Raw genomic sequence first — 72,089 nt, forward strand, 5'->3', positions numbered from 1 at the left:
CATCACAGAGCAGTTTCTCAGAAAGCTTCTTTCCAGATTTCATCTGAGGATATTTCCTTTTTCACCATAGCCCTCTATGGGCTTCCAAATATCACTTTGCCAATTCCACAAGAACTGTCTGAGCGAAATGCTTCTTGAGGGGAAAGCTGTAACTCTGTGAGATGATTTCACAAAAAACAAAGAAGTTTCTCAGAAAGCTTCTTTCTCTTTGTTAGCGGAGGATATTTCCTTCGGCCCTAAAGTCTTCAAAGGGATCCGAAATATCTGTTCTTAGATTCCACAGAAATAAGGCTCCAAAGAGATCCACGAAATACAGATGTAACTCTGTGAGTGGAAGTCACACATCTCAGAGCATTTTCTCAGAAAGCTTCTTTCCAGATTTCATCTGAGGATATTTCCTTTTTCACCATAGCCCTCTATGGGCTTCCAATTATCACTTTGTCAATTCCACAAGAACTGTCTTAGCGAAAGGCTTCTTGAGGGGAAAGCTGTAACTCTGTGAGATGATTTCACAGAAAACAAAGAAGTTTCTCAGAAAGCTTCTTTCTCTTTGTTATCGGAGGATATTTCCTTTGGCCCTATAGTCTTCAAAGGGATCCGAAATATCTGTTCTCAGATTCCACAGAAATAAGGCTAGCATAGAGATCCACGAAATAAAGATGTAACTTTGTGAGTGGAAGTCACACATCACAGAGCAGTTTCTCAGAAAGCTTCTTTCCAGATTTCATCTGAGGATATTTCCTTTTTCACCATAGTCCTCTATGGGCTTCCAAATATCACTTTGACAATTCCACAAGAACTGTCTTAGCGAAAGGCTTCTTGAGGGGAAAGCTGTAACTCTGTGAGATGATTTCACAGAACACAAAGAAGTTTCTCAGAAAGCTTCTTTCCCTTTGTTATCGGAGGATATTTCCTTTGGCCCTATAGTCTTCAAAGGGATCCGAAATATCTGTTCTCAGATTCCACAGAAATAAGGCTAGCAAAGAGATCCATGAAATACAGATGTAACTCTGTGAGTGGAAGTCACACATCACAGAGCAGTTTCTCAGAAAGCTTCTTTTCAGATTTCATCTGAGGATATTTCCTTTTTCACCATAGCACTCTATGGGTTTCCAAATATCACTTTGCCAATTCCACAAGAACTGTCTTAGCGAAAGGCTTCTTGAGGGGAATGCTGTAACTCTGTGAGAGGATTTCACAGAAGACAAAGAAGTTTCTCAGTAAGCTTCTTTCTCTTTGTTATCGGAGGATATTTCCTTTGGCCCTATAGTCTTCAAAGGGATCCGAAATATCTTTTCTCAGGTTCCACAGAAATAACGCTAGCAAAGAGATCCACGAAATACAGATGTAACTCTGTGGGTTGAATTAACAGAACACTAAGCAGTTTCTCAGAAAGCTTCTTTCCAGATTTCATCTGAGGATATTTCCTTTTTCACCATAGATCTCTATGGGCTTTCAAATATCACTTTCAAATTCCACAAGAACTGTCTTAGCGAAAGTCTTCTTGAGGGGAAAGCTGTAACTCTCTGAGATGATTTCACAGAACACAAAGAAGTTTCTCAGAAAGCTTCTTTCTCTTTGTTATCGGAGGATATTTCCTTTGGCCCTATAGTCTTCAAAGGGATCCGAAATATCTGTTCTCAGATTCCACAGAAATAAGGCTAGCAAAGAGATCCACGAAATACAGATGTAACTCTGTGAGTGGAAGTCACACATCACAGAGCACTTTCTCAGAAAGCTTCTTTCCAGATTTCATCTGAGGATATTTCCTTTTTCAACATAGCCCTCTATGGGCTTCAAAATATCACTTTGCAAATTCCACAAGAACTGTCTTAGCGAAAGGCTTCTTGAGGGGAAAGCTGTAACTCTGTGAGATGATTTCACAGAACACAAAGAAGTTTCTCAGTACGCTTCTTTCTCTTTGTTATCGGAGGATATGTCCTTAGGCCCTATAGTATTCAAAGGGATCCGAAGTGTCTGTTCTCAGATTCCACACAAATAAGGCTAGCAAAGAGATCCATGAAATACAGATGTAACTCTGTGAGACGAATTAACAGAACACTAAGCAGTTTCTCAGAAAGCTTCTTTCCGGATTTCATCTGAGGATACTTCGTTTTTCACCATAGCCCACTATGGGCTTCCAAATATCACTTTGCCAATTCCACAAGAACTGTCTTAGCGAAAGGCTTCTTGAGGGGAAAGCTGTAACTCTGTGAGATGATTTCACAGAACACAAAGAAGTTTCTCAGAAAGCTTCTTTCACTTTTTTATCGGAGGATATTTCCTTTGGGCCTATAGTCTTCAAAGGGAACCGAAATATCTGTTCTCACATTCCACAGAAATAAGGCGAGCAAAGAGATCCACGAAATACAGATGTAACTTTGTGAGTGGAAGTCACACATCACAGAGCAGTGTCTCAGAAAGCTTCTTTCCAGATTTCATCTGAGGATATTTCCTTTTTCACCATAGCCCTCTATGGGCTTCCAAATATCACTTTGCCAATTCCACAAGAACTGTCTGAGCGAAATGCTTCTTGAGGGGAAAGCTGTAACTCTGTGAGATGATTTCACAAAACACAAAGAAGTTTCTCAGAAAGCTTCTTTCTCTTTGTTAGCGGAGGATATTTCCTTCGGCCCTAAAGTCTTCAAAGGGATCCGAAATATCTGTTCTTAGATTCCACAGAAATAAGGCTCCAAAGAGATCCACGATATACAGATGTAACTCTGTGAGTGGAAATCACACATCTCAGAGCATTTTCTCAGAAAGCTTCTTTCCAGATTTCATCTGAGGATATTTCCTTTTTCACCATAGCCCTCTATGGGCTTCCAATTATCACTTTGTCAATTCCACAAGAACTGTCTTAGCGAAAGGCTTCTTGAGGGGAAAGCTGTAACTCTGTGAGATGATTTCACAGAAAACAAAGAAGTTTCTCAGAAAGCTTCTTTCTCTTTGTTATCGGAGGATATTTCCTTTGGCCCTATAGTCTTCAAAGGGATCCGAAATATCTGTTCTCAGATTCCACAGAAATAAGGGTAGCATAGAGATCCACGAAATAAAGATGTAACTTTGTGAGTGGAAGTCACACATCACAGAGCAGTTTCTCAGAAAGCTTCTTTCCAGATTTCATCTGAGGATATTTCCTTTTTCACCATAGTCCTCTATGGGCTTCCAAATATCACTTTGCCAATTCCACAAGAACTGTCTTAGCGAAAGGCTTCTTGAGGGGAAAGCTGTAACTCTGTGAGATGATTTCACAGAACACAAAGAAGTTTCTCAGAAAGCTTCTTTCCCTTTGTTATCGGAGGATATTTCCTTTGGCCCTATAGTCTTCAAAGGGATCCGAAATATCTGTTCTCAGATTCCACAGAAATAAGGCTAGCAAAGAGATCCATGAAATACAGATGTAACTCTGTGAGTGGAAGTCACACATCACAGAGCAGTTTCTTAGAAAGCTTCTTTTCAGATTTCATCTGAGGATATTTCCTTTTTCACCATAGCCCTCTATGGGTTTCCAAATATCACTTTGCCAATTCCACAAGAACTGTCTTAGCGAAAGGCTTCTTGAGGAGAAAGCTGTAACTCTGTGAGAGGATTTCACAGAAGACAAAGAAGTTTCTCAATAAGCTTCTTTCTCTTTGTTATCGGAGGATATTTCCTTTGGCCCTATAGTCTTCAAAGGGATCCGAAATATCTGTTCTCAGGTTCCACAGAAATAACGCTAGCAAAGAGATCCACGAAATACAGATGTAACTCTGTGGGTTGAATTAACAGAACACTAAGCAGTTTCTCAGAAAGCTTCTTTCCAGATTTCATCTGAGGATATTTCCTTTTTCACCATAGCCGTCTATGGGCTTCCAAATATCACTTTGCCAATTCCACAAGAACTGTCTTAGCGAAAGGCTTCTTGAGGGGAAAGCTGTAACTCTGTGAGATGATTTCACAGAACACAAAGAAGTTTCTCAGAAAGCTTCTTTCTCTTTGTTATCGGAGGATATTTCCTTTGGCCCTAGAATCTTCAAAGGGATCCGAAATATCTGTTCTCAGATTCCACAGAAATAAGGCTAGCAAAGAGATACACGAAATACAGATGTAACTCTGTCAGATGAATTAACAGAACACTTAGCAGTTTCTCAGAAAGCTTCTTTCCAGATTTCATCTGAGGATATTTCCTTTTTCACCATAGCCCTCTATGGGCTTCCAAATATCACTTTGCCAATTCCACAACAACTGTCTTAGTGAAAGGTTTCTTGAGGGGAAAGCTGTAACTCTGTGAGATGATTTCACAGAACACAAAGAAGTTTCTCAGAGAGCTTCTTTCTCTTTGTTATCGGAGGATATTTCCTTTGGCACTATAGTCTTCAAAGGGATCCGAATTATCTGTTCTCAGATTCCACAGAAATAAGGCTAGCAAAGAGATCCACGAAATACAGATGTAACTCTGTGAGTGGAAGTCACACATCACAGAGCACTTTCTCAGAAAGCTTCTTTCCAGATTTCATCTGAGGATATTTCCTTTTTCACCATAGCCCTCTATGGGCTTCAAAATATCACTTTGCAAATTCCACAAGAACTGTCTTAGCGAAAGGCTTCTTGAGGGGAAAGCTGTAACTCTGTGAGATGATTTCACAGAACACAAAGAAGTTTCTCAGTACGCTTCTTTCTCTTTTTATCGGAGGATATGTCCTTTGGCCCTATAGTCTTCAAAGGGATCCGAAATATATGTTCTCAGATTCCACAGAAATAAGGCTGGCAAAGAGATCCACGAAATACAGATGTAACTCGGTGAGTGGAAGTCACACATCACAGAGCAGTTTCTCAGTGAGCTTCTTTCCAGATTTCATCGCAGCATATTTCCTTTTTCACCATAGCCCTCTAAGGGCTTCCAAATATCACTTTGCCAATACCACAAGAACTGTCTTAGCGAAAGGCTTCTTGAGGGGAAAGCTGTAACTCTGTGAGATGATTTCACAGAACAAAAAGAAGTTTCTCAGAAAGCTTCTTTCTCGTTGTTAGCGGAGGATATTTCCTACCGCCCTAAAGTCTTCAAAGGGATCCGAAATATCTCTTCTCAGATTCCACAGAAATAAGGCTAGCAAAGAGATCCACGAAATACAGATGTAACTCTGTGAGATGAATTAACAGAACACTAAGCAGTTTCTCAGAAAGCTTCTTTCCGGATTTCATCTGAGGATATTTCCTTTTTCACCATAGCCCTCTAAGGGCTTCCCAATATCACTTTGCCAATTCCACAAGAACTGTCTTAGCGAAAGGCTTCTTGAGGGGAAAGCTGTAACTCTGTGAGATGATTTCACAGAAGACAAAGAAGTTTCTCAGAAAGCATCTTTCCCTTTGTTATCGGAGGATATTTCCTTTTTCCCTATAGTCTTCAAAGGGATCCGAAATATCTGTTCTCAGATTCCACAGAAATAAAGCTAGCAAAGATGTCCACGAAATACAGATGTAACTCTGTCACATGAATTAACAGAACACTAAGCAGTTTCTCAGAAAGCTTCTTTCCATATTTCATCTGAGGATATTTCCTTTTTCACCATAGCCCTCTATGGGCTTCCAAATATCACTTTGCCAATACCACAAGAACTGTCTTAGGGAAAGGATTCTTGAGGGGAAAGCTGTAACTCTGTGAGATGATTTCACAGAACACAAAGAGGTTTCTCAGAAAGCTTCTTTCTCTTTGTTATCGGAGGATATTTCCTTTGGCCCTATATTCTTCAAAGGGATCCGAAATATCTGTTCTCAGATTCCACAGAAATAAGGCTAGCAAAGACATCCACGAAATACAGATGTAACTCTGGGAGTGGAAGTCACACATCACAGAGCAGTTTCTCAGAAACCTTCTTTCCAGATTTCATCGGAGGATATTTCCTTTTTCAACATAGCCCTGTATGGGCTTCCAAATATCACTTTGCCAATTCCACAAAAACTGTCTTAGCGAAAGGCTTCTTGAGGGGAAAGCTGTAACTCTGTGAGATGATTTCACAGAACACAAAGAAGTTTCTCAGATAGCTTCTTTCTCTTTGTTATCGGAGGATATTTCCTTTGGCCCTATAGTCTTCAAAGGGATCCGAAATATCTGTTCTCAGATTCCACAGAAATAAGGCTAGCAAAGACATCCACGAAATACAGATGTAACTCTGGGAGTGGAAGTCACACATCACAGAGCAGTTTCTCAGAAACCTTCTTTCCAGATTTCATCGGAGGATATTTCCTTTTTCAACATAGCCCTGTATGGGCTTCCAAATATCACTTTGCCAATTCCACAAAAACTGTCTTAGCGAAAGGCTTCTTGAGGGGAAAGCTGTAACTCTGTGAGATGATTTCACAGAACACAAAGAAGTTTCTCAGATAGCTTCTTTCTCTTTATTATCAGAGGATATTTCCTTTGGCCCTATAGTCTTCAAAGGGATCCGAAATATCTGTTCTCAGATTCCACAGAAATAAGGCTAGCAAGAGATCCACGAAATACAGATGTAACTCTGTAAGTGGAAGTCACACATCAAAGAGCAGTTTCTCAGAGAGCTTCTTTCCAGATTTCATCTGAGGATATTTCCTTTTTCAACATAGCCCTGTATGGGCTTCGAAATATCACTTTGCCAATTCCACAAAAACTGTCTTAGCGAAAGGCTTCTTGAGGGGAAAGCTGTAACTCTGTGAGATGATTTCACAGAACACAAAGAAGTTTCTCAGAAAGCTTCTTTCTCTTTGTCATCGGAGGATATTTCCTTTGGCCCTATAGTCTTCAAAGGGATCCGAAATATCTGTTCTCAGATTCCACAGAAATAAGGCTAGCAAAGGGATCCACGAAATACAGATGTAACTCTGTGAGTGGAAGTCACACATCACAGAGCAGTTTCTCTGAAAGCTTCTTTCCAGATTTCTTCTGAGGATATTTCCTTTTTCACCATAGCCCTCTATGGGCTTCAAAATATCACTTTGCAAATTCCACAAGAACTGTCTTAGCGAAAGGCTTCTTGAGGGGAAAGCTGTAACTCTGTGAGATGATTTCACAGAACACAAAGAAGTTTCTCAGTACGCTTCTTTCTCTTTGTTATCGGAGGATATTTCCTTTAGCCCTATAGTCTTCAAAGGGATCCGAAATATCTGTTCTCAGATTCCACAGAAATAAGGCTAGCAATGAGATCCACGAAATACAGATGTAACTCTGTGAGACGAATTAACAGAACACTAAGCAGTTTCTCAGAAAGCTTCTTTCCAGATTTCATCTGAGGATATTTCGTTTTTCACCATAGCCCTCTATGGGCTTCCAAATATCACTTTGCCAATTCCACAAGAACTGTCTTAGCGAAAGGCTTCTTGAGGGGAAAGCTGTAACTCTGTGAGATGATTTCACAGAACACAAAGAAGTTTCTCAGAAAGCTTCTTTCTCTTTGTTATCGGAGGATATTTCCTTTGGCCCTATAGTCTTCAAAGGGATCCGAAATATCTGTTCTCACATTCCACAGAAATATGGCGAGTAAAGAGATCCACGAAATACAGATGTAACTTTGTGAGTGCAAGTCACACATCACAGAGCAGTTTCTCAGAAAGCTTCTTTCCAGATTTCATCTGAGGATATTTCCTTTTTGACCATAGCCCTCTATGGGCTTCCAAATATCACTTTGCCAATTCCACAAGAACTGTCTTAGCGAAAGGCTTCTTGAGGGGAAAGCTGTAACTCGGTGAGATGATTTCACAGAACACAAAGAAGTTTTTCAGAAAGCATCTTTCTCTTTGTTATCGGAGGATATTTCCTTTGGCCCTATAGTCTTCAAAGAGATCCAAAATATCTGTTCTCAGATTCCACAGAAATAAGGCTAGCAAAGAGATCCACGAAATACAGATGTAACTCTGTGAGATGAATTAACAGAACACTAAGCAGTTTCTCAGAAAGCTTCTTTCCAGATTTCATCTGAGGATATTTCCTTTTTCACCATAGCCCTCTATGGGCTTCCAAATATCACTTTGCCAATTCCACAAGAACTGTCTTAGCGAAAGGCTTCTTGAGGGGAAAGCTGTAACTCTGTGAGATGATTTCACAGAAGACAAAGAAGTTTCTCAGAAAGCATCGTTCTCTTTGTTATCGGAGGATATTTCCTTTGGCCCTATAGTCTTCAAAGGGATCCGAAATATCTGTTCTCAGATTCCACAGAAATAAGGCTAGCAAAGAGATCCAAGAAATACAGATGTAACTCTGTGAGATGAATTAACAGAACACTAAGCAGTTTCTCAGAAAGCTTCTTTCCATATTTCATCTGAGGATATTTCCTTTTTCACCATAGCCCTCTATGGGCTTCCAAATATCACTTTGCCAATACCACAAGAACTGTCTTAGTGAAAGGCTTCTTGAGGGGAAAGATGTAACTCTGTGAGATGATTTCACAGAACACAAAGAAGTTTCTCAGAAAGCTTCTTTCTCTTTGTTATCGGAGGATATTTCCTTTGGCCCTATAGTCTTCAAAGGGATCCGAAATATCTGTTCTCAGATTCCACAGAAATAAGGCTAGCAAAGAGATCCACGAAATACAGATGTAACTATATGAGTGGAAGTCACACATCACAGAGCAGTTTCTCAGAAACCTTCTTTCCAGATTTCATCTGAGGGTATTTCCTTTTTCACCATAGCCCTCTATGGGATTCCAAATATCACTTTGCCAATTCCACAAGAACTGTCTTAGCGAAAGGCTTCTTGAGGGGAAAGCTGTAACTCTGTGAGATGATTTCACAGAACACAAAGAAGTTTCTCAGTACGCTTCTTTCTCTTTTTATCGGAGGATATGTCCTTTGGCCCTATAGTCTTCAAAGGGATCCGAAATATATGTTCTCAGATTCCACAGAAATAAGGCTGGCAAAGAGATCCACGAAATACAGATGTAACTCGGTGAGTGGAAGTCACACATCACAGAGCAGTTTCTCAGTGAGCTTCTTTCCAGATTTCATCGCAGCATATTTCCTTTTTCACCATAGACCTCTAAGGGCTTCCAAATATCACTTTGCCCATACCACAAGAACTGTCTTAGCGAAAGGCTTCTTGAGGGGAAAGCTGTAACTCTGTGAGATGATTTCACAGAACACAAAGAAGTTTCTCAGAAAGCTTCTTTCTCTTTGTTAGCGGAGGATATTTCCTACCGCCCTAAAGTCTTCAAAGGGATCCGAAATATCTGTTCTCAGATTCCACAGAAATAAGGCTAGCAAAGAGATCCACGAAATACAGAAGTAACTCTGTGAGATGAATTAACAGAACACTAAGCAGTTTCTCTGAAAGCTTCTTTCCAGATTTCATCTGAGGATATTTCCTTTTTCACCATAGCCCTCTAGGGGCTTCCAAATATCACTTTGCCAATTCCACAAGAACTGTCTTAGCGAAAGGCTTCTTGAGGGGAAAGCTGTAACTCTGTGAGATGATTTCACAGAAGACAAAGAAGTTTCTCAGAAAGCATCTTTCCCTTTGTTATCGGAGGATATTTCCTTTTTCCCTATAGTCTTCAAAGGGATCCGAAATATCTGTTCTCAGATTCCACAGAAATAAGGCTAGCAAAGATGTTCACGAAATACAGATGTAACTCTGTCACATGAATTAACAGAACACTAAGCAGTTTCTCAGAAAGCTTCTTTCCATATTTCATCTGAGGATATTTCCTTTTTCACCATAGCCTTCTATGGGCTTCCAAATATCACTTTGCCAATACCACAAGAACTGTCTTAGGGAAAGGATTCTTGAGGGGAAAGCTGTAACTCTGTGAGATGATTTCACAGAACACAAAGAAGTTTCTCAGAAAGCTTCTTTCTCTTTGTTATCGGAGGATATTTCCTTTGGCCCTATAGTCTTCAAAGGGATCCGAAATATCTGTTCTCAGATTCCACAGAAATAAGGCTAGCAAAGACATCCACGAAATACAGATGTAACTCTGGGAGTGGAAGTCACACATCACAGAGCAGTTTCTCAGAAACCTTCTTTCCAGATTTCCTCGGAGGATATTTCCTTTTTCAACATAGCCCTGTATGGGCTTCCAAATATCACTTTGCCAATTCCACAAAAACTGTCTTAGCGAAAGGCTTCTTGAGGGGAAAGCTGTAACTCTGTGAGATGATTTCACAGAACACAAAGAAGTTTCTCAGATAGCTTCTTTCTCTTTATTATCAGAGGATATTTCCTTTGGCCCTATAGTCTTCAAAGGGATCCGAAATATCTGTTCTCAGATTCCACAGAAATAAGGCTAGCAAGAGATCCACGAAATACAGATGTAACTCTGTAAGTGGAAGTCACACATCAAAGAGCAGTTTCTCAGAGAGCTTCTTTCCAGATTTCATCTGAGGATATTTCCTTTTTCAACATAGCCCTGTATGGGCTTCGAAATATCACTTTGCCAATTCCACAAAAACTGTCTTAGCGAAAGGCTTCTTGAGGGGAAAGCTGTAACTCTGTGAGATGATTTCACAGAACACAAAGAAGTTTCTCAGAAAGCTTCTTTCTCTTTGTCATCGGAGGATATTTCCTTTGGCCCTATAGTCTTCAAAGGGATCCGAAATATCTGTTCTCAGATTCCACAGAAATAAGGCTAGCAAAGGGATCCACGAAATACAGATGTAACTCTGTGAGTGGAAGTCACACATCACAGAGCAGTTTCTCTGAAAGCTTCTTTCCAGATTTCTTCTGAGGATATTTCCTTTTTCACCATAGCCCTCTATGGGCTTCAAAATATCACTTTGCAAATTCCACAAGAACTGTCTTAGCGAAAGGCTTCTTGAGGGGAAAGCTGTAACTCTGTGAGATGATTTCACAGAACACAAAGAAGTTTCTCAGTACGCTTCTTTCTCTTTGTTATCGGAGGATATTTCCTTTAGCCCTATAGTCTTCAAAGGGATCCGAAATATCTGTTCTCAGATTCCACAGAAATAAGGCTAGCAATGAGATCCACGAAATACAGATGTAACTCTGTGAGACGAATTAACGGAACACTAAGCAGTTTCTCAGAAAGCTTCTTTCCAGATTTCATCTGAGGATATTTCGTTTTTCACCATAGCCCTCTATGGGCTTCCAAATATCACTTTGCCAATTCCACAAGAACTGTCTTAGCGAAAGGCTTCTTGAGGGGAAAGCTGTAACTCTGTGAGATGATTTCACAGAACACAAAGAAGTTTCTCAGAAAGCTTCTTTCTCTTTGTTATCGGAGGATATTTCCTTTGGCCCTATAGTCTTCAAAGGGATTCGAAATATCTGTTCTCACATTACACAGAAATATGGCGAGTAAAGAGATCCACGAAATACAAATGTAACTTTGTGAGTGCAAGTCACACATCACAGAGCAGTTTCTCAGAAAGCTTCTTTCCAGATTTCATCTGAGGATATTTCCTTTTTGACCATAGCCCTCTATGGGCTTCCAAATATCACTTTGCCAATTCCACAAGAACTGTCTTAGCGAAAGGCTTCTTGAGGGGAAAGCTGTAACTCGGTGAGATGATTTCACAGAACACAAAGAAGTTTTTCAGAAAGCATCTTTCTCTTTGTTATCGGAGGATATTTCCTTTGGCCCTATAGTCTTCAAAGAGATCCAAAATATCTGTTCTCAGATTCCACAGAAATAAGGCTAGCAAAGAGATCCACGAAATACAGATGTAACTCTGTGAGATGAATTAACAGAACACTAAGCAGTTTCTCAGAAAGCTTCTTTCCAGATTTCATCTGAGGATATTTCCTTTTTCACCATAGCCCTCTATGGGCTTCCAAATATCACTTTGCCAATTCCACAAGAACTGTCTTAGCGAAAGGCTTCTTGAGGGGAAAGCTGGAACTCTGTGAGATGATTTCACAGAAGACAAAGAAGTTTCTCAGCAAGCATCTTTCTCTTTGTTATCGGAGGATATTTCCTTTGGCCCTATAGTCTTCAAAGGGATCCGAAATATCTGTTCTCAGATTCCACAGAAATAAGGCTAGCAAAGAGATCCAAGAAATACAGATGTAACTCTGTGAGATGAATTAACAGAACACTAAGCAGTTTCTCAGAAAGCTTCTTTCCATATTTCATCTGAGGATATTTCCTTTTTCACCATAGCCCTCTATGGGCTTCCAAATATCACTTTGCCAATACGACAAGAACTGTCTTAGTGAAAGGCTTCTTGAGGGGAAAGCTGTAACTCTGTGAGATGATTTCACAGAACACAAAGAAGTTTCTCAGAAAGCTTCTTTCTCTTTGTTATCGGAGGATATTTCCTTTGGCCCTATAGTCTTCAAAGGGATCCGAAATATCTGTTCTCAGATTCCACAGAAATAAGGCTAGCAAAGAGATCCACGAAATACAGATGTAACGATATGAGTGGAAGTCACACATCACAGAGCAGTTTCTCAGAAACCTTCTTTCCAGATTTCATCTGAGGGTATTTCCTTTTTCACCATAGCCCTCTATGGGATTCCAAATATCACTTTGCCAATTCCACAAGAACTGTCTTAGCGAAAGGCTTCTTGAGGGGAAAGCTGGAACTCTGTGAGATGATTTCACAGAAGACAAAGAAGTTTCTCAGCAAGCATCTTTCTCTTTGTTATCGGAGGATATTTCCTTTGGCCCTATAGTCTTCAAAGGGATCCGAAATATCTGTTCTCAGATTCCACAGAAATAAGGCTAGCAAAGAGATCCACGAAATACAGATGTAACTCTGTGAGATGAATTAACAGAACACTAAGCGGTTTCTCAGAAAGCTTCTTTCCAGATTTCATCTGAGGATATTTCCTTTTTCACCATAGCCCTCTAAGGGCTTCCAAATGTCACTTTGCCAATTCCACAAGAACTGTCTTAGCGAAAGGCTTCTTCAGGTGAAAGCTGTAACTCTGTGAGATGATTTCACAGAACACAAAGTAGTTTCTCAGAAAGCATCTTTCTCTTTGTTATCGGAGGATATTTCCCTTGGCCCTATAGTCTTCTGAGGGATCCGAAACATCTGTTCTCAGATTCCACAGAAATAAGGCCAGCAAAGAGATCCACGAAATACAGATGTAACTCTGTGAGATGAATTAACAGAACACTAAGCAGTTTCTCAGAAAGCTTCTTTCCAGATTTCATCTGAGGATATTTCCTTTTTCACCATAGCCCTCTATGGGCTTCCAAATATCACTTTGCCAATTCCAAAAGAACTGTCTTAGCGAAAGGCTTCCTGAGGGGAAAGCTGTAACTCTGTGAGATGATTTCACAGAACACAAAGAAGTTTCTCAGAAAGCTTCTTTCTCTTTGTTATCAGAGGATATTTCCTTTGGCCCTATAGTCTTCAAAGGGATCCGAAATATCTGTTCTCAGATTCCACAGAAATAAGGCTAGCAAAGAGATCCACGAAATACAGATGTAACTCTGTGAGTGGAAGTCACACATCACAGAGCAATTTCTGAGAAAGCTTCTTTCCAGATTTCATCTGAGGATATTTCCTTTTTCACCATAGCCGTCTATGGGCTTCAAAATATCACTTTGCAAATTCCACAAGAACTGTCTTAGCGAAAGGCTTCTTGAGGGGAAAGCTGTAACTCTGTGAGATGATTTCACAGAACACAAAGAAGTTTCTCAGTACGCTTCTTTCTCTTTGTTATCGGAGGATATTTCCTTCGGCCCTAAGGTCTTCAAAGGGATCCGAAATATCTGTTCTCAGATTCCACAGAAATAAGGCTAGCAAAGAGATCCACGAAATACAGATGTAACTCTGTGAGATGAATTAACAGAACACTAAGCAGTTTCTCAGAAAGCTTCTTTCCTGATTTCATCTGAGGATATTTCCTTTTTCACCATAGCCATCTATGGGCTTCGAAATATCTCTTTGCCAATTCCACAAGAACTGTCTTAGCGAAAGGCTTCTTGAGGGGAAAGCTGTAACTCTGTGAGATGATTTCACAGAACACAAAGAAGTTTCTCAGAAAGCATCTTTCTCTTTGTTATCGGAGCATATTTCCTTTGGCCCTATAGTCTTCAAAGGGATCCGAAATATCTGTTCTCAGATTCCACAGAAATAAGGCTAGCAAAGAGATCCACGAAATACAGATGTAACTCTGTGAGTGGAAGTCACACATCACAGAGCAGTTTCTCAGAGAGCTTCTTTCCAGATTTCATCTGAGGATATTTCCTTTTTCACCGTAGCCCTCCATGGGCTTCCAAATATCACTTTACCAATTGCAAAGAACTGTCTTAGCGAAAGGCTTCTTGAGGGGAAAGCTGTAACTCTGTGAGATGATTTCACAGAACACAAAGAAGTTTCTCAGAAAGCTTCTTTCTCTTTGTCATCGGAGGATATTTCCTGTGGCCCTATAGTCTTCAAAGGGATCCGAAATATCTGTTCTCAGATTCCACACAAATAAGGCTAGCAAAGAGATCCACGAAATGCAGATGTAACTCTGTGAGATGAATTAAAAGAACACTAAGCAGTTTCTCTGAAAGCTTCTTTCCAGATTTTATCTGAGGATATTTCGTTTTTCACCATAGCCCTCTATGGGCTTCCAAATATCACTTTGCCAATTCCACAAGAACTGTCTTAGCGAAAGGCTTCTTGAGGGGAAAGCTGTAACTCTGTGAGATGATTTCACAGAACACAAAGAAGTTTCTCAGAAAGCTTCTTTCTCTTTGTTATCGGAGGATATTTCCTTTGGCCCTATAGTCTTCAAAGGGATTCGAAATATCTGTTCTCACATTACACAGAAATATGGCGAGTAAAGAGATCCACGAAATACAAATGTAACTTTGTGAGTGCAAGTCACACATCACAGAGCAGTTTCTCAGAAAGCTTCTTTCCAGATTTCATCTGAGGATATTTCCTTTTTGACCATAGCCCTCTATGGGCTTCCAAATATCACTTTGCCAATTCCACAAGAACTGTCTTAGCGAAAGGCTTCTTGAGGGGAAAGCTGTAACTCGGTGAGATGATTTCACAGAACACAAAGAAGTTTTTCAGAAAGCATCTTTCTCTTTGTTATCGGAGGATATTTCCTTTGGCCCTATAGTCTTCAAAGAGATCCAAAATATCTGTTCTCAGATTCCACAGAAATAAGGCTAGCAAAGAGATCCACGAAATACAGATGTAACTCTGTGAGATGAATTAACAGAACACTAAGCAGTTTCTCAGAAAGCTTCTTTCCAGATTTCATCTGAGGATATTTCCTTTTTCACCATAGCCCTCTATGGGCTTCCAAATATCACTTTGCCAATTCCACAAGAACTGTCTTAGCGAAAGGCTTCTTGAGGGGAAAGCTGGAACTCTGTGAGATGATTTCACAGAAGACAAAGAAGTTTCTCAGCAAGCATCTTTCTCTTTGTTATCGGAGGATATTTCCTTTGGCCCTATAGTCTTCAAAGGGATCCGAAATATCTGTTCTCAGATTCCACAGAAATAAGGCTAGCAAAGAGATCCAAGAAATACAGATGTAACTCTGTGAGATGAATTAACAGAACACTAAGCAGTTTCTCAGAAAGCTTCTTTCCATATTTCATCTGAGGATATTTCCTTTTTCACCATAGCCCTCTATGGGCTTCCAAATATCACTTTGCCAATACGACAAGAACTGTCTTAGTGAAAGGCTTCTTGAGGGGAAAGCTGTAACTCTGTGAGATGATTTCACAGAACACAAAGAAGTTTCTCAGAAAGCTTCTTTCTCTTTGTTATCGGAGGATATTTCCTTTGGCCCTATAGTCTTCAAAGGGATCCGAAATATCTGTTCTCAGATTCCACAGAAATAAGGCTAGCAAAGAGATCCACGAAATACAGATGTAACGATATGAGTGGAAGTCACACATCACAGAGCAGTTTCTCAGAAACCTTCTTTCCAGATTTCATCTGAGGGTATTTCCTTTTTCACCATAGCCCTCTATGGGATTCCAAATATCACTTTGCCAATTCCACAAGAACTGTCTTAGCGAAAGACTTCTTGAGGGGAAAGTTGTAACTCTGTGAGATGATTTCACAGAACACAAAGTAGTTTCTCAGAAAGCTTCTTTCTCTTTGTTATCGGAGGATATTTCCTTTGGCCCTATAGTCTTCAAAGGGATCCGAAATATCTGTTCTCAGATTCCACAGAAATAAGGCTAGCAAAGAGATCCACGAAATACAGATGTAACGCTGTGTGTGGAAGTCACAAATCACAGAGCAGTTTCTCAGAAACCTTCTTTCCAGATTTCATCGGAGGATATTTCCTTTTTCACCATAGCCCTCTATGGGATTCCAAATATCACTTTGCCAATTCCACAAGAACTGTCTTAGCGAAAGGCTTCCTGAGGGGAAAGATGTAACTCTGTGAGATGATTTCACAGAACACAAAGAAGTTTCTCAGAAAGCTTCTTTCTCTTTGTTATCGGAGGATATTTCCTTTGGCCCTAGAGTCTTCAAAGGGATCCGAAATATCTGTTCTCAGATTCCACAGAAATAAGGCTAGCAAAGAGATCCACGAAATACAGATATAACTCTGTGAGATGAATTAACAGAACACTAAGCAGTTTCTCAGAAAGCTTCTTTCCAGATTTCATCTGAGGATATTTCCTTTTTCAACAAAGCCCTCTATGGGCTTCCAAATATCACTTTGACAATTCCACAAGAACTGTCTTAGCGAAAGGCTTCTTGAGGGGAAAGCTGTAACTCTGTGAGATGATTTCACAGAACACAAAGAAGTTTCTCAGAAAGCTTCTTTCTCTTTGTTATCGGAGGATATTTCCTTTGGCCCTATAGTCTTCAAAGGGATCCGAAATATCTGTTCTCAGATTCCACAGAAATAAGGCTAGCAAAGAGATCCACGAAATACAGATGTAACTCTGTGAGATGAATTAACAGAACACTAAGCGGTTTCTCAGAAAGCTTCTTTCCAGATTTCATCTGAGGATATTTCCTTTTTCACCATAGCCCTCTAAGGGCTTCCAAATGTCACTTTGCCAATTCCACAAGAACTGTCTTAGCGAAAGGCTTCTTCAGGTGAAAGCTGTAACTCTGTGAGATGATTTCACAGAACACAAAGTAGTTTCTCAGAAAGCATCTTTCTCTTTGTTATCGGAGGATATTTCCCTTGGCCCTATAGTCTTCTGAGGGATCCGAAACATCTGTTCTCAGATTCCACAGAAATAAGGCCAGCAAAGAGATCCACGAAATACAGATGTAACTCTGTGAGATGAATTAACAGAACACTAAGCAGTTTCTCAGAAAGCTTCTTTCCAGATTTCATCTGAGGATATTTCCTTTTTCACCATAGCCCTCTATGGGCTTCCAAATATCACTTTGCCAATTCCAAAAGAACTGTCTTAGCGAAAGGCTTCCTGAGGGGAAAGCTGTAACTCTGTGAGATGATTTCACAGAACACAAAGAAGTTTCTCAGAAAGCTTCTTTCTCTTTGTTATCAGAGGATATTTCCTTTGGCCCTATAGTCTTCAAAGGGATCCGAAATATCTGTTCTCAGATTCCACAGAAATAAGGCTAGCAAAGAGATCCACGAAATACAGATGTAACTCTGTGAGTGGAAGTCACACATCACAGAGCAATTTCTGAGAAAGCTTCTTTCCAGATTTCATCTGAGGATATTTCCTTTTTCACCATAGCCGTCTATGGGCTTCAAAATATCACTTTGCAAATTCCACAAGAACTGTCTTAGCGAAAGGCTTCTTGAGGGGAAAGCTGTAACTCTGTGAGATGATTTCACAGAACACAAAGAAGTTTCTCAGTACGCTTCTTTCTCTTTGTTGTCGGAGGATATTTCCTTCGGCCCTAAGGTCTTCAAAGGGATCCGAAATATCTGTTCTCAGATTCCACAGAAATAAGGCTAGCAAAGAGATCCACGAAATACAGATGTAACTCTGTGAGATGAATTAACAGAACACTAAGCAGTTTCTCAGAAAGCTTCTTTCCTGATTTCATCTGAGGATATTTCCTTTTTCACCATAGCCATCTATGGGCTTCGAAATATCACTTTGCCAATTCCACAAGAACTGTCTTAGCGAAAGGCTTCTTGAGGGGAAAGCTGTAACTCTGTGAGATGATTTCACAGAACACAAAGAAGTTTCTCAGAAAGCATCTTTCTCTTTGTTATCGGAGCATATTTCCTTTGGCCCTATAGTCTTCAAAGGGATCCGAAATATCTGTTCTCAGATTCCACAGAAATAAGGCTAGCAAAGAGATCCACGAAATACAGATGTAACTCTGTGAGTGGAAGTCACACATCACAGAGCAGTTTCTCAGAGAGCTTCTTTCCAGATTTCATCTGAGGATATTTCCTTTTTCACCGTAGCCCTCCATGGGCTTCCAAATATCACTTTACCAATTGCAAAGAACTGTCTTAGCGAAAGGCTTCTTGAGGGGAAAGCTGTAACTCTGTGAGATGATTTCACAGAACACAAAGAAGTTTCTCAGAAAGCTTCTTTCTCTTTGTCATCGGAGGATATTTCCTGTGGCCCTATAGTCTTCAAAGGGATCCGAAATATCTGTTCTCAGATTCCACACAAATAAGGCTAGCAAAGAGATCCACGAAATGCAGATGTAACTCTGTGAGATGAATTAAAAGAACACTAAGCAGTTTCTCTGAAAGCTTCTTTCCAGATTTTATCTGAGGATATTTCCTTTTTCACCATAGCCCTCTATGGGCTTCCAAATATCACTTTGCCAATTCCACAAGAACTGTCTTAGCGAAAGGCTTCTTGAGGGGAAAGCTGTAACTCTGTGAGATGATTTCACAGAACACAAAGAAGTTTCTCAGAAAGCTTCTTTCTCTTTGTTATCGGAGGATATTTCCTTTGGCCCTATAGTCTTCAAAGGGATCCGAAATATCTGTTCTCAGATTCCACAGAAATAAGGCTAGCAAAGTGATCCACGAAATACAGATGTAGCTCTGTGAGACGAATTAACAGAACACTAAGCAGTTTCTCAGAAAGCTTCTTTCCAGATTTCATCTGAGGATACTTTGTTTTTCACCATAGCCCACTATGGGCTTCCAAATATCACTTTGCCAATTCCACAAGAACTGTCTTAGCGAAAGGCTTCTTGAGGGGAAAGCTGTAACTCTGTGAGATGATTTCACAGAACACAAAGAAGTTTCTCAGAAAGCTTCTTTCACTTTGTTATCGGAGGATATTTCCTTTGGGCCTATAGTCTTCAAAGGGGTCCGAAATATCTGTTCTCAGATTCCACAGAAATAAGGCGAGGAAAGAGATCCACGAAATACAGATGTAACTTTGTGAGTGGAAGTCACACATCACAGAGCAGTTTCTCAGAAAGCTTCTTTCCAGATTTCATCTGAGGATATTTCCTTTTTCACCATAGCCCTCTATGGGCTTCCAAATATCACTTTGCCAATTCCACAAGAACTGTCTTAGCGAAAGGTTTCTTGAGGGGAAAGCTGTAACTCTGTGAGATGATTTCACAGAACACAAAGAAGTTTCTCAGAAAGCTTCTTTCTCTTTGTTAGCGGAGGATATTTCCTTCGGCCCTAAAGTCTTCAAAGGGATCCGAAATATCTCTTCTCAGATTCCACAGAAAGACGGCTAGCAAAGAGATCCACGAAATACAAATGTAACTATATGAGTGGAAGTCACACATCACAGAGCAGTTTCTCAGAAACCTTCTTTCCAGATTTCATCTGAGGGTATTTCCTTTTTCACCATAGCCCTCTATGGGATTCCAAATATCACTTTGCCAATTCCACAAGAACTGTCTTAGCGAAAGACTTCTTGAGGGAAAAGTTGTAACTCTGTGAGATGATTTCACAGAACACAAAGAAGTTTCTCAGAAAGCTTCTTTCTCTTTGTTATCGGAGGATATTTCCTTTGACCCTATAGTCTTCAAAGGGATCCGAAATATCTGTTCTCAGATTCCACAAAAATAAGGCTAGCAAAGAGATCCACGAAATACAGATGTAACGCTGTGAGTGGAAGTCACACATCACAGAGCAGTTTCTCAGAGAGCTTCTTTCCAGATTTCATCGGAGGATATTTCCTTTTTCAACATAGCCCTCTATGGGCTTCCAAATATCACTTTGCCAATTCCACAAGAAATGTCTTAGCGAAAGGCTTCTTGAGGGGAAAGCTGTAACTCTGTGAGATGATTTCACAGAACACAAAGAAGTTTCTCAGAGAGCTTCTTTCTCTTTGTCATCGGAGGATATTTCCTTTGGCCCTATAGTCTTCAAAGGGATCCGAAATATCTGTTCTCAGATTCCAGAGAAATAAGGCTAGCAAAGAGATCCACGAAATACAGATGTAACTCTGTGAGTGGAAGTCACACATCCCAGAGCAGTTTCTCAGAAAGCTTCTTTCAAGATTTCATCTGAGGATATTTCCTTTTTCACCATAGCCCTCTATGGGCTTCCAAATATCACTTTGCCAACTCCACAAGAACTGTCTTAGCGAAAGGCTTCCTGAGGGGAAAGATGTAACTCTGTGAGATGATTTCACAGAACACAAAGAAGTTTCTCAGAAAGCTTCTTTCTCTTTGTTATCGGAGGATATTTCCTTTGGCCCTAGAGTCTTCAAAGAGATCCGAAATATCTGTTCTCAGATTCCACAGAAATAAGGCTAGCAAAGAGATCCACGAAATACAGATATAACTCTGTGAGATGAATTAACAGAACACTAAGCAGTTTCTCAGAAAGCTTCTTTCCAGATTTCATCTGAGGATATTTCCTTTTTCACCAAAGCCCTCTATGGGCTTCCAAATATCACTTTGACAATTCCACAAGAACTGTCTTAGCGAAAGGCTTCTTGAGGGGAAAGCTGTAACTCTGTGAGATGATTTCACAGAACACAAAGAAGTTTCTCAGAAAGCTTCTTTCTCTTTGTTATCGGAGGATATTTCCTTTGGCCCTATAGTCTTCAAAGGGATCCGAAATATGTGTTCTCAGATTCCACAGAAATAAGGCTAGCAAAGAGATCCACGAAATACAGATGTAACTCTGTGAGATGAATTAACAGAACACTAAGCGGTTTCTCAGAAAGCTTCTTTCCAGATTTCATCTGAGGATATTTCCTTTTTCACCATAGCCCTCTAAGGGCTTCCAAATGTCACTTTGCCAATTCCACAAGAACTGTCTTAGCGAAAGGCTTCTTGAGGTGAAAGCTGTAACTCTGTGAGATGATTTCACAGAACACAAAGTAGTTTCTCAGAAAGCTTCTTTCTCTTTGTTATCGGAGGATATTTCCTTTGGCCCTATAGTCTTCAAAGGGATCCGAAATATCTGTTCTCAGATTCCACAGAAATAAGGCTAGCAAAGAGATCCACGAAATACAGATGTAACTCTGGGAGTGGAAGTCACACATCACAGAGCAATTTCTCAGAAAGCTTCTTTCCAGATTTCATCTTAGGATATTTCCTTTTTCACCATAGCCCTCTATGGGCTTCAAAATATCACTTTGCCAATTCCACAAGAACTGTCTTAGCGGAAGGCTTCTTTAGGGGAAAGCTGTAACTCTGTGAGATGATTTCACAGAACACAAAGAAGTTTCTCAGTACGCTTCTTTCTCTTTGTTATCGGAGGATATTTCCTTCGGCAATAAAGTCTTCAAAGGGATCCGAAATATCCGTTCTCAGATTCCACAGAAATAAGGCTAGCAAAGAGATCCACGAAATACAGATGTAACTCTGTGAGATGAATTAACAGAACACTAAGCAGTTTCTCAGAAATCTTCTTTCCAGATTTCATCTGAGGATATTTCCTTTTTCACCATAGCCATCTATGGGCTTCCAAATATCACTTTGCCAATTCCACAAGAACTGTCTTAGCGAAAGGCTTCTTGATGGGAAAGCTGTAACTCTGTGAGATGATTTCACAGAACACAAAGATGTTTCTCAGAAAGCATCTTTCTCTTTGTTATCGGAGGATATTTCCTTTGGATCTATAGTCTTCAAAGGGATCCGAAATATCTGTTCTCAGATTCCGCAGAAATAAGGCTAGCAAAGAGATCCACGAAATACAGATGTAACTCTGTGAGTGGAAGTCACACATCACAGAGCAGTTTCTCAGAGAGCTTCTTTCCAGATTTCATCTGAGGATATTTCCTTTTCCACCGTAGCCCTCTATGGGCTTCCAAATATCACTTTGCCAATTCCAAAGAACTGTCTTAGCGAAAGGCTTCTTGAGGGGAAAGCTGTAACTGTGTGAGATGATTTCACAGAACACAAAGTAGTTTCTCAGAAAGCTTCTTTCTCTTTGTCATCGGAGGATATTTCCTTTGGCCCTATAGTCTTCAAAGGGATCCGAAATATCTGTTCTCAGATTCCACACAAATAAGGCTAGCAAAGAGATCCACGAAATGCAGATGTAACACTGTGAGATGAATTAAAAGAACACTAAGCAGTTTCTCTGAAAGCTTCTTTCCAGATTTTATCTGAGGATATTTCCTTTTTCACCATAGCCCTCTATGGGCTTCCAAATATCACTTTGCCAATTCCACAAGAACTGTCTTAGCGAAAGGCTTCTTGAGGGGAAAGCTGTAACTCTGTGAGATGATTTCACAGAACACAAAGAAGTTTCTCAGAAAGCTTCTTTCTCTTTGTTATCGGAGGATATTTCCTTTGGCCCTATAGTCTTCAAAGGGATCCGAAATATCTGTTCTCAGATTCCACAGAAATAAGGCTAGCAAAGAGATCCACGAAATACAGATGTAGCTATGTGAGACGAATTAACAGAACACTAAGCAGTTTCTCAGAAATCTTCTTTCCAGATTTCATCTGAGGATATTTCCTTTTTCACCATAGCCCTCTATGGGCTTCCAAATATCACTTTGCCAATTCCACAAGAACTGTCCTAGCGAAAGGCTTCTTGAGGGGAAAGCTGTAACTCTGTGAGATGATTTCACAGAACACAAAGAAGTTTCTCAGAAAGCTTCTTTCTCTTTGTTAGCGGAGGATATTTCCTTCGGCCCTAAAGTCTTCAAAGGGATCCGAAATATCTGTTCTCAGATTCCACAGAAATAAGGCTAGCAAAGAGATCCACGAAATACAGATGTAACTATATGAGTGGAAGTCACACATCACAGAGCAGTTTCTCAGAAACCTTCTTTCCAGATTTCATCTGAGGGTATTTCCTTTTTCACCATAGCCCTCTATGGGATTCCAAATATCACTTTGCCAATTCCACAAGAACTGTCTTAGCGAAAGACTTCTTGAGGGAAAAGTTGTAACTCTGTGAGATGATTTCACAGAACACAAAGATGTTTCTCAGAAAGCTTCTTTCTCTTTGTTATCGGAGGATATTTCCTGTGACCCTATAGTCTTCAAAGGGATCCGAAATATCTGTTCTCAGATTCCACAGAAATAAGGCTAGCAAAGAGATCCACGAAATACAGATGTAACGCTGTGAGTGGAAGTCACACATCACAGAGCAGTTTCTCAGAGAGCTTCTTTCCAGATTTCATCTGAGGATATTTCCTTTTTCACCATAGCCCTCTATGGGCTTCCAAATATCACTTTGCCGATTACAAAGAACTGTCTTAGCGAAAGGCTTCTTGAGGGGAAAGCTGTAACTCTGTCAGATGATTTCACAGAACACAAAGAAAGTTTCTCAGAAAGCTTCTTTCTCTTTGTCATCGGAGGATATTTCCTTTGGCCCTATAGTCTTCAAAGGGATCCGAAATATCTGTTCTCAGATTCCACACAAATAAGGCTAGCAAAGAGATCCACGAAATGCAGGTGTAACTCTGTGAGATGAATTAAAACAACACTAAGCAGTTTCTCTGAAAGCTTCTTTCCAGATTTCATCTGAGGATATTTCCTTTTTCACCATAGCCCTCTATGGGCTTCCTAATATCACTTTGCCAATTCCACAAGAACTGTCTTAGCGAAAGGCTTCTTGAGGGGAAAGCTGTAACTCTGTGAGATGATTTCACAGAACACAAAGAAGTTTCTCAGAAAGCTTCTTTCTCTTTGTTATCGGAGGATATTTCCTTTGGCCCTATAGTCTTCAAAGGGATCCGAAATATCTGTTCTCAGATTCCACAGAAATAAGGCTAGCAAAGAGATCCACGAAGTACAGATGTAGCTCTGTGAGACGAATTAACACAACACTAAGCAGTTTCTCAGAAAGCTTCTTTCCAGATTTCATCTGAGGATACTTTGTTTTTCACCATAGCCCACTATGGGCTTCCAAATATCACTTTGCCAATTCCACAAGAACTGCCTTAGCGAAAGGCTTCTTGAGGGGAAAGCTGTAACTCTGTGAGATGATTTCACAGAACACAAAGAAGTTTCTCAGAAAGCTTCTTGCACTTTGTTATCGGAGGATATTTCCTTTGGGCCTATAGTCTTCAAAGGGATCCGAAATATCTGTTCTCAGATTCCACAGAAATAAGGCGAGGAAAGAGATCCACGAAATACAGATGTAACTTTGTGAGTGGAAGTCACACATCACAGAGCAGTTTCTCAGAAAGTTTCTTTCCAGATTTCATCTGAGGATATTTTCTTTTTCACCATAGCCCTCTATGGGCTTCCAAATATCACTTTGCCAATTCCACAAGAACTGTCTTAGCGAAAGGCTTCTTGAGGGGAAAGCTGTAACTCTGTGAGATGATTTCACAGAACACAAAGAAGTTTCTCAGAAAGCTTCTTTCTCTTTGTTAGCGGAGGATATTTCCTTCGGCCCTAAAGTCTTCAAAGGGATCCGAAATATCTGTTCTCAGATTCCACAGAAATAAGGCTAGCAAAGAGATCCACGAAATACAGATGTAACTATATGAGTGGAAGTCACACATCACAGAGCAGTTTCTCAGAAACCTTCTTTCCAGATTTCATCTGAGGGTATTTCCTTTTTCACCATAGCCCTCTATGGGATTCCAAATATCACTTTGCCAATTCCACAAGAACTGTCTTAGCGAAAGACTTCTTGAGGGAAAAGTTGTAACTCTGTGAGATGATTTCACAGAACACAAAGAAGTTTCTCAGAAAGCTTCTTTCTCTTTGTTATCGGAGGATATTTCCTTTGACCCTATAGTCTTCAAAGGGATCCGAAATATCTGTTCTCAGATTCCACAAAAATAAGGCTAGCAAAGAGATCCACGAAATACAGATGTAACGCTGTGAGTGGAAGTCACACATCACAGAGCAGTTTCTCAGAGAGCTTCTTTCCAGATTTCATCGGAGGATATTTCCTTTTTCAACATAGCCCTCTATGGGCTTCCAAATATCACTTTGCCAATTCCACAAGAAATGTCTTAGCGAAAGGCTTCTTGAGGGGAAAGCTGTAACTCTGTGAGATGATTTCACAGAACACAAAGAAGTTTCTCAGAGAGCTTCTTTCTCTTTGTCATCGGAGGATATTTCCTTTGGCCCTATAGTCTTCAAAGGGATCCGAAATATCTGTTCTCAGATTCCAGAGAAATAAGGCTAGCAAAGAGATCCACGAAATACAGATGTAACTCTGTGAGTGGAAGTCACACATCCCAGAGCAGTTTCTCAGAAAGCTTCTTTCAAGATTTCATCTGAGGATATTTCCTTTTTCACCATAGCCCTCTATGGGCTTCCAAATATCACTTTGCCAACTCCACAAGAACTGTCTTAGCGAAAGGCTTCCTGAGGGGAAAGATGTAACTCTGTGAGATGATTTCACAGAACACAAAGAAGTTTCTCAGAAAGCTTCTTTCTCTTTGTTATCGGAGGATATTTCCTTTGGCCCTAGAGTCTTCAAAGAGATCCGAAATATCTGTTCTCAGATTCCACAGAAATAAGGCTAGCAAAGAGATCCACGAAATACAGATATAACTCTGTGAGATGAATTAACAGAACACTAAGCAGTTTCTCAGAAAGCTTCTTTCCAGATTTCATCTGAGGATATTTCCTTTTTCACCAAAGCCCTCTATGGGCTTCCAAATATCACTTTGACAATTCCACAAGAACTGTCTTAGCGAAAGGCTTCTTGAGGGGAAAGCTGTAACTCTGTGAGATGATTTCACAGAACACAAAGAAGTTTCTCAGAAAGCTTCTTTCTCTTTGTTATCGGAGGATATTTCCTTTGGCCCTATAGTCTTCAAAGGGATCCGAAATATGTGTTCTCAGATTCCACAGAAATAAGGCTAGCAAAGAGATCCACGAAATACAGATGTAACTCTGTGAGATGAATTAACAGAACACTAAGCGGTTTCTCAGAAAGCTTCTTTCCAGATTTCATCTGAGGATATTTCCTTTTTCACCATAGCCCTCTAAGGGCTTCCAAATGTCACTTTGCCAATTCCACAAGAACTGTCTTAGCGAAAGGCTTCTTGAGGTGAAAGCTGTAACTCTGTGAGATGATTTCACAGAACACAAAGTAGTTTCTCAGAAAGCTTCTTTCTCTTTGTTATCGGAGGATATTTCCTTTGGCCCTATAGTCTTCAAAGGGATCCGAAATATCTGTTCTCAGATTCCACAGAAATAAGGCTAGCAAAGAGATCCACGAAATACAGATGTAACTCTGGGAGTGGAAGTCACACATCACAGAGCAATTTCTCAGAAAGCTTCTTTCCAGATTTCATCTTAGGATATTTCCTTTTTCACCATAGCCCTCTATGGGCTTCAAAATATCACTTTGCCAATTCCACAAGAACTGTCTTAGCGGAAGGCTTCTTTAGGGGAAAGCTGTAACTCTGTGAGATGATTTCACAGAACACAAAGAAGTTTCTCAGTACGCTTCTTTCTCTTTGTTATCGGAGGATATTTCCTTCGGCAATAAAGTCTTCAAAGGGATCCGAAATATCCGTTCTCAGATTCCACAGAAATAAGGCTAGCAAAGAGATCCACGAAATACAGATGTAACTCTGTGAGATGAATTAACAGAACACTAAGCAGTTTCTCAGAAATCTTCTTTCCAGATTTCATCTGAGGATATTTCCTTTTTCACCATAGCCATCTATGGGCTTCCAAATATCACTTTGCCAATTCCACAAGAACTGTCTTAGCGAAAGGCTTCTTGATGGGAAAGCTGTAACTCTGTGAGATGATTTCACAGAACACAAAGATGTTTCTCAGAAAGCATCTTTCTCTTTGTTATCGGAGGATATTTCCTTTGGATCTATAGTCTTCAAAGGGATCCGAAATATCTGTTCTCAGATTCCGCAGAAATAAGGCTAGCAAAGAGATCCACGAAATACAGATGTAACTCTGTGAGTGGAAGTCACACATCACAGAGCAGTTTCTCAGAGAGCTTCTTTCCAGATTTCATCTGAGGATATTTCCTTTTCCACCGTAGCCCTCTATGGGCTTCCAAATATCACTTTGCCAATTCCAAAGAACTGTCTTAGCGAAAGGCTTCTTGAGGGGAAAGCTGTAACTGTGTGAGATGATTTCACAGAACACAAAGTAGTTTCTCAGAAAGCTTCTTTCTCTTTGTCATCGGAGGATATTTCCTTTGGCCCTATAGTCTTCAAAGGGATCCGAAATATCTGTTCTCAGATTCCACACAAATAAGGCTAGCAAAGAGATCCACGAAATGCAGATGTAACACTGTGAGATGAATTAAAAGAACACTAAGCAGTTTCTCTGAAAGCTTCTTTCCAGATTTTATCTGAGGATATTTCCTTTTTCACCATAGCCCTCTATGGGCTTCCAAATATCACTTTGCCAATTCCACAAGAACTGTCTTAGCGAAAGGCTTCTTGAGGGGAAAGCTGTAACTCTGTGAGATGATTTCACAGAACACAAAGAAGTTTCTCAGAAAGCTTCTTTCTCTTTGTTATCGGAGGATATTTCCTTTGGCCCTATAGTCTTCAAAGGGATCCGAAATATCTGTTCTCAGATTCCACAGAAATAAGGCTAGCAAAGAGATCCACGAAATACAGATGTAGCTATGTGAGACGAATTAACAGAACACTAAGCAGTTTCTCAGAAATCTTCTTTCCAGATTTCATCTGAGGATATTTCCTTTTTCACCATAGCCCTCTATGGGCTTCCAAATATCACTTTGCCAATTCCACAAGAACTGTCCTAGCGAAAGGCTTCTTGAGGGGAAAGCTGTAACTCTGTGAGATGATTTCACAGAACACAAAGAAGTTTCTCAGAAAGCTTCTTTCTCTTTGTTAGCGGAGGATATTTCCTTCGGCCCTAAAGTCTTCAAAGGGATCCGAAATATCTGTTCTCAGATTCCACAGAAATAAGGCTAGCAAAGAGATCCACGAAATACAGATGTAACTATATGAGTGGAAGTCACACATCACAGAGCAGTTTCTCAGAAACCTTCTTTCCAGATTTCATCTGAGGGTATTTCCTTTTTCACCATAGCCCTCTATGGGATTCCAAATATCACTTTGCCAATTCCACAAGAACTGTCTTAGCGAAAGACTTCTTGAGGGAAAAGTTGTAACTCTGTGAGATGATTTCACAGAACACAAAGATGTTTCTCAGAAAGCTTCTTTCTCTTTGTTATCGGAGGATATTTCCTTTGACCCTATAGTCTTCAAAGGGATCCGAAATATCTGTTCTCAGATTCCACAGAAATAAGGCTAGCAAAGAGATCCACGAAATACAGATGTAACGCTGTGAGTGGAAGTCACACATCACAGAGCAGTTTCTCAGAGAGCTTCTTTCCAGATTTCATCTGAGGATATTTCCTTTTTCACCATAGCCCTCTATGGGCTTCCAAATATCACTTTGCCGATTACAAAGAACTGTCTTAGCGAAAGGCTTCTTGAGGGGAAAGCTGTAACTCTGTCAGATGATTTCACAGAACACAAAGAAAGTTTCTCAGAAAGCTTCTTTCTCTTTGTCATCGGAGGATATTTCCTTTGGCCCTATAGTCTTCAAAGGGATCCGAAATATCTGTTCTCAGATTCCACACAAATAAGGCTAGCAAAGAGATCCACGAAATGCAGGTGTAACTCTGTGAGATGAATTAAAACAACACTAAGCAGTTTCTCTGAAAGCTTCTTTCCAGATTTCATCTGAGGATATTTCCTTTTTCACCATAGCCCTCTATGGGCTTCCTAATATCACTTTGCCAATTCCACAAGAACTGTCTTAGCGAAAGGCTTCTTGAGGGGAAAGCTGTAACTCTGTGAGATGATTTCACAGAACACAAAGAAGTTTCTCAGAAAGCTTCTTTCTCTTTGTTATCGGAGGATATTTCCTTTGGCCCTATAGTCTTCAAAGGGATCCGAAATATCTGTTCTCAGATTCCACAGAAATAAGGCTAGCAAAGAGATCCACGAAGTACAGATGTAGCTCTGTGAGACGAATTAACACAACACTAAGCAGTTTCTCAGAAAGCTTCTTTCCAGATTTCATCTGAGGATACTTTGTTTTTCACCATAGCCCACTATGGGCTTCCAAATATCACTTTGCCAATTCCACAAGAACTGCCTTAGCGAAAGGCTTCTTGAGGGGAAAGCTGTAACTCTGTGAGATGATTTCACAGAACACAAAGAAGTTTCTCAGAAAGCTTCTTGCACTTTGTTATCGGAGGATATTTCCTTTGGGCCTATAGTCTTCAAAGGGATCCGAAATATCTGTTCTCAGATTCCACAGAAATAAGGCTAGCAAAGAGATCCTCGAAATACAGATGTAACTCTGTGAGTGGAAGTCACACATCACAGAGCAGTTTCTCAGAAAGCTTCTTTCAATTTTTCATCTGAGGATATTTCCTTTTTCACCATAAGCCCTCTATGTGCTTCCAAATATCACTTTGCCAATTCCACAAGAACTGTCTTAGCGAAAGGCTTCCTGAGGGGAAAGATGTAACTCGGTGAGATGATTTCACAGAACACAAAGAAGTTTCTCAGAAAGCTTCTTTCTCTTTGTTATCGGAGGATATTTCCTTTGGCCCTAGAGTCTTCAAAGGGATCCGAAATATCTGTTCTCAGATTCCACAGAAATAAGGCTAGCAAAGAGATCCACGAAATACAGATATAACTCTGTGAGATGAATTAACAGAACACTAAGCAGTTTCTCAGAAAGCTTCTTTCCAGATTTCATCTGAGGATATTTCTTTTTTCACCAAAGCCCTCTATTGGCTTCCAAATATCACTTTGACAATTCCACAAGAACTGTCTTAGCGAAAGGCTTCTTGAGGGGAAAGCTGTAACTCTGTGAGATGATTTCACAGAACACAAAGAAGTTTCTCAGAAAGCTTCTTTCTCTTTGTTATCGGAGGATATTTCCTTTGGCCCTATAGTCTTCAAAGGGATCCGAAATATCTGTTCTCAGATTCCACAGAAATAAGGCTAGCAAAGAGATCCACGAAATACAGATGTAACTCTGTGAGATGAATTAACAGAACACTAAGCGGTTTATCAGAAAGCTTCTTTCCAGATTTCATCTGAGGATATTTCCTTTTTCACCATAGCCCTCTATGGGCTTCCAAATGTCACTTTGCCAATTCCACAAGAACTGTCTTAGCGAAAGGCTTCCTCAGGTGAAAGCTGTAACTCTGTGAGATGATTTCACAGAACACAAAGAAGTTTCTCAGAAAGCTTCTTTCCCTTTGTTATCGGAGGATATTTCCTATGGCCCTATAGTCTTCAAAGGAATCCGAAATATCTGTTCTCAGATTCCACAGAAATAAGGGTAGCAAAGAGATCCACGAAATACAGATGTAACTCTGTGAATGGAAGCCACACATCACAGAGCAATTTCTCAGAAAGCTTCTTTCCAGATTTCATCTGAGGATATTTCCTTTTTCACCATAGCCCTCTATGGGCTTCAATATATCACTTTGCAAATTCCACAAGAACTTTCTTAGCGAAAGGTTTCTTGAGGGGAAAGCTGTAACTCTGTGAGATGATTTCACAGAACACAAAGAAGTTTCTCAGTACGCTTCTTTCTCTTTGTTATCAGAGGATATTTCCTTCGGCCCTAGAGTCTTCAAAGGGATCCGAAATATCTGTTCTCAGATTCCACAGAAATAAGGCTAGCAAAGAGATCCACGAAATACAGTTGTAACCCTGTGAGATGAATTAACAGAACACTAAGCAGTTTCTCAGAAAGCTTCTTTCCAGATTTCATCTGAGGATATTTTGTTTTTCACCATAGCCCAATATGGGCTTCCAAATATCACTTTGCCAATTCCACAAGAACGGTCTGAGCGAAAGGCTTCTTGAGGGGAAAGCTGTAACTCGGTGTGATGATTTCACAGAACACAAAGAAGTTTCACAGAAAGCTTCTTTCTCTTTGTTATCGGAGGATATTTCCTTTGGCCCTATAGTCTACAAAGCAATCCGAAATATCTGTTCTCAGATTCCACAGAAATAAGGCTAGCAAAGAGATCCACGAAATACAGATGTAACTCTGTGAGTGGAAGTCACACATCACAGAGCAGTTTCTCAGAGAGCTTCTTTCCAGATTTCATCGGAGGATATTTCCTTTTTCAACATAGCCCTCTAGGGGCTTCCAAATATCAGTTTGCCAATTCCACAAGAACTGTCTTAGCGAAAGGCTTCTTGAGGGGAATGCTGTAACTCTGTGATATGATTTCACAGAACACAAAGAAGGTTCTCGGAAAGCTTCTTTCTCTTTGTTATCGGAGGATATTTCCTTTGGCCCTATAGTCTTCAAAGGGATCCGAAATAAATGTTCTCAGATTCCACAGAAGTAAGGCTAGCAAAGATATCCACGAAATACAGATGTAACTCTGAGAGATGAATTAACAGAACACTAAGCAGTTTCTCAGAAAGCTTCTTTCCAGATTTCATCTGAGGATATTTCCTTTTTCAACATAGCCCTCTATGGGCTTCCAAATATCACTTTGCCAATTCCATTAGAACTGTCTTAGCGAAAGGCTTCTTGAGGGGAAAGCTGTAACTCTGTGAGATGATCTCACAGAACACAAAGAAGTTTCTCAGAAAGCTTCTTTCCCTTTGTTATCGGAGGATATTTCCTTTGGCCCTATAGTCTTCAAAGGGATCCGAAATATCTGTTCTCAGATTCAACAGAAATAAGGCTCCAAAGAGATCCACGAAATAGAGATGTAACTCTGTGAGTGGAAGTCACACGTCACAGAGCAGTTTCTCAGGAAGCTTCTTTCCAGATTTCATCTGAGGATATTTTCTTTTTCACCATAGCCCTCTATGGGCTTCCAAATATCACTTTGCCAATTCCACAAGAACTGTCTTAGCGATAGGCTTCTTGAGGGGAAAGCTGTAACTCTATAAGATGATTTCACAGAACACAAAGAAGTTTCTCAGAAAGCTTCTTTCTCTTTGTTATCAGAGGATATTTCCTTTGACCCTATAGTCTTCAAAGGTATCCGAAATATCTGTTCTCAGATTCCACAGAAATAAGGCTAGCAAAGAGATCCACGAAATACAGATGTAACTCTGTGAGTGGAAGTCACACATCACAGAGCAGTTTCTCAGAGAGCTTCTTTCCAAATTTCATCGGAGCATATTTCCTTTTTCAACATAGCCCTCTATGGGCTTCCAAATATCTCTTTGCCAATTCCACCAGAACTGTCTTAGCGAAAGGCTTCTTGAGGGGAAAGCTGGAACTCTGTGAGATGATTTCACAGAACACAAAGAAGTTTCTCAGAAAGCTTCTTTCTCTTTGTCATCGGAGGATATTTCCTTTGGCCCTATAGTCTTCAAAGGGATCCGAAATATCTGTTCTCAGATTCCACAGAAATAAGGCTAGCAAAGAGATCCACGAAATACAGATGTAACTCTGTGAGATGAATTAACAGAACACTAAGCAGTTTCTCTGAAACTTCTTTCCAGATTTCATCTGAGGATATTTCCTTTTTCACCATAGCCCTCTATGGGCTTCCAAATATCACTTTGCCAATTCCACAAGAACTGTCTTAGCGAAAGGCTTCTTGAGGGGAAAGCTGTAACTCTGTGAGAAGATTTCACAGAACACAAAGAAGTTTCTCAGAAAGCTTCTTTCTCTTTGTTTTCGGAGGATATTTCCTTTGGCCCTATAGTCTTCAAAGGGATCCGAAATATCTGTTCTCAGATTCCACAGAAATAAGGCTAGCAAAGAGATCCACGAAATACAGATGTAACTCTGTGAGATGAATTAACAGAACACTAACCAGTTTCGCTGAAATCTTCTTTCCAGATTTCATCTGAGGATAATTCCTTTTTCACCATAGCCCTCTATGGGCTTCCAAATATCACTTTGAAAATTGCACAAGAACTGTCTTAGCGAAAGGCTTCTTGAGGGGAAAGCTGTAACTCTGTGAGATGATTTCACAGAACACAGAGAAGATTCTCAGAAAGCTTCTCTCTCTTTGTTATCGGAGGATATTTCCTTTGGCCCTATAGTCTTCAAAGGGATCCGAAATATCTGTTCTCAGATTCCACAGAAATAAGGCTAGCAAAGAGATCCACGAAATACAGATGTAAGTCTGTGAGATGAATTAACAGAACACTAAGCAGTTTCTCAGAAAGCTTCTTTCCAGATTACATCTGAGGATATTTCCTTTTTCACCATAGCCCTCTATGGGCTTCCAAATATCACTTTGCCAGTTCCACAAGAACTGTCTTAGCGAAAGGCTTCTTGAGGGGAAAGCTGTAACTCTGAGAGATGATTTCACAGAACACAAAGAAGTTTCTCAGAAAGCTTCTTTCTCTTTATTATCGGAGGATATTTCCTTTGGCCCTATAGTTTTCAAAGGGATCCGAAATATCTGTTCTCAGATTCCAGAGAAATAAGGCTAGCAAAGAGATCCACGAAATACAGATGTAACTCTGTCAGACGAATTAACAGAACACTAAGCAGTTTCTCAGAAAGATTCTTTCCAGATTTCATCTGAGGATATTTCCTTTTTCACCATAGCCTTCTATGGGCTTCCAAATATCACTTTGCTTATTCCACAAGAAGTGTCTTAGCGAAAGGCTTCTTGAGGGGAAAGCAGTAACTCTGTGAGATGATTTCACAGAACACAAAGAAGTTTCTCAGAAAGCTTCTTTCTCTTTGTTATCGGAGGATATTTCCTTTGGCCCTAAAGTCTTCAAAGGGATCCGAAATATCTGTTCTCAGATTCCACAGAAATAAGGCTAGCAAAGAGATCCAGGAAATACAGATGTAACTCTGTGAGATGAATTAACAGAACACTAAGCAGTTTCTCAGAAAGCTTCTTTCCAGATTTCATCTGAGGATATTTCCTTTTTCACCATAGCCCTCTATGGGCTTCCAAATATCACTTTGCCAATTCCACAAGAACTGTCTTAGTGAAAGGTTTCTTGAGGGGAAAGCTGTAACTCTGTGAGATGATTTCACAGAACACATAGAAGTTTCTCAGACAGCTTCTTTCTCTTTGTTATCGGAGGATATTTCCTTTGGCCCTAAAGTCTTCAAAGGGATCCGAAATATCTGTTCTCAGATACCACAGAAATAAGGCTAGCAAAGAGATCCACGAAATACAGATGTAACTCTGTGAGATGAATTAACAGAACACTAAGCAGTTTCTCAGAAAGCTTCTTTCCGGATTTCATCTGAGGATATTTCCTTTTTAACCATAGCCCTCTATGGGCTTCCAAATATCACTTTGCCAATTCCACAAGAAGTGTCTTAGCGAATGGCTTCTAGAGGGGAAAGCTGTAACTCTGTGAGATGATTTCACAGAACTCAAAGAAGTTTCTCAGAAAGCTTCTTTCCCTTTGTTATCGGAGGATATTTCCTTTGGCCCTATAGACTTCAAAGGGATCCGAAATATCTGTTCTCAGATTCCACAGAAATAAGGCTAACAAAGGGATCCACGAAATACAGATGTAACTCTGTCAGACGAATTAACAGAACACTAAGCAGTTTCTCAGAAAGATTCTTTCCAGATTTCATCTGAGGATATTTCCTTTTTCACCATAGCCTTCTATGGGCTTCCAAATATCACTTTGCTTATTCCACAAGAAGTGTCTTAGCGAAAGGCTTGTTGAGGGGAAAGCAGTAACTCTGTGAGATGATTTCACAGAACACAAAGAAGTTTCTCAGAAAGCTTCTTTCTCTTTGTTATCGGAGGATATTTCCTTTGGCCCTATATTCTTCAAAGGGATCCGAAATATCTGTTCTCAGATTCCACAGAAATAAGGCTAGCAAAGAGATCCACGAAATACAGATGTAACTCTGTGAGTAGAAGTCACACATCACAGAGCAGTTTCTCAGAAAGCTTCTTTCCAGATTTCATCTGAGGATATTTCCTTTTTCACCAAAGCCCTCTATGGGCTTCCAAATATCACTTTGCCAATTCCACAACAACTGTCTTAGTGAGAGGTTTCCTGAGGGGAAAGCTGTAACTCTGTGAGATGATTTCACAGAACACAAAGAAGTTTCTCAGAGAGCTTCTTTCTCTTTGTTATCGGAGTATATTTCCTTTGGCACTATTGTCTTCAAAGGGATCCGAAATATCTGTTCTCAGATTCCACAGAAATAAGGCTAGCAAAGAGATCCACGAAATACAGATGTAACTTTATGAGTGGAAGTCACACATCACAGAGCAGTTTCTCATTAAGCTTCTTTTCAGATTTCATCTGAGGATATTTCCTTTTTCACCATAGCCCTCTATGGGCTTCCAAATATCACTTTGCCAATTCCACAAGAACTGTCTTAGCGAAAGGCTTCTTGAGGGGAAAGCTGTAACTCTGTGAGATGATTTCACAGAACACAAAGAAGTTTCTCAGAAAGCTTCTTTCTCTTTGTCATCGGAGGATATTTCCTTTGGCCCTATAGTCTTCAAAGGGATCCGAAGTATCTGTTCTCAGATTCCACAGAAATAAGGCTAGCAAAGAGATCCACGAAATACAGATGTAACTCTGTGAGATGAATTAACAGAACACTAAGCAGTTTCGCTGAAAGCTTCTTTCCAGATTTCATCTGAGGATATTTCCTTTTTCACCATAGCCCTCTATGGGCTTCCAAATATCACTTTGCCAATTCCACAAGAACTGTCTTAGCGAAAGGCTTCTTGAGGGGAAAGCTGTAACTCTGTGAGATGATTTTAAAGAACACAAAGAAGATTCGCAGAAAGCTTCTCTCTCTTTGTTATCGGAGGATATTTCCTTTGGCCCTCTAGTCTTCAAAGGGATCCGAAATATCTGTTCTCAGATTGCACAGAAATAAGGCTAGCAAAGAGATCCACGAAATACAGATGTAACTCTGTGAGATGAATTAACAGAACACTAAGCAGATTCTCAGAAAGCTTCTTTCCAGATTTCATCTGAGGATATTTCCTTTTTCACCATAGCCCTCTATAGGCTTCCAAATATCACTTTGCCAGTTCCACAAGAACTGTCTTAGCGAAAGGCTTCTTGAGGGGAAAGCTGGAACTCTGTGAGATGATTTCACAGAACACAAAGAAGTTTCTCAGAAAGCTTCTTTCTCTTTGTTATCGGAGGATACTTCCTTCGGCCCTATAGTCTTCAAAGGGATCCGAAATATCTGCTCTCAGATTCCACAGAAATAAGGCTAGCAAAGAGATCCACGAAATACAGATGTAACACTGTGAGATGAATTAACAGAACAATAAGCAGTTTCTCAGAAAGCTTCTTTCCGGATTTCATATGAGGATATTTCCCTTTTCACCATAGCCTTCTATGGGCTTCCAAATATCACTTTGCTTATTCCACAAGAAGTGTCTTAGCGAAAGGCTTCTTGAGGGGAAAGCAGTAATTCTGTGAGATGATTTCACAGAACACAAAGAAGTTTCTCAGAAAGCTTCTTTCCCTTTGTTATCGGAGGATATTTCCTTTGGCCCTACAGTCTTCAAAGGGATCCGAAATATCTGTTCTCAGATTCCACAGAAATAAGGCTAGCAAAGAGATCCACGAAATACAGATGTAACTCTGTGAGTGGAAGTCACACATCACAGAGCAGTTTCTCAGAGAGCTTCTTTCCAGATTTCATCGGAGCATATTTCCTTTTTCAACATAGCCCTCTATGGGCTTCCAAATATCACTTTGCCAATTCCACAAGAACTGTCTTAGCGAAAGGCTTCTTGAGGGGAAAGCTGGAACTCTGTGAGATGATTTCACAGAACACAAAGAAGTTTCTCAGAGAGCTTCTTTCTCCTTGTCATCGGAGGATATTTCCTTTGGCCCTATAGTCTTCAAAGGGATCCGAAATATCTGTTCTCAGATACCACAGAAATAAGGCTAGCAAAGAGATCCACGAAATACAGATGTAACTCTGTGAGATGAATTAACAGAACACTAAGCAGTTTCTCAGAAAGCTTCTTTCCGGATTTCATCTGAGGATATTTCCTTTTTAACCATAGCCCTCTATGGGCTTCCAAATATCACTTTGCCAATTCCACAAGAAGTGTCTTAGCGAATGGCTTCTAGAGGGGAAAGCTGTAACTCTGTGAGATGATTTCACAGAACTCAAAGAAGTTTCTCAGAAAGCTTCTTTCCCTTTGTTATCGGAGGATATTTCCTTTGGCCCTATAGACTTCAAAGGGATCCGAAATATCTGTTCTCAGATTCCACAGAAATAAGGCTAACAAAGGGATCCACGAAATACAGATGTAACTCTGTCAGACGAATTAACAGAACACTAAGCAGTTTCTCAGAAAGATTCTTTCCAGATTTCATCTGAGGATATTTCCTTTTTCACCATAGCCTTCTATGGGCTTCCAAATATCACTTTGCTTATTCCACAAGAAGTGTCTTAGCGAAAGGCTTGTTGAGGGGAAAGCAGTAACTCTGTGAGATGATTTCACAGAACACAAAGAAGTTTCTCAGAAAGCTTCTTTCTCTTTGTTATCGGAGGATATTTCCTTTGGCCCTATATTCTTCAAAGGGATCCGAAATATCTGTTCTCAGATTCCACAGAAATAAGGCTAGCAAAGAGATCCACGAAATACAGATGTAACTCTGTGAGTAGAAGTCACACATCACAGAGCAGTTTCTCAGAAAGCTTCTTTCCAGATTTCATCTGAGGATATTTCCTTTTTCACCAAAGCCCTCTATGGGCTTCCAAATATCACTTTGCCAATTCCACAACAACTGTCTTAGTGAGAGGTTTCCTGAGGGGAAAGCTGTAACTCTGTGAGATGATTTCACAGAACACAAAGAAGTTTCTCAGAGAGCTTCTTTCTCTTTGTTATCGGAGTATATTTCCTTTGGCACTATTGTCTTCAAAGGGATCCGAAATATCTGTTCTCAGATTCCACAGAAATAAGGCTAGCAAAGAGATCCACGAAATACAGATGTAACTTTATGAGTGGAAGTCACACATCACAGAGCAGTTTCTCATTAAGCTTCTTTTCAGATTTCATCTGAGGATATTTCCTTTTTCACCATAGCCCTCTATGGGCTTCCAAATATCACTTTGCCAATTCCACAAGAACTGTCTTAGCGAAAGGCTTCTTGAGGGGAAAGCTGTAACTCTGTGAGATGATTTCACAGAACACAAAGAAGTTTCTCAGAAAGCTTCTTTCTCTTTGTCATCGGAGGATATTTCCTTTGGCCCTATAGTCTTCAAAGGGATCCGAAGTATCTGTTCTCAGATTCCACAGAAATAAGGCTAGCAAAGAGATCCACGAAATACAGATGTAACTCTGTGAGATGAATTAACAGAACACTAAGCAGTTTCGCTGAAAGCTTCTTTCCAGATTTCATCTGAGGATATTTCCTTTTTCACCATAGCCCTCTATGGGCTTCCAAATATCACTTTGCCAATTCCACAAGAACTGTCTTAGCGAAAGGCTTCTTGAGGGGAAAGCTGTAACTCTGTGAGATGATTTTAAAGAACACAAAGAAGATTCGCAGAAAGCTTCTCTCTCTTTGTTATCGGAGGATATTTCCTTTGGCCCTCTAGTCTTCAAAGGGATCCGAAATATCTGTTCTCAGATTGCACAGAAATAAGGCTAGCAAAGAGATCCACGAAATACAGATGTAACTCTGTGAGATGAATTAACAGAACACTAAGCAGATTCTCAGAAAGCTTCTTTCCAGATTTCATCTGAGGATATTTCCTTTTTCACCATAGCCCTCTATAGGCTTCCAAATATCACTTTGCCAGTTCCACAAGAACTGTCTTAGCGAAAGGCTTCTTGAGGGGAAAGCTGGAACTCTGTGAGATGATTTCACAGAACACAAAGAAGTTTCTCAGAAAGCTTCTTTCTCTTTGTTATCGGAGGATACTTCCTTCGGCCCTATAGTCTTCAAAGGGATCCGAAATATCTGCTCTCAGATTCCACAGAAATAAGGCTAGCAAAGAGATCCACGAAATACAGATGTAACACTGTGAGATGAATTAACAGAACAATAAGCAGTTTCTCAGAAAGCTTCTTTCCGGATTTCATATGAGGATATTTCCCTTTTCACCATAGCCTTCTATGGGCTTCCAAATATCACTTTGCTTATTCCACAAGAAGTGTCTTAGCGAAAGGCTTCTTGAGGGGAAAGCAGTAATTCTGTGAGATGATTTCACAGAACACAAAGAAGTTTCTCAGAAAGCTTCTTTCCCTTTGTTATCGGAGGATATTTCCTTTGGCCCTACAGTCTTCAAAGGGATCCGAAATATCTGTTCTCAGATTCCACAGAAATAAGGCTAGCAAAGAGATCCACGAAATACAGATGTAACTCTGTGAGTGGAAGTCACACATCACAGAGCAGTTTCTCAGAGAGCTTCTTTCCAGATTTCATCGGAGCATATTTCCTTTTTCAACATAGCCCTCTATGGGCTTCCAAATATCACTTTGCCAATTCCACAAGAACTGTCTTAGCGAAAGGCTTCTTGAGGGGAAAGCTGGAACTCTGTGAGATGATTTCACAGAACACAAAGAAGTTTCTCAGAGAGCTTCTTTCTCCTTGTCATCGGAGGATATTTCCTTTGGCCCTATAGTCTTCAAAGGGATCCGAAATATCTGTTCTCAGATTCCACAGAAATATGGCTAGCAAAGAGATCCACGAAATACAGATGTAACTCTGTGAGATGAATTAACAGAACACTAAGCAGTTTCTCTGAAAGCTTCTTTCCAGATTTCATCTGGGGATATTTCCTTTTTCACCATAGCCCTCTATGGGCTTCCAAATATCACTTTGCCAATTCCACAAGAACTGTCTTAGCGAAAGGCTTCTTGAGGGGAAAGCTGTAACTCTGTGAGATGATTTCACAGAACACAAAGAAGTTTCTCAGAAAGCTTCTTTCTCTTTGTTATCGGAGGATATTTCCTTTGGCCCTATAGTCTTCAAAGGGATCCGAAATATCTGTTCTCAGATTCCACAGAAATAAGGCTAGCAAAGAGATCCAAGAAATACAGATGTAACACTGTGAGATGAATTAACAGAACACTAAGCAGTTTCGCTGAAAGCTTCTTTCCAGATTTCATCTGAGGATATTTCCTTTTTCACCATAGCCCTCTATGGGCTTCCAAATATCACTTTGAAAATTGCACAAGAACTGTCTTAGCGAAAGGCTTCTTGAGGGGAAAGCTGTAACTCTGTGAGATGATTTCACAGAACACAAAGAAGATTCTCAGAAAGATTCTTTCTCTTTGTTATCGGAGGATATTTCCTTTGGCCCTATTGTCTTCAAAGGGATCCGAAATATCTGTTCTCAGATTCCACAGAAATAAGGCTAGCAAAGAGATCCACGAAATACAGATGTAACTCTGTGAGATGAATTAACAGAACACTAAGCAGTTTCTCAGAAAGCTTCTTCCAAGATTTCATCTGAGGATATTTCCTTTTTCACCATAGCCCTCTATGGGCTTCCAAATATCACTTTGCCAATTCCACAAGAACTGTCTTAGCGAAAGGCTTCTTGAGGGGAAAGCTGTAACTCTGTGAGATGATTTCACAGAACACAAAGAAATTTCTCAGAAAGCTTCTTTCCCTTTGTTATCGGAGGATATTTCCTTTGGCCCTATAGTCTTCAAAGGGATCCGAAATATCTGTTCTCAGATTCCACAGAAATAAGGCTACCAAAGAGATCCACGAAATACAGATGAAACTCTGTGAGTGTAAGTCACATATCACAGAGCAGTTACTCAGAAATCTTCTTTCCAGATTTCATCTGAGGACATTTCCTTTTTCAACATAGCCCTCTGTGGGCTTCCAAATATCAATTTGCCAATTCCACTAGAACTGTCTCAGCGAAAGGCTTCTTGAGGGGAAAGCTGTAACTCTGTGAGATGATTTCACAGAACAGAAAGAAGTTTCTCAGTAAGCTTCTTTCTCTTTGTTATCTGAGGATATTTCCTTTGGCCCTATAGTCTTCAAAGGGATCCGAAATATCTGTTCTCAGATTGCACAGAAATAAGGCTAGCAAAGAGATCCACGAAATACAGATGTAACTCTGTGAGATGAATTAAAAGAACACTAAGCAGTTTCTCCGAAAGCTTCTTTCCAGATTTCATCTGAGGATATTTCATTTTTCACCACAGCCCTCTAAGGGCTTCCAAATATCACTTTGCCAATTCCACAAGAACTGTCTTAGGGAAAGGCTTCTTGAGGGGAAAGCTGTAACTCTGTGAGATGATTTCACAGAACACAAAGAAGTTTCTCAGAAAGCTTCTTTCCCTTTGTTATCAAAGGTATCCGAAATATATGTTCTCAGATTCCACAGAAATAAGGCTAGCAAAGAGATCCACGAAATACAGATGTAACTCTGTGAGATGAATTAAAAGAACACTAAGCAGTTTCTCAGAAAGCTTCTTTCCAGATTTCATCTGAGGATATTTCCTTTTTCACCACAGCCCACTATGGGCTTCCAAATATCACTTTGCCAATTCCACAAGAACTGTCTTAGCGAAAGGCTTCTTGAGGGGAAAGCTGTAACTCTGTGAGATGATTTCAGAGAACACAAAGAAGTTTCTCAGAAAGCTTCTTTCTCTTTGTTATCGGAGGATATTTCCTTTGGCCCAAAAGTCTTCAAAGGGATCCGAAATATCTGTTCTCAGATTCCACAGAAATAAGGCTAGCAAAGAGATCCACGAAATACAGATGTAACTTTGTGAGTGGAAGTCACACATCACAGAGCAGTTTCTCAGAAACCTTCTTTCCAGATTTCATCTGAGGATATTTCCTTTTTCACCATAGCCCTCTATGGGCTTCCAAATATCACTTTGCCAATTCCCCAAGAACTCTCTTAGCGAAAGGCTTCTTGAGGGGAAAGCTGTAACTCTGTGAGATGATTTCACAGAACACAAAGAAGTTTCTCAGAAAGCCTCTTTCTCTTTGTTATCGGAGGATATTTCCTTTGGCCCAAAAGTCTTCAAAGGGATCCGAAATATCTGTTCTCAGATTCCACAGAAATAAGGCTAGCAAAGAGATGCACGAAATACAGATGTAACTCTGTGAGATGAATTAACAGAACACTAAGCAGTTTCTCAGAAACCTTCTTTCCAGATTTCATCTGAGGATATTTCCTTTTTCACCATAGCCCTCTATGGGCTTCCAAATATCACTTTGCCAATTCCCCAAGAACTGTCTTAACGAAAGACTTCTTGAGGGGAAAGCTGTAACTCTGTGAGATGATTTCACAGAACACAAAGAAGTTTCTCAGAAAGCTTCTTTCTCTTTGTTATCGGAGGATATTTCCTTTGGCCCTAAAGTCTTCAAAGGGATCCGAAATATCTGTTCTCAGATTCCACAGAAATAAGGCTAGCAAAGAGATCCAGGAAATACAGATGTAACTCTGTGAGATGAATTAACAGAACACTAAGCAGTTTCTCAGAAAGCTTCTTTCCAGATTTCATCTGAGGATATTTCCTTTTTCACCGTAGCCCTCTATGGGCTTCCAAATATCACTTTGCCAATTCCACAAGAACTGTCTTAGTGAAAGGTTTCTTGAGGGGAAAGCTGTAACTCTGTGAGATGATTTCACAGAACACATAGAAGTTTCTCAGACAGCTTCTTTCTCTTTGTTATCGGAGGATATTTCCTTTGGCCCTAAAGTCTTCAAAGGGATCCGAAATATCTGTTCTCAGATACCACAGAAATAAGGCTAGCAAAGAGATCCACGAAATACAGATGTAACTCTGTGAGATGAATTAACAGAACACTAAGCAGTTTCTCAGAAAGCTTCTTTCCGGATTTCATCTGAGGATATTTCCTTTTTAACCATAGCCCTCTATGGGCTTCCAAATATCACTTTGCCAATTCCACAAGAACTGTCTTAGCGAATGGCTTCTTGAGGGGAAAGCTGTAACTCTGTGAGATGATTTCACAGAACTCAAAGAAGTTTCTCAGAAAGCTTCTTTCCCTTTGTTATCGGAGGATATTTCCTTTGGCCCTATAGACTTCAAAGGGATCCGAAATAACTGTTCTCAGATTCCACAGAAATAAGGCTAACAAAGAGATCCACGAAATACAGATGTAACTCTGTGAGTGGAAGTCACACATCACAGGGCAGTTTCTCAGAAATCTTCTTTCCAGATTTCATCTGAGGATATTTCCTTTTTCACCATAGCCCTCTATGGGTTTCCAAATATCACTTTGCCAATTCCACAAGAACTGTCTTCGCGAAAGGCTTCTTGAGGGGAAAGCTGTAACTCTGTGAGATGATTTCACAGAACACAAAGAAGTTTCTCAGAAAGCTTCTTTCTCTTTGTTATCATTGGATATTTCCTTTGGCCCTATAGTCTTCAAAGGGATCCGAAATATCAGTTCTGAGATTCCACCGAAATAAGGCTAGCAAAGAGATCCACGAAATACAGATGTAACTCTGTGAGTGGAAGTCACACATCACAGAGCAGTTTCTCAGAGAGCTTCCTTCCAAATTTCATCGGAGCATATTTCCTTTTTCAACATAGCCCTCTATGGGCTTCCAAATATCTCTTTGCCAATTCCACCAGAACTGTCTTAGCGAAAGGCTTCTTGAGGGGAAAGCTGGAACTCTGAGAGATGATTTCACAGAACACAAAGAAGTTTCTCAGAAAGCTTCTTTCTCTTTGTCATCGGAGGATATTTCCTTTGGCCCTATAGTCTTCAAAGGGATCCGAAATATCTGTTCTCAGATTCCACAGAAATAAGGCTAGCAAAGAGATCCACGAAATACAGATGTAACTCTGTGAGATGAATTAACAGAACACTAAGCAGTTTCTCTGAAACTTCTTTCCAGATTTCATCTGAGGATATTTCCTTTTTCACCATAGCCCTCTATGGGCTTCCAAATATCACTTTGCCAATTCCACAAGAACTGTCTTAGCGAAAGGCTTCTTGAGGGGAAAGCTGTAACTCTGTGAGAAGATTTCACAGAACACAAAGAAGTTTCTCAGAAAGCTTCTTTCTCTTTGTTTTCGGAGGATATTTCCTTTGGCCCTATAGTCTTCAAAGGGATCCGAAATATCTGTTCTCAGATTCCACAGAAATAAGGCTAGCAATGAGATCCACGAAATACAGATGTAACTCTGTGAGATGAATTAACAGAACACTAACCAGTTTCGCTGAAATCTTCTTTCCAGATTTCATCTGAGGATAATTCCTTTTTCACCATAGCCCTCTATGGGCTTCCAAATATCACTTTGAAAATTGCACAAGAACTGTCTTAGCGAAAGGATTCTTGAGGGGAAAGCTGTAACTCTGTGAGATGATTTCACAGAACACAGAGAAGATTCTCAGAAAGCTTCTCTCTCTTTGTTATCGGAGGATATTTCCTTTGGCCCTATAGTCTTCAAAGGGATCCGAAATATCTGTTCTCAGATTCCACAGAAATAAGGCTAGCAAAGAGATCCACGAAATACAGATGTAACTCTGTGAGATGAATTAACAGAACACTAAGCAGTTTCTCAGAAAGCTTCTTTCCAGATTACATCTGAGGATATTTCCTTTTTCACCATAGCCCTCTACGGGCTTCCAAATATCACTTTGCCAGTTCCACAAGAACTGTCTTAGCGAAAGGCTTCTTGAGGGGAAAGCTGGAACTCTGTGAGATGATTTCACAGAACACAAAGAAGTTTCTCAGAAAGCTTCTTTCTCTTTATTATCGGAGGATATTTCCTTTGGCCCTATAGTTTTCAAAGGGATCCGAAATATCTGTTCTCAGATTCCAGAGAAATAAGGCTAGCAAAGAGATCCACGAAATACAGATGTAACTCTGTCAGACGAATTAACAGAACACTAAGCAGTTTCTCAGAAAGATTCTTTCCAGATTTCATCTGAGGATATTTCCTTTTTCACCATAGCCTTCTATGGGCTTCCAAATATCACTTTGCTTATTCCACAAGAAGTGTCTTAGCGAAAGGCTTCTTGAGGGGAAAGCAGTAACTCTGTGAGATGATTTCACAGAACACAAAGAAGTTTCTCAGAAAGCTTCTTTCTCTTTGTTATCGGAGGATATTTCCTTTGGCCCTATAGTCTTCAAAGGGATCCGAAATATCTGTTCTCAGATTCCACAGAAATAAGGCTAGCAAAGAGATCCACGAAATACAGATGTAACTCTGTGAGTAGAAGTCACACATCACAGAGCAGTTTCTCAGAAAGCTTCTTTCCAGATTTCATCTGAGGATATTTCCTTTTTCACCATAGCCCTCTATGGGCTTCCAAATATCACTTTGCCAATTCCACAACAACTGTCTTAGTGAGAGGTTTCTTGAGGGGAAAGCTGTAACTCTGTGAGATGATTTCACAGAACACAAAGAAGTTTCTCAGAGAGCTTCTTTCTCTTTGTTATCGGAGTATATTTCCTTTGGCACTATTGTCTTCAAAGGGATCCGAAATATCTGTTCTCAGATTCCACAGAAATAAGGCTAGCAAAGAGATCCACGAAATACAGATGTAACTTTGTGAGTGGAAGTCACACATCACAGAGCAGTTTCTCATTAAGCTTCTTTTCAGATTTCATCTGAGGATATTTCCTTTTTCACCATAGCCCTCTATGGGCTTCCAAATATCACTTTGCCAATTCCACAAGAACTGTCTTAGCGAAAGGCTTCTTGAGGGGAAAGCTGTAACTCTGTGAGATGATTTCACAGAACACAAAGAAGTTTCTCAGAAAGCTTCTTTCTCTTTGTCATCGGAGGATATTTCCTTTGGCCCTATAGTCTTCAAAGGGATCCGAAATATCTGTTCTCAGATTCCACAGAAATAAGGCTAGCAAAGAGATCCACGAAATACAGATGTAACTCTGTGAGATGAATTAACAGAACACTAAGCAGTTTCGCTGAAAGCTTTTTTCCAGATTTCATCTGAGGATATTTCCTTTTTCACCATAGCCCTCTATGGGCTTCCAAATATCACTTTGCCAATTCCACAAGAACTGTCTTAGCGAAAGGCTTCTTGAGGGGAAAGCTGTAACTCTGTGAGATGATTTTAAAGAACACAAAGAAGATTCTCAGAAAGCTTCTCTCTCTTTGTTATCGGAGGATATTTCCTTTGGCCCTATAGTCTTCAAAGGGATCCGAAATATCTGTTCTCAGATTGCACAGAAATAAGGCTAGCAAAGAGATCCACGAAATACAGATGTAACTCTGTGAGATGAATTAACAGAACACTAAGCAGATTCTCAGAAAGCTTCTTTCCAGATTTCATCTGAGGATATTTCCTTTTTCACCATAGCCCTCTATGGGCTTCCAAATATCACTTTGCCAGTTCCACAAGAACTGTCTTAGCGAAAGGCTTCTTGAGGGGAAAGCTGGAACTCTGTGAGATGATTTCACAGAACACAAAGAAGTTTCTCAGAAAGCTTCTTTCTCTTTGTTATCGGAGGATACTTCCTTCGGCCCTATAGTCTTCAAAGGGATCCGAAATATCTGCTCTCAGATTCCACAGAAATAAGGCTAGCAAAGAGATCCACGAAATACAGATGTAACACTGTGAGATGAATTAACAGAACAATAAGCAGTTTCTCAGAAAGCTTCTTTCCGGATTTCATATGAGGATATTTCCCTTTTCACCATAGCCTTCTATGGGCTTCCAAATATCACTTTGCTTATTCCACAAGAAGTGTCTTAGCGAAAGGCTTCTTGAGGGGAAAGCAGTAATTCTGTGAGATGATTTCACAGAACACAAAGAAGTTTCTCAGAAAGCTTCTTTCCCTTTGTTATCGGAGGATATTTCCTTTGGCCCTACAGTCTTCAAAGGGATCCGAAATATCTGTTCTCAGATTCCACAGAAATAAGGCTAGCAAAGAGATCCACGAAATACAGATGTAACTCTGTGAGTGGAAGTCACACATCACAGAGCAGTTTCTCAGAGAGCTTCTTTCCAGATTTCATCGGAGCATATTTCCTTTTTCAACATAGCCCTCTATGGGCTTCCAAATATCACTTTGCCAATTCCACAAGAACTGTCTTAGCGAAAGGCTTCTTGAGGGGAAAGCTGTAACTCTGTGAGATGATTTCACAGAACACAAAGAAGTTTCTCAGAAAGCTTCTTTATCCTTATCATCGGAGGATATTTCCTTTGGCCCTATAGTCTTCAAAGGGATCCGAAATATCTGTTCTCAGATTCCACAGAAATATGGCTAGCAAAGAGATCCACGAAATACAGATGTAACTCTGTGAGATGAATTAACAGAACACTAAGCAGTTTCTCTGAAAGCTTCTTTCCAGATTTCATCTGAGGATATTTCCTTTTTCACCATAGCCCTCTATGGGCTTCCAAATATCACTTTGCCAATTCCACAAGAACTGTCTTAGCGAAAGGCTTCTTGAGGGGAAAGCTGTAACTCTGTGAGATGATTTCACAGAACACAAAGAAGTTTCTCAGAAAGCTTCTTTCTCTTTGTTATCGGAGGATATTTCCTTTGGCCCTATAGTCTTCAAAGGGATCCGAAATATCTGTTCTCAGATTCCACAGAAATAAGGCTAGCAAAGAGATCCACGAAATACAGATGTAACACTGTGAGATGAATTAACAGAACACTAAGCAGTTTCGCTGAAAGCTTCTTTCCAGATTTCATCTGAGGATATTTCCTTTTTCACCATAGCCCTCTATGGGCTTCCAAATATCACTTTGAAAATTGCACAAGAACTGTCTTAGCGAAAGGCTTCTTGAGGGGAAAGCTGTAACTCTGTGAGATGATTTCACAGAACACAAAGAAGATTCTCAGAAAGATTCTTTCTCTTTGTTATCGGAGGATATTTCCTTTGGCCCTATTGTCTTCAAAGGGATCCGAAATATCTGTTCTCAGATTCCACAGAAATAAGGCTAGCAAAGAGATCCACGAAATACAGATGTAACTCTGTGAGATGAATTAACAGAACACTAAGCAGTTTCTCAGAAAGCTTCTTCCAAGATTTCATCTGATGATATTTCCTTTTTCACCATAGCCCTCTATGGGCTTCCAAATATCACTTTGCCAATTCCACAAGAACTGTCTTAGCGAAAGGCTTCTTGAGGGGAAAGCTGTAACTCTGTGAGATGATTTCACAGAACACAAAGAAATTTCTCAGAAAGCTTCTTTCCCTTTGTTATCGGAGGATATTTCCTTTGGCCCTATAGTCTTCAAAGGGATCCGAAATATCTGTTCTCAGATTCCACAGAAATAAGGCTACCAAAGAGATCCACGAAATACAGATGAAACTCTGTGAGTGTAAGTCACATATCACAGAGCAGTTACTCAGAAATCTTCTTTCCAGATTTCATCTGAGGACATTTCCTTTTTCAACATAGCCCTCTGTGGGCTTCCAAATATCAATTTGCCAATTCCACTAGAACTGTCTCAGCGAAAGGCTTCTTGAGGGGAAAGCTGTAACTCTGTGAGATGATTTCACAGAACAGAAAGAAGTTTCTCAGTAAGCTTCTTTCTCTTTGTTATCTGAGGATATTTCCTTTGGCCCTATAGTCTTCAAAGGGATCCGAAATATCTGTTCTCAGATTGCACAGAAATAAGGCTAGCAAAGAGATCCACGAAATACAGATGTAACTCTGTGAGATGAATTAAAAGAACACTAAGCAGTTTCTCCGAAAGCTTCTTTCCAGATTTCATCTGAGGATATTTCATTTTTCACCACAGCCCTCTATGGGCTTCCAAATATCACTTTGCCAATTCCACAAGAACTGTCTTAGGGAAAGGCTTCTTGAGGGGAAAGCTGTAACTCTGTGAGATGATTTCACAGAACACAAAGAAGTTTCTCAGAAAGCTTCTTTCCCTTTGTTATCAAAGGTATCCGAAATATATGTTCTCAGATTCCACAGAAATAAGGCTAGCAAAGAGATCCACGAAATACAGATGTAACTCTGTGAGATGAATTAAAAGAACACTAAGCAGTTTCTCAGAAAGCTTCTTTCCAGATTTCATCTGAGGATATTTCCTTTTTCACCACAGCCCACTATGGGCTTCCAAATATCACTTTGCCAATTCCACAAGAACTGTCTTAGCGAAAGGCTTCTTGAGGGGAAAGCTGTAACTCTGTGAGATGATTTCAGAGAACACAAAGAAGTTTCTCAGAAAGCTTCTTTCTCTTTGTTATCGGAGGATATTTCCTTTGGCCCAAAAGTCTTCAAAGGGATCCGAAATATCTGTTCTCAGATTCCACAGAAAAAAGGCTAGCAAAGAGATCCACGAAATACAGATGTAACTTTGTGAGTGGAAGTCACACATCACAGAGCAGTTTCTCAGAAAGCTTCTTTCCAGATTTCATCTGAGGATATTTCCTTTTTCACCATAGCCCTCTATGGGCTTCCAAATATCACTTTGCCAATTCCCCAAGAACTCTCTTAGCGAAAGGCTTCTTGAGGGGAAAGCTGTAACTCTGTGAGATGATTTCACAGAACACAAAGAAGTTTCTCAGAAAGCCTCTTTCTCTTTGTTATCGGAGGATATTTCCTTTGGCCCAAAAGTCTTCAAAGGGATCCGAAATATCTGTTCTCAGATTCCACAGAAATAAGGCTAGCAAAGAGATGCACGAAATACAGATGTAACTCTGTGAGATGAATTAACAGAACACTAAGCAGTTTCTCAGAAACCTTCTTTCCAGATTTCATCTGAGGATATTTCCTTTTTCACCATAGCCCTCTATGGGCTTCCAAATATCACTTTGCCAATTCCCCAAGAACTGTCTTAACGAAAGACTTCTTGAGGGGAAAGCTGTAACTCTGTGAGATGATTTCACAGAACACAAAGAAGTTTCTCAGAAAGCTTCTTTCTCTTTGTTATCGGAGGATATATCCTTTGGCCCTATAGTCTTGCAAGGGATCCGAAATATCTGTTCTCAGATTCCACAGAAATAAGGCTAGAAAAGAGATCCACGAAATACAGATGTAACTCTGTGAGATGAATTAACAGAACACTAAGCAGTTTCTCAGAAAGCTTCTTTCCAGATTTCATCTGAGGATATTTCCTTTTTCACCATAGCCCTCTATGGGCTTCCAAATATCACTTTGCCAATTCCACAAGAACTTTCTTAGTGAAAGGCTTCTTGAGGGGAAAGCTGTAACTCTGTGAGATGATTTCACAGAACACAAAGAAGTTTCTCAGAGAGCTTCTTTCTCTTTGTTATTGGAGTATATTTCCTTTGGCCCTATAGTCTTCAAAGGGATCCGAAATATCTGTTCTCAGATTCCACAGAAATAAGGCTAGCAAAGAGATCCACGAAATACAGATGTAACTTTGTGAGTGGAAGTCACACATCACAGAGCAGTTTCTCAGAAAGCTTCTTTCCAGATTTCATCTGAGGATATTTCTTTTTCACAACAGCCCTCTATGGGCTTCCAAATATCACTTTGCCAATTCCACAAGAACTGTCTTAGCGAAAGGCTTCTTGAGGGGAAAGCTGTAACTCTGTGAGATGATTTCACAAAACACAAAGAAGTTTCTCAGAAAGCTTCTTTCTCTTTGTCATCGGAGGATATTTCCTTTGGCCCTAAAGTCTTCAAAGGGATCCGAAATATCTGTTCTCAGATTCCACAGAAATAAGGCTAGCAAAGAGATCCACGAAATACAGATGTAACTCTGTGAGATGAATTAACAGAACACTAAGCAGTTTCTCAGAAAGCTTCTTTCCAGATTTCATCTGAGGATATTTCCTTTTTCACCATAGCCCTCTATGGGCTTCCAAATATCACTTTGCCAATTCCACAAGAACTGTCTTAGCGAAAGGCTTCTTGAGGGGAAAGCTGTAACTCTGTGAGATGATTTCAAAGAAGATAAAGAAGTTTCTCAGAAAGCTTCTTTCTCTTTGTTATCGGAGGATATTTCCTTTGGCCCTATAGTCTTCAAAGGGATCCGAAATATCTGTTCTCAGATTGCACAGAAATAAGGGTAGCAAAGAGATCCACGAAATACAGATGTAACTCTGTGAGATGAATTAACAGAACACTAAGCAGTTTCGCTGAAAGCTTCTTTCCAGATTTCATCTGAGGATATTTCCTTTTTCACCATAGCCCTCTATGGGCTTCCAAATATCACTTTGCTTATTCCACAAGAAGTGTCTTAGCGAAAGGCTTCTTGAGGGGAAAGCAGTAACTCTGTGAGATGATTTCACAGAACACAAAGAAGTTTCTCAGAAAGCTTCTTTCTCTTTGTTATCGGAGGATATTTCCTTTGGCCCTATAGTCTTCAAAGGGATCCGAAATATCTGTTCTCAGATTCCACAGAAATAAGGCTAGCAAAGAGATCCACGAAATACAGATGTAACTCTGTGAGTGGAAGTCACATATCACAGAGCAGTTTCTCAAAGAGCTTCTTTCCAGATTTCATCGGAGCATATTTCCTTTTTCAACATAGCCCTCTATGGGCTTCCAAATATCACTTTGCCAATTCCACAAGAACTGTCTTAGCGAAAGGCTTCTTGAGGGGAAAGCTGTAACTCTGAGAGATGATTTCACAGAACACAAAGAAGTTTCTCAGAAAGCTTCTTTCTCTTTGTTATCGGAGGATATATCCTTTGGCCCTATAGTCTTCCAAGGGATCCGAAATATCTGTTCTCAGATTCCACAGAAATAAGGCTAGCAAAGGGATCCACGAAATACAGATGTAACTCTGTGAGATGAATTAACAGAACACTAAGCAGTTTCTCAGAAAGCTTCTTTCCAGATTTCATCTGAGGATATTTCCTTTTTCACCATAGCCCTCTATGGGCTTCCAAATATCACTTTGCCAATTCCACAAGAACTGTCTTAGCGAAAGGCTTCTTGAGGGGAAAGCTGTAACTCTGTGAGATGATTTCACAGAACACAAAGAAGTTTCTCAGAGAGCTTCTTTCTCTTTGTTATTGGAGTATATTTCCTTTGGCCCTATAGTCTTCAAAGGGATCCGAAATATATGTTCTCAGATTCCACAGAAATAAGGCTAGCAAAGAGATCCACGAAATACAGATGTAACTTTGTGAGTGGGTGTCACACATCACAGAGCAGTTTCTCAGAAAGCTTCTTTCCAGATTTCATCTGAGGATATTTCCTTTTTCACCATAGCCCTCTATGGGCTTCCAAATATCACTTTGCCAATTCCACAAGAACTGTCTTAGCGAAAGGCTTCTTGAGGGGAAAGCTGTAACTCTGTGAGATGATTTCACAAAACACAAAGAAGTTTCTCAGAAAGCTTCTTTCTCTTTGTTATCGGAGGATATTTCCTTTGGCCCTAAAGTCTTCAAAGGGATCCGAAATATCTGTTCTCAGATTCCACAGAAATAAGGCTAGCAAAGAGATCCACGAAATACAGATGTAACTCTGTGAGATGAATTAACAGAACACTAAGCAGTTTCTCAGAAAACTTCTTTCCAGATTTCATCTGAGGATATTTCCTTTTTCACCATAGCCCTCTAAGGGCTTCCAAATATCACTTTGCCAATTCCACAAGAACTGTCTTAGCGAAAGGCTTCTTGAGGGGAAAGCTGTAACTCTGTGAGATGATTTCAAAGAAGATAAAGAAGTTTCTCAGAAAGCTTCTTTCTCTTTGTTATCGGAGGATATTTCCTTTGGCCCTATAGTCTTCAAAGGGATCCGAAATATCTGTTCTCAGATTCCACAGAAATAAGGCTAGCAAACAGATCCACGAAATGCAGATGTAACTCTGTGAGATGAATTAAAAGAACACTAAGCAGTTTCTCAGAAAGCTTCTTTCCAGATTTCATCTGAGGATATTTCCTTTTTCACCATAGCCCTCTATGGGCTTCCAAATATCACTTTGCCAATTCCACAAGAACTGTCTTAGCGAAAGGCTTCTTGAGGGGAAAGCTGTAACTCTGTGAGATGATTTCACAGAACACAAAGAAGATTCTCAGAAAGCTTCTCTCTCTTTGTTATCGGAGGATATTTCCTTTGGCCCTATAGTCTTCAAAGGGATCCGAAATATCTGTTCTCAGATTCCACAGAAATAAGGCTAGCAAAGAGATCCACGAAATACAGATGTAACTCTGTGAGATGAATTAACAGAACACTAAGCAGTTTCTCAGAAAGCTTCTTTCCAGATTTCATCTGAGGATATTTCCTTTTTCACCATAGCCCTCTATGGGCTTCCAAATATCACTTTGCCAGTTCCACAAGAACTGTCTTAGCGAAAGGCTTCTTGAGGGGAAAGCTGTAACTCTGTGAGGTGATTTCACAGAACACAAAGAAGTTTCTCAGAAAGCTTCTTTCTCTTTGTTATCGGAGGATATTTCCTTTGGCCCTATCGTCTTCAAAGGGATCCGAAATATCTGTTCTCAGATTCCACAGAAATAAGGCTAGCAAGGAGATCCACGAAAAACAGATGTATCTCTGTGAGATGAATAAACAGAACACTAAGCAGTTTCTCAGAAAGCTTCTTTCCAGATTTCATCTGAGAATATTTCCTTTTTGACCATAGCCCTCTATGGGCTTCCAAATATCACTTTGCCAATTCCACAAGAACTGTCTTAGCGAAAGGCTTCTTGAGGGGAAAGCTGTAACTCTGTGAGATGATTTCACAGAACACAAAGAAGTTTCTCAGAAAGCTTCTTTCTCTTTGTTATCTGAGGATATTTCCTTTGGCCCTATAGTCTTCAAAGGGATCCGAAATATCTGTTCTCAGATTGCACAGAAATAAGGCTAGAAAAGAGATCCACGAAATACAGATGTAACTCTGTGAGATGAATTAAAAGAACACTAAGCAGTTTCTCCGAAAGCTTCTTTCCAGATTTCATCTGAGGATATTTCATTTTTCACCACAGCCCTCTATGGGCTTCCAAATATCACTTTGCCAATTCCACAAGAACTGTCTTAGGGAAAGGCTTCTTGAGGGAAAAGCTGTAACTCTGTGAGATGATTTCACAGAACACAAAGAAGTTTCTCAGAAAGCTTCTTTCCCTTTGTTATCAAAGGTATCCGAAATATATGTTCTCAGATTCCACAGAAATAAGGCTAGCAAAGAGATCCACGAAATACAGATGTAACTCTGTGAGATGAATTAAAAGAACACTAAGCAGTTTCTCAGAAAGCTTCTTTCCAGATTTCATCTGAGGATATTTCCTTTTTCACCACAGCCCACTATGGGCTTCCAAATATCACTTTGCCAATTCCACAAGAACTGTCTTAGCGAAAGGCTTCTTGAGGGGAAAGCTGTAACTCTGTGAGATGATTTCAGAGAACACAAAGAAGTTTCTCAGAAAGCTTCTTTCTCTTTGTTATCGGAGGATATTTCCTTTGGCCCAAAAGTCTTCAAAGGGATCCGAAATATCTGTTCTCAGATTCCACAGAAATAAGGCTAGCAAAGAGATCCACGAAATACAGATGTAACTTTGTGAGTGGAAGTCACACATCACAGAGCAGTTTCTCAGAAAGCTTCTTTCCAGATTTCATCTGAGGATATTTCCTTTTTCACCATAGCCCTCTATGGGCTTCCAAATATCACTTTGCCAATTCCCCAAGAACTCTCTTAGCGAAAGGCTTCTTGAGGGGAAAGCTGTAACTCTGTGAGATGATTTCACAGAACACAAAGAAGTTTCTCAGAAAGCCTCTTTCTCTTTGTTATCGGAGGATATTTCCTTTGGCCCAAAAGTCTTCAAAGGGATCCGAAATATCTGTTCTCAGAATCCACAGAAATAAGGCTAGCAAAGAGATGCACGAAATACAGATGTAACTCTGTGAGATGAATTAACAGAACACTAAGCAGTTTCTCAGAAAGCTTCTTTCCAGATTTCATCTGAGGATATTTCCTTTTTCACCCTAGCCCTCTATGGGCTTCCAAATATCACTTTGCCAATTCCCCAAGAACTGTCTTAACGAAAGACTTCTTGAGGGGAAAGCTGTAACTCTGTGAGATGATTTCACAGAACACAAAGAAGTTTCTCAGAAAGCTTCTTTCTCTTTGTTATCGGAGGATATATCCTTTGGCCCTATACTCTTCCAAGGGATCCGAAATATCTGTTCTCAGATTCCACAGAAATAAGGCTAGAAAAGAGATCCACGAAATACAGATGTAACTCTGTGAGATGAATTAACAGAACACTAAGCAGTTTCTCAGAAAGCTTCTTTCCAGATTTCATCTGAGGATATTTCCTTTTTCACCATAGCCCTCTATGGGCTTCCAAATATCACTTTGCCAATTCCACAAGAACTTTCTTAGTGAAAGGCTTCTTGAGGGGAAAGCTGTAACTCTGTGAGATGATTTCACAGAACACAAAGAAGTTTCTCAGAGAGCTTCTTTCTCTTTGTTATTGGAGTATATTTCCTTTGGCCCTATAGTCTTCAAAGGGATCCGAAATATCTGTTCTCAGATTCCACAGAAATAAGGCTAGCAAAGAGATCCACGAAATACAGATGTAACTTTGTGAGTGGAAGTCACACATCACAGAGCAGTTTCTCAGAAAGCTTCTTTCCAGATTTCATCTGAGGATATTTCTTTTTCACAACAGCCCTCTATGGGCTTCCAAATATCACTTTGCCAATTCCACAAGAACTGTCTTAGCGAAAGGCTTCTTGAGGGGAAAGCTGTAACTCTGTGAGATGATTTCACAAAACACAAAGAAGTTTCTCAGAAAGCTTCTTTCTCTTTGTTATCGGAGGATATTTCCTTTGGCCCTAAAGTCTTCAAAGGGATCCGAAATATCTGTTCTCAGATTCCACAGAAATAAGGCTAGCAAAGAGATCCACGAAATACAGATGTAACTCTGTGAGATGAATTAACAGAACACTAAGCAGTTTCTCAGAAAGCTTCTTTCCAGATTTCATCTGAGGATATTTCCTTTTTCACCATAGCCCTCTATGGGCTTCCAAATATCACTTTGCCAATTCCACAAGAACTGTCTTAGCGAAAGGCTTCTTGAGGGGAAAGCTGTAACTCTGTGAGATGATTTCAAAGAAGATAAAGAAGTTTCTCAGAAAGCTTCTTTCTCTTTGTTATCGGAGGATATTTCCTTTGGCCCTATAGTCTTCAAAGGGATCCGAAATATCTGTTCTCAGATTGCACAGAAATAAGGCTAGCAAAGAGATCCACGAAATACAGATGTAACTCTGTGAGATGAATTAACAGAACACTAAGCAGTTTCGCTGAAAGCTTCTTTCCAGATTTCATCTGAGGATATTTCCTTTTTCACCATAGCCCTCTATGGGCTTCCAAATATCACTTTGCTTATTCCACAAGAAGTGTCTTAGCGAAAGGCTTCTTGAGGGGAAAGCAGTAACTCTGTGAGATGATTTCACAGAACACAAAGAAGTTTCTCAGAAAGCTTCTTTCTCTTTGTTATCGGAGGATATTTCCTTTGGCCCTATAGTCTTCAAAGGGATCCGAAATATCTGTTCTCAGATTCCACAGAAATAAGGCTAGCAAAGAGATCCACGAAATACAGATGTAACTCTGTGAGTGGAAGTAACACATCACAGAGCAGTTTCTCAGAGAGCTTCTTTCCAGATTTCATCGGAGCATATTTCCTTTTTCAACATAGCCCTCTATGGGCTTCCAAATATCACTTTGCCAATTCCACAAGAACTGTCTTAGCGAAAGGCTTCTTGAGGGGAAAGCTGTAACTCTGTGAGGTGATTTCACAGAACACAAAGAAGTTTCTCAGAAAGCTTCTTTCTCTTTGTTATCGGAGGATATATCCTTTGGCCCTATAGTCTTCCAAGGGATCCGAAATATCTGTTCTCAGATTCCACAGAAATAAGGCTAGCAAAGAGATCCACGAAAAACAGATGTAACTCTGTGAGATGAATAAACAGAACACTAAGCAGTTTCTCAGAAAGCTTCTTTCCAGATTTCATCTGAGAATATTTCCTTTTTGACCATAGCCCTCTATGGGCTTCCAAATATCACTTTGCCAATTCCACAAGAACTGTCTTAGCGAAAGGCTTCTTGAGAGGAAAGCTGTAACTCTGTGAGATGATTTCACAGAACACAAAGAAATTTCTCAGAAAGCTTCTTTCCCTTTGTTATCGGAGGATATTTCCTTTGGCCCAAAAGTCTTCAAAGGGATCCGAAATATCTGTTCTCAGATTCCACAGAAATAAGGCTAGCAAAGAGATCCACGAAATACAGATGTAACTCTGTGAGATGAATTAACAGAACACTAAGCAGTTTCTCAGAAAACTTCTTTCCAGATTTCATCTGAGGATATTTCCTTTTTCACCATAGCCCTCTAAGGGCTTCCAAATATCACTTTGCCAATTCCACAAGAACTGTCTTAGCGAAAGGCTTCTTGAGGGGAAAGCTGTAACTCTGTGAGATGATTTCAAAGAAGATAAAGAAGTTTCTCAGAAAGCTTCTTTCTCTTTGTTATCGGAGGATATTTCCTTTGGCCCTATAGTCTTCAAAGGGATCCGAAATATCTGTTCTCAGATTCCACAGAAATAAGGCTAGCAAACAGATCCACGAAATGCAGATGTAACTCTGTGAGATGAATTAAAAGAACACTAAGCAGTTTCTCAGAAAGCTTCTTTCCAGATTTCATCTGAGGATATTTCCTTTTTCACCATAGCCCTCTATGGGCTTCCAAATATCACTTTGCCAATTCCACAAGAACTGTCTTAGCGAAAGGCTTCTTGAGGGGAAAGCTGTAACTCTGTGAGATGATTTCACAGAACACAAAGAAGATTCTCAGAAAGCTTCTCTCTCTTTGTTATCGGAGGATATTTCCTTTGGCCCTATAGTCTTCAAAGGGATCCGAAATATCTGTTCTCAGATTCCACAGAAATAAGGCTAGCAAAGAGATCCACGAAATACAGATGTAACTCTGTGAGATGAATTAACAGAACACTAAGCAGTTTCTCAGAAAGCTTCTTTCCAGATTTCATCTGAGGATATTTCCTTTTTCACCATAGCCCTCTATGGGCTTCCAAATATCACTTTGCCAGTTCCACAAGAACTGTCTTAGCGAAAGGCTTCTTGAGGGGAAAGCTGTAACTCTGTGAGGTGATTTCACAGAACACAAAGAAGTTTCTCAGAAAGCTTCTTTCTCTTTGTTATCGGAGGATATTTCCTTTGGCCCTATCGTCTTCAAAGGGATCCGAAATATCTGTTCTCAGATTCCACAGAAATAAGGCTAGCAAGGAGATCCACGAAAAACAGATGTATCTCTGTGAGATGAATAAACAGAACACTAAGCAGTTTCTCAGAAAGCTTCTTTCCAGATTTCATCTGAGAATATTTCCTTTTTGACCATAGCCCTCTATGGGCTTCCAAATATCACTTTGCCAATTCCACAAGAACTGTCTTAGCGAAAGGCTTCTTGAGGGGAAAGCTGTAACTCTGTGAGATGATTTCACAGAACACAAAGAAGTTTCTCAGAAAGCTTCTTTCTCTTTGTTATCTGAGGATATTTCCTTTGGCCCTATAGTCTTCAAAGGGATCCGAAATATCTGTTCTCAGATTGCACAGAAATAAGGCTAGAAAAGAGATCCACGAAATACAGATGTAACTCTGTGAGATGAATTAAAAGAACACTAAGCAGTTTCTCCGAAAGCTTCTTTCCAGATTTCATCTGAGGATATTTCATTTTTCACCACAGCCCTCTATGGGCTTCCAAATATCACTTTGCCAATTCCACAAGAACTGTCTTAGGGAAAGGCTTCTTGAGGGAAAAGCTGTAACTCTGTGAGATGATTTCACAGAACACAAAGAAGTTTCTCAGAAAGCTTCTTTCCCTTTGTTATCAAAGGTATCCGAAATATATGTTCTCAGATTCCACAGAAATAAGGCTAGCAAAGAGATCCACGAAATACAGATGTAACTCTGTGAGATGAATTAAAAGAACACTAAGCAGTTTCTCAGAAAGCTTCTTTCCAGATTTCATCTGAGGATATTTCCTTTTTCACCACAGCCCACTATGGGCTTCCAAATATCACTTTGCCAATTCCACAAGAACTGTCTTAGCGAAAGGCTTCTTGAGGGGAAAGCTGTAACTCTGTGAGATGATTTCAGAGAACACAAAGAAGTTTCTCAGAAAGCTTCTTTCTCTTTGTTATCGGAGGATATTTCCTTTGGCCCAAAAGTCTTCAAAGGGATCCGAAATATCTGTTCTCAGATTCCACAGAAATAAGGCTAGCAAAGAGATCCACGAAATACAGATGTAACTTTGTGAGTGGAAGTCACACATCACAGAGCAGTTTCTCAGAAAGCTTCTTTCCAGATTTCATCTGAGGATATTTCCTTTTTCACCATAGCCCTCTATGGGCTTCCAAATATCACTTTGCCAATTCCCCAAGAACTCTCTTAGCGAAAGGCTTCTTGAGGGGAAAGCTGTAACTCTGTGAGATGATTTCACAGAACACAAAGAAGTTTCTCAGAAAGCCTCTTTCTCTTTGTTATCGGAGGATATTTCCTTTGGCCCAAAAGTCTTCAAAGGGATCCGAAATATCTGTTCTCAGAATCCACAGAAATAAGGCTAGCAAAGAGATGCACGAAATACAGATGTAACTCTGTGAGATGAATTAACAGAACACTAAGCAGTTTCTCAGAAAGCTTCTTTCCAGATTTCATCTGAGGATATTTCCTTTTTCACCCTAGCCCTCTATGGGCTTCCAAATATCACTTTGCCAATTCCCCAAGAACTGTCTTAACGAAAGACTTCTTGAGGGGAAAGCTGTAACTCTGTGAGATGATTTCACAGAACACAAAGAAGTTTCTCAGAAAGCTTCTTTCTCTTTGTTATCGGAGGATATATCCTTTGGCCCTATACTCTTCCAAGGGATCCGAAATATCTGTTCTCAGATTCCACAGAAATAAGGCTAGAAAAGAGATCCACGAAATACAGATGTAACTCTGTGAGATGAATTAACAGAACACTAAGCAGTTTCTCAGAAAGCTTCTTTCCAGATTTCATCTGAGGATATTTCCTTTTTCACCATAGCCCTCTATGGGCTTCCAAATATCACTTTGCCAATTCCACAAGAACTTTCTTAGTGAAAGGCTTCTTGAGGGGAAAGCTGTAACTCTGTGAGATGATTTCACAGAACACAAAGAAGTTTCTCAGAGAGCTTCTTTCTCTTTGTTATTGGAGTATATTTCCTTTGGCCCTATAGTCTTCAAAGGGATCCGAAATATCTGTTCTCAGATTCCACAGAAATAAGGCTAGCAAAGAGATCCACGAAATACAGATGTAACTTTGTGAGTGGAAGTCACACATCACAGAGCAGTTTCTCAGAAAGCTTCTTTCCAGATTTCATCTGAGGATATTTCTTTTTCACAACAGCCCTCTATGGGCTTCCAAATATCACTTTGCCAATTCCACAAGAACTGTCTTAGCGAAAGGCTTCTTGAGGGGAAAGCTGTAACTCTGTGAGATGATTTCACAAAACACAAAGAAGTTTCTCAGAAAGCTTCTTTCTCTTTGTTATCGGAGGATATTTCCTTTGGCCCTAAAGTCTTCAAAGGGATCCGAAATATCTGTTCTCAGATTCCACAGAAATAAGGCTAGCAAAGAGATCCACGAAATACAGATGTAACTCTGTGAGATGAATTAACAGAACACTAAGCAGTTTCTCAGAAAGCTTCTTTCCAGATTTCATCTGAGGATATTTCCTTTTTCACCATAGCCCTCTATGGGCTTCCAAATATCACTTTGCCAATTCCACAAGAACTGTCTTAGCGAAAGGCTTCTTGAGGGGAAAGCTGTAACTCTGTGAGATGATTTCAAAGAAGATAAAGAAGTTTCTCAGAAAGCTTCTTTCTCTTTGTTATCGGAGGATATTTCCTTTGGCCCTATAGTCTTCAAAGGGATCCGAAATATCTGTTCTCAGATTGCACAGAAATAAGGCTAGCAAAGAGATCCACGAAATACAGATGTAACTCTGTGAGATGAATTAACAGAACACTAAGCAGTTTCGCTGAAAGCTTCTTTCCAGATTTCATCTGAGGATATTTCCTTTTTCACCATAGCCCTCTATGGGCTTCCAAATATCACTTTGCTTATTCCACAAGAAGTGTCTTAGCGAAAGGCTTCTTGAGGGGAAAGCAGTAACTCTGTGAGATGATTTCACAGAACACAAAGAAGTTTCTCAGAAAGCTTCTTTCTCTTTGTTATCGGAGGATATTTCCTTTGGCCCTATAGTCTTCAAAGGGATCCGAAATATCTGTTCTCAGATTCCACAGAAATAAGGCTAGCAAAGAGATCCACGAAATACAGATGTAACTCTGTGAGTGGAAGTAACACATCACAGAGCAGTTTCTCAGAGAGCTTCTTTCCAGATTTCATCGGAGCATATTTCCTTTTTCAACATAGCCCTCTATGGGCTTCCAAATATCACTTTGCCAATTCCACAAGAACTGTCTTAGCGAAAGGCTTCTTGAGGGGAAAGCTGTAACTCTGTGAGGTGATTTCACAGAACACAAAGAAGTTTCTCAGAAAGCTTCTTTCTCTTTGTTATCGGAGGATATATCCTTTGGCCCTATAGTCTTCCAAGGGATCCGAAATATCTGTTCTCAGATTCCACAGAAATAAGGCTAGCAAAGAGATCCACGAAAAACAGATGTAACTCTGTGAGATGAATAAACAGAACACTAAGCAGTTTCTCAGAAAGCTTCTTTCCAGATTTCATCTGAGAATATTTCCTTTTTGACCATAGCCCTCTATGGGCTTCCAAATATCACTTTGCCAATTCCACAAGAACTGTCTTAGCGAAAGGCTTCTTGAGAGGAAAGCTGTAACTCTGTGAGATGATTTCACAGAACACAAAGAAATTTCTCAGAAAGCTTCTTTCCCTTTGTTATCGGAGGATATTTCCTTTGGCCCAAAAGTCTTCAAAGGGATCCGAAATATCTGTTCTCAGATTCCACAGAAATAAGGCTAGCAAAGAGATCCACGAAATACAGATGTAACTTTGTGAGTGGAAGTCACACATCACAGAGCAGTTTCTCAGAAAGCTTCTTTCCAGATTTCATCTGAGGATATTTCCTTTTTCACCATAGCCCTCTATGGGCTTCCAAATATCACTTTGCCAATTCCCCAAGAACTCTCTTAGCGAAAGGCTTCTTGAGGGGAAAGCTGTAACTCTGTGAGATGATTTCACAGAACACAAAGAAGTTTCTCAGAAAGCCTCTTTCTCTTTGTTATCGGAGGATATTTCCTTTGGCCCAAAAGTCTTCAAAGGGATCCGAAATATCTGTTCTCAGAATCCACAGAAATAAGGCTAGCAAAGAGATGCACGAAATACAGATGTAACTCTGTGAGATGAATTAACAGAACACTAAGCAGTTTCTCAGAAAGCTTCTTTCCAGATTTCATCTGAGGATATTTCCTTTTTCACCCTAGCCCTCTATGGGCTTCCAAATATCACTTTGCCAATTCCCCAAGAACTGTCTTAACGAAAGACTTCTTGAGGGGAAAGCTGTAACTCTGTGAGATGATTTCACAGAACACAAAGAAGTTTCTCAGAAAGCTTCTTTCTCTTTGTTATCGGAGGATATATCCTTTGGCCCTATACTCTTCCAAGGGATCCGAAATATCTGTTCTCAGATTCCACAGAAATAAGGCTAGAAAAGAGATCCACGAAATACAGATGTAACTCTGTGAGATGAATTAACAGAACACTAAGCAGTTTCTCAGAAAGCTTCTTTCCAGATTTCATCTGAGGATATTTCCTTTTTCACCATAGCCCTCTATGGGCTTCCAAATATCACTTTGCCAATTCCACAAGAACTTTCTTAGTGAAAGGCTTCTTGAGGGGAAAGCTGTAACTCTGTGAGATGATTTCACAGAACACAAAGAAGTTTCTCAGAGAGCTTCTTTCTCTTTGTTATTGGAGTATATTTCCTTTGGCCCTATAGTCTTCAAAGGGATCCGAAATATCTGTTCTCAGATTCCACAGAAATAAGGCTAGCAAAGAGATCCACGAAATACAGATGTAACTTTGTGAGTGGAAGTCACACATCACAGAGCACTTTCTCAGAAAGCTTCTTTCCAGATTTCATCTGAGGATATTTCTCTTTCACAACAGCCCTCTATGGGCTTCCAAATATCACTTTGCCAATTCCACAAGAACTGTCTTAGCGAAAGGCTTCTTGAGGGGAAAGCTGTAACTCTGTGAGATGATTTCACAAAACACAAAGAAGTTTCTCAGAAAGCTTCTTTCTCTTTGTCATCGGAGGATATTTCCTTTGGCCCTAAAGTCTTCAAAGGGATCCGAAATATCTGTTCTCAGATTCCACAGAAATAAGGCTAGCAAAGAGATCCACGAAATACAGATGTAACTCTGTGAGATGAATTAACAGAACACTAAGCAGTTTCTCAGAAAGCTTCTTTCCAGATTTCATCTGAGGATATTTCCTTTTTCACCATAGCCCTCTATGGGCTTCCAAATATCACTTTGCCAATTCCACAAGAACTGTCTTAGCGAAAGGCTTCTTGAGGGGAAAGCTGTAACTCTGTGAGATGATTTCAAAGAAGATAAAGAAGTTTCTCAGAAAGCTTCTTTCTCTTTGTTATCGGAGGATATTTCCTTTGGCCCTATAGTCTTCAAAGGGATCCGAAATATCTGTTCTCAGATTGCACAGAAATAAGGCTAGCAAAGAGATCCACGAAATACAGATGTAACTCTGTGAGATGAATTAACAGAACACTAAGCAGTTTCGCTGAAAGCTTCTTTCCAGATTTCATCTGAGGATATTTCCTTTTTCACCATAGCCCTCTATGGGCTTCCAAATATCACTTTGCTTATTCCACAAGAAGTGTCTTAGCGAAAGGCTTCTTGAGGGGAAAGCAGTAACTCTGTGAGATGATTTCACAGAACACAAAGAAGTTTCTCAGAAAGCTTCTTTCTCTTTGTTATCGGAGGATATTTCCTTTGGCCCTATAGTCTTCAAAGGGATCCGAAATATCTGTTCTCAGATTCCACAGAAATAAGGCTAGCAAAGAGATCCACGAAATACAGATGTAACTCTGTGAGTGGAAGTAACACATCACAGAGCAGTTTCTCAGAGAGCTTCTTTCCAGATTTCATCGGAGCATATTTCCTTTTTCAACATAGCCCTCTATGGGCTTCCAAATATCACTTTGCCAATTCCACAAGAACTGTCTTAGCGAAAGGCTTCTTGAGGGGAAAGCTGTAACTCTGTGAGGTGATTTCACAGAACACAAAGAAGTTTCTCAGAAAGCTTCTTTCTCTTTGTTATCGGAGGATATATCCTTTGGCCCTATAGTCTTCCAAGGGATCCGAAATATCTGTTCTCAGATTCCACAGAAATAAGGCTAGCAAAGAGATCCACGAAAAACAGATGTAACTCTGTGAGATGAATAAACAGAACACTAAGCAGTTTCTCAGAAAGCTTCTTTCCAGATTTCATCTGAGAATATTTCCTTTTTGACCATAGCCCTCTATGGGCTTCCAAATATCACTTTGCCAATTCCACAAGAACTGTCTTAGCGAAAGGCTTCTTGAGAGGAAAGCTGTAACTCTGTGAGATGATTTCACAGAACACAAAGAAATTTCTCAGAAAGCTTCTTTCCCTTTGTTATCGGAGGATATTTCCTTTGGCCCTATAGTCTTCAAAGGGATCCGAAATATCTGTTCTCAGATTCCACAGAAATAAGGCTAGCAAAGAGATCCACGAAATACAGATGAAACTCTGTGAGTGTAAGTCACATATCACAGAGCAGTTTCTCAGAAAGCTTCTTTCCAGATTTCATCTGAGGACATTTCCTTTTTCAACATAGCCCTCTGTGGGCTTCCAAATATCAATTTGCCAATACCACTAGAACTGTCTCAGCGAAAGGCTTCTTGAGGGGGAAGCTGTAACTCTGTGAGATGATTTCACAGAACAGAAAGAAGTTTCTCAGTAAGCTTCTTTCTCTTTGTTATCTGAGGATATTTCCTTTGGCCCTATAGTCTTCAAAGGGATCCGAAATATCTGTTCTCAGATGCCACAGAAATAAGGCTAGCAAAGAGATCCACGAAATACAGATGTAACTCTGTGAGATGAATTAAAAGAACACTAAGCAGTTTCTCCGAAAGCTTCTTTCCAGATTTGATCTGAGGATATTTCATTTTTCACCACAGCCCTCTATGGGCTTCCAAATATCACTTTGCTAATTCCACAAGAACTGTCTTAGCGAAAGGCTTCTTGAGGGGAATGCTGTAACTCTGTGAGATGATTTCACAGAACACAAAGAAGTTTCTCAGAGAGCTTCTTTCTCTTTGTTATTGGAGTATATTTCCTTTGGCCCTATAGTCTTCAAAGGGATCCGAAATATCTGTTCTCAGATTCCACAGAAATAAGGCTAGCAAAGAGATCCACGAAATACAGATGTAACTTTGTGAGTGGAAGTCACACATCACAGAGCACTTTCTCAGAAAGCTTCTTTCCAGATTTCATCTGAGGATATTTCCTTTTTCACCATAGCCCTCTATGGGCTTCCAAATATCACTTTGCCAATTCCACAAGAACTGTCTTAGCGAAAGGCTTCTTGAGGGGAAAGCTGTAACTCTGTGAGATGATTTCACAAAACACAAAGAAGTTTCTCAGAAAGCTTCTTTCTCTTTGTTATCGGAGGATATTTCCTTTGGCCCAAAAGTCTTCAAAGGGATCCGAAATATCTGTTCTCAGATTCCACAGAAATAAGGCTAGCAAAGAGATCCACGAAATACAGATGTAACTCTGTGAGATGAATTAACAGAACACTAAGCAGTTTCTCAGAAAGCTTCTTTCCAGATTTCATCTGAGGATATTTCCTTTTTCACCATAGCCCTCTATGGGCTTCCAAATATCACTTTGCCAGTTCCACAAGAACTGTCTTAGCGAAAGGCTTCTTGAGGGGAAAGCTGTAACTCTGTGAGGTGATTTCACAGAACACAAAGAAGTTTCTCAGAAAGCTTCTTTCTCTTTGTTATCGGAGGATATTTCCTTTGGCCCTATCGTCTTCAAAGGGATCCGAAATATCTGTTCTCAGATTCCACAGAAATAAGGCTAGCAAGGAGATCCACGAAAAACAGATGTATCTCTGTGAGATGAATAAACAGAACACTAAGCAGTTTCTCAGAAAGCTTCTTTCCAGATTTCATCTGAGAATATTTCCTTTTTGACCATAGCCCTCTATGGGCTTCCAAATATCACTTTGCCAATTCCACAAGAACTGTCTTAGCGAAAGGCTTCTTGAGGGGAAAGCTGTAACTCTGTGAGATGATTTCACAGAACACAAAGAAGTTTCTCAGAAAGCTTCTTTCTCTTTGTTATCTGAGGATATTTCCTTTGGCCCTATAGTCTTCAAAGGGATCCGAAATATCTGTTCTCAGATTGCACAGAAATAAGGCTAGCAAAGAGATCCACGAAATACAGATGTAACTCTGTGAGATGAATTAAAAGAACACTAAGCAGTTTCTCCGAAAGCTTCTTTCCAGATTTCATCTGAGGATATTTCATTTTTCACCACAGCCCTCTATGGGCTTCCAAATATCACTTTGCCAATTCCACAAGAACTGTCTTAGGGAAAGGCTTCTTGAGGGAAAAGCTGTAACTCTGTGAGATGATTTCACAGAACACAAAGAAGTTTCTCAGAAAGCTTCTTTCCCTTTGTTATCAAAGGTATCCGAAATATATGTTCTCAGATTCCACAGAAATAAGGCTAGCAAAGAGATCCACGAAATACAGATGTAACTCTGTGAGATGAATTAAAAGAACACTAAGCAGTTTCTCAGAAAGCTTCTTTCCAGATTTCATCTGAGGATATTTCCTTTTTCACCACAGCCCACTATGGGCTTCCAAATATCACTTTGCCAATTCCACAAGAACTGTCTTAGCGAAAGGCTTCTTGAGGGGAAAGCTGTAACTCTGTGAGATGATTTCAGAGAACACAAAGAAGTTTCTCAGAAAGCTTCTTTCTCTTTGTTGTCGGAGGATATTTCCTTTGGCCCAAAAGTCTTCAAAGGGATCCGAAATATCTGTTCTCAGATTCCACAGAAATAAGGCTAGCAAAGAGATCCACGAAATACAGATGTAACTTTGTGAGTGGAAGTCACACATCACAGAGCAGTTTCTCAGAAAGCTTCTTTCCAGATTTCATCTGAGGATATTTCCTTTTTCACCATAGCCCTCTATGGGCTTCCAAATATCACTTTGCCAATTCCCCAAGAACCCTCTTAGCGAAAGGCTTCTTGAGGGGAAAGCTGTAACTCTGTGAGATGATTTCACAGAACACAAAGAAGTTTCTCAGAAAGCCTCTTTCTCTTTGTTATCGGAGGATATTTCCTTTGGCCCAAAAGTCTTCAAAGGGATCCGAAATATCTGTTCTCAGAATCCACAGAAATAAGGCTAGCAAAGAGATGCACGAAATACAGATGTAACTCTGTGAGATGAATTAACAGAACACTAAGCAGTTTCTCAGAAAGCTTCTTTCCAGATTTCATCTGAGGATATTTCCTTTTTCACCCTAGCCCTCTATGGGCTTCCAAATATCACTTTGCCAATTCCCCAAGAACTGTCTTAACGAAAGACTTCTTGAGGGGAAAGCTGTAACTCTGTGAGATGATTTCACAGAACACAAAGAAGTTTCTCAGAAAGCTTCTTTCTCTTTGTTATCGGAGGATATATCCTTTGGCCCTATACTCTTCCAAGGGATCCGAAATATCTGTTCTCAGATTCCACAGAAATAAGGCTAGAAAAGAGATTCACGAAATACAGATGTAACTCTGTGAGATGAATTAACAGAACACTAAGCAGTTTCTCAGAAAGCTTCTTTCCAGATTTCATCTGAGGATATTTCCTTTTTCACCATAGCCCTCTATGGGCTTCCAAATATCACTTTGCCAATTCCACAAGAACTTTCTTAGTGAAAGGCTTCTTGAGGGGAAAGCTGTAACTCTGTGAGATGATTTCACAGAACACAAAGAAGTTTCTCAGAGAGCTTCTTTCTCTTTGTTATTGGAGTATATTTCCTTTGGCCCTATAGTCTTCAAAGGGATCCGAAATATCTGTTCTCAGATTCCACAGAAATAAGGCTAGCAAAGAGATCCACGAAATACAGATGTAACTTTGTGAGTGGAAGTCACACATCACAGAGCAGTTTCTCAGAAAGCTTCTTTCCAGATTTCATCTGAGGATATTTCTTTTTCACAACAGCCCTCTATGGGCTTCCAAATATCACTTTGCCAATTCCACAAGAACTGTCTTAGCGAAAGGCTTCTTGAGGGGAAAGCTGTAACTCTGTGAGATGATTTCACAAAACACAAAGAAGTTTCTCAGAAAGCTTCTTTCTCTTTGTCATCGGAGGATATTTCCTTTGGCCCTAAAGTCTTCAAAGGGATCCGAAATATCTGTTCTCAGATTCCACAGAAATAAGGCTAGCAAAGAGATCCACGAAATACAGATGTAACTCTGTGAGATGAATTAACAGAACACTAAGCAGTTTCTCAGAAAGCTTCTTTCCAGATTTCATCTGAGGATATTTCCTTTTTCACCATAGCCCTCTATGGGCTTCCAAATATCACTTTGCCAATTCCACAAGAACTGTCTTAGCGAAAGGCTTCTTGAGGGGAAAGCTGTAACTCTGTGAGATGATTTCAAAGAAGATAAAGAAGTTTCTCAGAAAGCTTCTTTCTCTTTGTTATCGGAGGATATTTCCTTTGGCCCTATAGTCTTCAAAGGGATCCGAAATATCTGTTCTCAGATTGCACAGAAATAAGGCTAGCAAAGAGATCCACGAAATACAGATGTAACTCTGTGAGATGAATTAACAGAACACTAAGCAGTTTCGCTGAAAGCTTCTTTCCAGATTTCATCTGAGGATATTTCCTTTTTCACCATAGCCCTCTATGGGCTTCCAAATATCACTTTGCTTATTCCACAAGAAGTGTCTTAGCGAAAGGCTTCTTGAGGGGAAAGCAGTAACTCTGTGAGATGATTTCACAGAACACAAAGAAGTTTCTCAGAAAGCTTCTTTCTCTTTGTTATCGGAGGATATTTCCTTTGGCCCTATAGTCTTCAAAGGGATCCGAAATATCTGTTCTCAGATTCCACAGAAATAAGGCTAGCAAAGAGATCCACGAAATACAGATGTAACTCTGTGAGTGGAAGTAACACATCACAGAGCAGTTTCTCAGAGAGCTTCTTTCCAGATTTCATCGGAGCATATTTCCTTTTTCAACATAGCCCTCTATGGGCTTCCAAATATCACTTTGCCAATTCCACAAGAACTGTCTTAGCGAAAGGCTTCTTGAGGGGAAAGCTGTAACTCTGTGAGGTGATTTCACAGAACACAAAGAAGTTTCTCAGAAAGCTTCTTTCTCTTTGTTATCGGAGGATATATCCTTTGGCCCTATAGTCTTCCAAGGGATCCGAAATATCTGTTCTCAGATTCCACAGAAATAAGGCTAGCAAAGAGATCCACGAAAAACAGATGTAACTCTGTGAGATGAATAAACAGAACACTAAGCAGTTTCTCAGAAAGCTTCTTTCCAGATTTCATCTGAGAATATTTCCTTTTTGACCATAGCCCTCTATGGGCTTCCAAATATCACTTTGCCAATTCCACAAGAACTGTCTTAGCGAAAGGCTTCTTGAGAGGAAAGCTGTAACTCTGTGAGATGATTTCACAGAACACAAAGAAATTTCTCAGAAAGCTTCTTTCCCTTTGTTATCGGAGGATATTTCCTTTGGCCCTATAGTCTTCAAAGGGATCCGAAATATCTGTTCTCAGATTCCACAGAAATAAGGCTAGCAAAGAGATCCACGAAATACAGATGAAACTCTGTGAGTGTAAGTCACATATCACAGAGCAGTTTCTCAGAAAGCTTCTTTCCAGATTTCATCTGAGGACATTTCCTTTTTCAACATAGCCCTCTGTGGGCTTCCAAATATCAATTTGCCAATACCACTAGAACTGTCTCAGCGAAAGGCTTCTTGAGGGGGAAGCTGTAACTCTGTGAGATGATTTCACAGAACAGAAAGAAGTTTCTCAGTAAGCTTCTTTCTCTTTGTTTTCTGAGGATATTTCCTTTGGCCCTATAGTCTTCAAAGGGATCCGAAATATCTGTTCTCAGATGCCACAGAAATAAGGCTAGCAAAGAGATCCACGAAATACAGATGTAACTCTGTGAGATGAATTAAAAGAACACTAAGCAGTTTCTCCGAAAGCTTCTTTCCAGATTTGATCTGAGGATATTTCATTTTTCACCACAGCCCTCTATGGGCTTCCAAATATCACTTTGCTAATTCCACAAGAACTGTCTTAGCGAAAGGCTTTTGAGGGGAATGCTGTAACTCTGTGAGATGATTTCACAGAACACAAAGAAGTTTCTCAGAGAGCTTCTTTCTCTTTGTTATTGGAGTATATTTCCTTTGGCCCTATAGTCTTCAAAGGGATCCGAAATATCTGTTCTCAGATTCCACAGAAATAAGGCTAGCAAAGAGATCCACGAAATACAGATGTAACTTTGTGAGTGGAAGTCACACATCACAGAGCACTTTCTCAGAAAGCTTCTTTCCAGATTTCATCTGAGGATATTTCCTTTTTCACCATAGCCCTCTATGGGCTTCCAAATATCACTTTGCCAATTCCACAAGAACTGTCTTAGCGAAAGGCTTCTTGAGGGGAAAGCTGTAACTCTGTGAGATGATTTCACAAAACACAAAGAAGTTTCTCAGAAAGCTTCTTTCTCTTTGTTATCGGAGGATATTTCCTTTGGCCCTAAAGTCTTCAAAGGGATCCGAAATATCTGTTCTCAGATTCCACAGAAATAAGGCTAGCAAAGAGATCCACGAAATACAGATGTAACTCTGTGAGATGAATTAATAGAACACTAAGCAGTTTCTCAGAAAGCTTCTTTCCAGATTTCATCTGAGGATATTTCCTTTTTCACCATAGCCCTCTATGGGCTTCCAAATATCACTTTGCCAATTCCACAAGAACTGTCTTAGCGAAAGGCTTCTTGAGGGGAAAGCTGTAACTCTGTGAGATGATTTCAAAGAACATAAAGAAGTTTCTCAGAAAGCTTCTTTCTCTTTGTTATCGGAGGATATTTCCTTTGGCCCTATAGTCTTCAAAGGGATCCGAAATATCTGTTCTCAGATTCCACAGAAATAAGGTTAGCAAAGAGATCCAAGAAATACAGATGTAACTCTGTGAGATGAATTAACAGAACACTAAGCAGTTTCTCAGAAAGCTTCTTTCCAGATTTCATCTGAGGATATTTCCTTTTTCACCATAGCCCTCTATGGGCTTCCAAATATCACTTTGAAAATTGCACAAGAACTGTCTTAGCGAAAGGCTTCTTGAGGGGAAAGTTGTAACTCTGTGAGATGATTTCACAGAACACAAAGAAGATTCTCAGAAAGCTTCTCTCTCTTTGTTATCGGAGGATATTTCCTTTGGCCCTATTGTCTTCAAAGGGATCCGAAATATCTGTTCTCAGATTCCACAGAAATAAGGCTAGCAAAGAGATCCACGAAATACAGATGTAACTCTGTGAGATGAATTAACAGAACACTAAGCAGTTTCTCAGAAAGCTTCTTTCCAGATTTCATCTGAGGATATTTCCTTTTTCACCATAGCCCTCTATGGGCTTCCAAATATCACTTTGCCAATTCCACAAGAACTGTCTTAGCGAAAGGCTTCTTGAGGGGAAAGCTGTAACTCTGTGAGATGATTTCACAAAACACAAAGAAGTTTCTCAGAAAGCTTCTTTCTCTTTGTTATCGTAGGATATTTCCTTTGGCCCTAAAGTCTTCAAAGGGATCCGAAATATCTGTTCTCAGATTCCACAGAAATAAGGCTAGCAAAGAGATCCACGAAATACAGATGTAACTCTGTGAGATGAATTAACAGAACACTAAGCAGTTTCTCAGAAAGCTTCTTTCCAGATTTCATCTGAGAATATTTCCTTTTTGACCATAGCACTCTATGGGCTTCCAAATATCACTTTGCCAATTCCACAAGAACTGTCTTAGCGAAAGACTTCTTGAGGGGAAATCTGTAACTCTGTGAGATGATTTCACAGAACACAAAGAAATTTCTCAGAAAGCCTCTTTCCCTTTGTTATCGGAGGATATTTCCTTTG

This window comes from Macaca nemestrina, chromosome X (genome assembly GCF_043159975.1).
Source record: "Macaca nemestrina isolate mMacNem1 chromosome X, mMacNem.hap1, whole genome shotgun sequence".
NCBI classification, from domain to species: Eukaryota; Metazoa; Chordata; class Mammalia; order Primates; family Cercopithecidae; genus Macaca; species Macaca nemestrina.